The sequence below is a fragment of the Triticum aestivum genome, chromosome 2A (assembly GCF_018294505.1).
Source record: "Triticum aestivum cultivar Chinese Spring chromosome 2A, IWGSC CS RefSeq v2.1, whole genome shotgun sequence".
Classification (NCBI taxonomy): domain Eukaryota; kingdom Viridiplantae; phylum Streptophyta; class Magnoliopsida; order Poales; family Poaceae; genus Triticum; species Triticum aestivum.
The window spans coordinates 784694251-784765695 of record NC_057797.1 but is presented as its reverse complement, the minus strand read 5'-3'; the positions used below and the strand labels follow the sequence as shown (position 1 = coordinate 784765695).

The following is a 71445-nucleotide window of genomic DNA, read 5'->3' as shown; positions in this document are numbered from 1 at the left end:
GTCCGTCCAGACGCGAAGACTCTGAAAGAGCTGTCGTGCGTAGCACATGCCAACCAGGCATGGCTCAGCGAAGCACCTGTCGGCCAGGCATGACTTGACAACTCCACCGAAGCTCCGTGCAAGATGGAGCCGCTCCACCTCCTGCCTGTGTCTTCTAGCGCTGCTCCACAAACGATGCTCCCCGGAGAGAAACGGCACCGCAATACCGCCATCGTCCGATCTGGAGAACCAGATCCTAGGGTTTCCCCCGAAGCAGTGCCCATCACCAGCAACCGTCAAGGACCCACACAGTGCCCACCACCACTCAGCCCTCAAGGCGACGCCTTCAGGAAGGTCACGGCATCAAGGACGCCGCCGCCGCCCACCGGAGTTAGGGTTTTCACCCGAGAGGCAGAGAGGGGGAAATGCAGGAGCAGACATAGACCAACGTCTCCAAGAAGAAAAGCGGCGCCCTTGAGCGTCGTCGTCGGCGCGGCCGACCGGGGTCGACCAAGGGGTTTCCCCCAATCTGGATCTCCTCTGCCAGCTTCACCCGCGGCCAGGGTCCCGGCAACCACGCCGGCACCGTCAGGAACCCGCAGGAGAGAAGCCCACTGATCAGGGCCGGATGACTGCGGCCAGATCAGGCGCTAGAACCCACCGCCCACGCACACCGGCAGCCGAACAAGCCGACCCCGACAACGCCAGCCACAGATCTGGCCACACCCAGATCCGACGCACCTGCCGCGCCGACGACCACCTCCACACGCCGGAGTGGAGAACCACCCCGGAAGCGCAGCCAAGAGCCGGCGACACCACGGGCCGCCACCACCCACAACAGGACAAAACTGGGCAGGGGGCGCCCAGATCCGCCGCCACCGCGCACCATGGATGACCACCACGCTGCCCCGGCAGCCATGGAGGTGCAGCCCCGCCGACAAGCCCTGGAGCCACCGCTCCAGCGTCCTATCTCCGCCGCCACGCCAGACGCCTAGGGTCGCCGCCGCGCGCAGCCCGAGTCCGCCTCCAGGAAGAAGGGCGAGCCCGCCACCGCCATCCACTGAACGAGCTTTGTGCTGAGCCGTCGTCCAGATTGTTTCTCTTGTGCTGAGCCGCAAGGTTCAAAACCTCTACTTCGTGTACATCACGTGCGCGGGCGAGAGGCTGCTGCTACTAGAGGTGGAGTACCATGAAAGGTCGGGCCGCAACAACAGTTCGGATCTCCCCATCAAGGTTCGGTCTATATCACCAGACCCCCACTGGGCACGCCCTGGTGCCTTGTGGGCTACTCCTCCATCTTCTGGTCTCCTCCAAACCTTCTAGGGTCTCTTTTGTCCAAAAAAATCTCCAAAAAGTTTTGTGCCAATTGGACTTCGTTTGGTACTGATATTCAGGTAAACCGAAAACAAGCAAAAAACAGCAGCTGAAACTTGACAAGTTAATAGGTAGTCCCAAAAAATGATATATAATTGCATATAAAACATCCAAGATTGATACTATAATAGCATGAAAAAATAAAAAAAATATAGATACGTTTGAGACATATCAGTGCGAGATCTGGGCAGTGTGCGGTGGTAGCTGTCCGATCTGTGGCTCAACGGTGGTGGCATGAGGCTTCCCTCAGTCCCTCTCCACGGTGATGGTCCAAGGTGATAACTTTGCTCCCCCTTCCCAGTTTGCTATGCTCCAGAGACTTGATGAACATGGCCAGGAGAAATCCGTGTGCGGCTGTGGCTGTGGGCAACGACGACACCTGTGGGTGCCGTCTCCTCTCCGGAGGCGTTGTCATGGCCATGTCCATCCCCTGATCAAGCGCCGGGGGCAAACCCTAGGCCCGGTTCGCCGAGTCAAGCAGCGGTGGTGCCACGACGCCGCTCTCTCCTTGGAGATGTTGCGTGGGTGCTTGGGGTGTCTTCTGGAGGAGTAGCTGGTGTGGGTTGCCTCGTTTGCCTTGACGGTGAGGCTTGGGGCGCCGGGTTGCCACGTGTTGGTTGTTGCCATGGGCATGGGCATCCGGGGCGCAATATACCCCATCTTTGATGCCTCACTTGAGAGGTCTTCCAAGTCAGGCTAGCTCCTGCTGTCCACTTGTTGATCTCCTAGTCGTTAAGAGCGGAGGGTGCATTGATCTAGTTTGGTTTTGAGGTCGTGCTCTGAGGCATTGGATACGGATGTGACACGACGTGTGTGCTCTATGCTATACCTCTTCGCCAAAGTGCCAGTGTCGTCGTGGTGAACGTGGTGCTAACCTCTCGGCGTAGCATTGTGCCGAAAGGCGTTGTATGGGCCATCTTGGGCTCTTCTTCTATCAATATATAATATGCATGCTTCTGTGTATTCACTGCGGTCCTTTTTAGCTCGCATACAAGATTTGTCTGAAGTCAAGCCTCGTAATATTTGTCTAACTTTATAGGAAAATATACCAGCATTCACAATGTGAAATCGATATCATTAGATGCGTCATGACTTTAATTTTCATATCTTATAACTTTTTGTATTGTAGATGTTGATATTTTTTTGTATAAATATGATCGAGCTTCACGAAGTTTGACTTCAAACAATTCTTATATGCGGAGTAAAAAGGACAGTGGAGTAGGAGTACTAAGAAAAAAGCGTGTGTTGATGCCTCGAAAAGGCCAACCCCACCCCGGAAACGCGCGCGCGCAAGTGGCCAAAAGTCAGGTCAAACCACCAACCAATGAATTTCGTTTCTCGCGCACGCGAAATTCGAACTCCTTCGCCCGGCCCGCATTTATAAAAACTTTTAAAAACCGTTCCAACCCTCCCTCTCAATCAATCAAACAACAAGAAAAAAAAGAGGTCTCCCAGCGGTGAGAGAGACACTGCCATTCCCCTTCATCCGCTCCCACACTCCGCTCGCTCCCTCCTCCCCAACCCAGGCGGCGCCGCCGCCGCAGCCCTGGCGAGCCCCCCACTCTCCCCCGCGCCCCCCGCCGCCCTCCCGCACGCTGGGGCGCCGAAGGAGCCCCAGCCGGTCGCGCCACAGCTCCGGGGCTCGGATCTCGCCCCGTCTCGCCGCGGCAGAAGACCAGCCCGCCGGATTCGCTCCTCCGCTCGATTCGCCGCTGCCCGGCGCGCCTCGACCCTCCCCCAGCCCTTGACTCGCCTGGATTCCGGCATTCGCCCAGGTACCGACGGATCTTCTCTCCCGCATCGGTTTTCCGCTCCTCTTCCTCTCGCCCGGATTTCCCACTCAGATTCGCTTCTCCCCAGCCAGATGGACGCGGAGGAGGCGCTGGGGTTCCGGGAGGACGACGCCATCCGCTTCATCTTCGGCGAGGATGTGGCCGCCAGGGCGGACGACGACTCCAACTCCGTCGGCGCCAGTGCCTTCGACAGGTCGCTCATGGAGCTCCGCCTCTTCCAGGAGGTCTTCTCCAGGGCGCCGGGGCAGAAGGAGGCCGCCGGGCTCGCGGGGAGGCATTTTGGGGTGGCCGAGACGTCGCTGCTCCCTGGCGCCCACTTCGCCGCGCAGCGGTCCCCGGACGCGCCTCGGGCCCGAGCAGAGGCGGGCCACAACCTCAAGGTCGAGCCGCCTCCGCGGTTCCACGGCGAGCACATTGTGTCTGGTCGCGGGCTGGTAGGTGGATAACGGTTGGATCTTTGTCCTAAGCTGTAAAAGGTGTGTCTTCTTCCTCGAGTAGACCACCTCTTCCAACCCTAAGCTCCATTGTTGCTCTAAGCTCCATTTTCGCCCGATCTCACTCCCTAGCCAATCAAATTTGTTGATTTGCTCGGGAGTGGTTGAGAAGGCCTCGATCTACACTTCCACCAAGAGAAATTTGATTCCCCCACTAATCCCTTATGGATCTTGTTACTCTTGGGTGTTTGAGCACCCTAGACGGTTGAGGTCACCGCGGAGCCATAGTCCATTGTGGTGAAGCTTCGTGGTGTCGTTGGGAGCCTCCAATTGAGTTGTGGAGATTGCCCCAACCTTGTTTGTAAAGGTTCGGTCACCGCCTCCAAGGGCACCAATAGTGGAATCACGGCATCTCGCATTGTGTGAGGGCGTGAGGAGATACGGTGGCCCTAGTGGCTTCTTGGGGAGCATTGTGCCTCCACACCGCTCCAACGGAGACGTACTTCCCCTCAAAGGGAAGGAACTTCGGTAACACATCCTCGTCTCCATCGGCTCCACTCTTGGTTATCTCGTGGCTTTACTTGAGCAAGCTTATTTGTGATATATCTCTTGCTTGCTTGTGTTCCCGAAGGAAATATGCCCTAGAGGCAATAATAAAGTTATTATTTATTTCCTTATATCATGATAAATGTTTATTATTCATGCTAGAATTGTATTAACCGGAAACATAATACATGTGTGAATACATAGACAAACAGAGTGTCACTAGTATGCCTCTACTTGACTAGCTCGTTAATCAAAGATGGTTATGTTTCCTAACCATGGACAAAGAGTTGTTATTTGATTAACGGGATCACATCATTAGTTGAATGATCTGATTGACATGACCCATTCCATTAGCTTAACACCCGATCGTTTAGTATGTTGCTATTGCTTTCTTCATGACTTATACATGTTCCTATGACTATGAGATTATGCAACTCCCGTTTGCCGGAGGAACACTTTGTGTGCTACCAAACGTCACAACGTAACTGGGTGATTATAAAGGAGCTCTACAGGTGTCTCCAAAGGTACATGTTGGGTTGGCGTATTTCGAGATTAGGATTTGTCACTCCGAATGTCGGAGAGGTATCTCTGGGCCCTCTCGGTAATGCACATCACTTAAGCCTTGCAAGCATTGCAACTAATGAGTTAGTTGCGGGATGATGTATTACGGAACGAGTAAAGAGACTTGCCGGTAACGAGATTGAACTAGGTATTGGATACCGACGATCGAATCTCAGGCAAGTAACATACCGATGACAAAGGGAACAACGTATGTTGTTATGCGGTCTGACCGATAAAGATCTTCGTAGAATATGTAGGAGCCAATATGGGCATCCAGGTCCCGCTATTGGTTATTGACCGGAGACGTGTCTCGGTCATGTCTACATTGTTCTCGAACCGTAGGGTCCGCACGCTTAAGGTTTCGATGACAGTTATATTATGAGTTTATGAGTTTTGATGTACCGAAGGAGTTCGGAGACCCGGATGAGATCGGGGACATGACGAGGAGTCTCGAAATGGTCGAGACGTAAAGATCGATATATTGGACGACTATATTCGGACATCGGAAAGGTTCCGAGTGATTCGGGTATTTTTCGGAGTACCGGGGAGTTACGGGAATACGGGGGGAGAAGTATTGGGCCTTATTGGGCCATACGGGAAAGAGAGAGGGGCTGCCTAGGGCAGGCCGCGCGCCGCCCCAAGGCCTAGTCCGAATTGGACTAAGGGGAGGGGCTGCGCCCCCTCCTTCCTTCCCTTCTCCTTTCCCCTTCCTTGTCTCCTATTCCTACTACATGGAAGGAATCCTAGTTGGACTAGGAAAGGGGGAATCCTACTCCCGGTGGGAGTAGGACTCCCTAGGGCGCGCCATAGAGAGGGCCGGCCCTCCCCTCCTCCACTCCTTTATATACGAGGGCAGGGGGCACCCCATAGACACACAAGTTGATCTTCGTGATCGTTCCTTAGCCGTGTGCGGTGCCCCCCTCCACCATATTCCACCTCGGTCATATTGTAGCGGTGCTTAGGGGAAGCCCTGCGACGGTTGAACATCAAGATCGTCACCACGCCGTCGTGCTGACGGAACTCCTCCCCGATGCTTTGCTGGATCGGAGCCCGGGGAGCGTCATCGAGCTGAACGTGTGCCAAGAACTCGGAGGTGCCGGAGTAACGGTGCTTGGATCGGTTGGACTGGGAAGACGTACGACTACTTCCTCTACGTTGCGTCAACGCTTCCGTTTCGGTCTACGAGGGTACGTAGACAATACTCTCCCCTCTCGTTGCTATGCATCACCATGATCTTGCGTGTGCGTAGGAATTTTTTTGAAATTACTACGTTCCCCAACAGTGGCATCCGAGCCTAGGTTTTTATGGTTTGATGTTATATGCACGAGTAGAACACAAGTGAGTTGTGGGCGATATAAGTCATACTGCTTACCAGCATGTCATACTTTGGTTCGGCGGTATTGTTGGATGAAGCGGCCCGGACCGACATTACGCGTACGCTTACGCGAGACTGGTTCTACCGTCGTGCTTTGCACACAGGTGGCTGGCGGGTGTCAGTTTCTCCAACTTTAGTTGAACCGAGTGTGGCTACGCCCGGTCCTTGCGAAGGTTAAAACAACACCAACTTGACAAACTATCGTTATGGTTTTGATGCGTAGGTAAGATTGGTTCTTGCTTAAGCCCGTAGCAGCCATGTAAAACTTGCAACAACAAAGTAGAGGACGTCTAACTTGTTTTTGCAGGGCATGTTATGATGTGATATGGTCAAAACGTGATGAGATATAAGTTGTTGTATGAGATGATCATGTTTTGTTGAAGTTATCGGCAACTGGCAAAAGCCTTATGGTTGTCTCTTTATTGCATAAGATGCAAGCGTCCAATAATTGCTTTACTTTATCACTATGCGATAGCAATAGTTGCAAGAGCAATTGTTGGCGAGACGACCACGTGACGACACATTGATATAGATCAAGATGATGGAGATCATGGTGTCATGCCGGTGACGATAGAGATCATGACAGTACTTTGGAGATGGAAATCAAAGGCGCAAGATGATGATGGCCATATCATGTCACATATTTTGATTGCATATGATGTTTATCTTTTATACATCTTATTTTGCTTAGTTTGACGGTAGCATTTTAAGATGATCTCTCACTAATTATCAAGAAGTGTTCTCCCTGAGTATGCACCGTTGCGAAAGTTCTTCGTGCTGAGACACCACGTGATGATCGGGTGTGATAGGCTCTACGTTCAAATACAACGGGTGCAAAACAGTTGCACACGCAAAATACTCAGGTTATACTTGACGAGCCAAGCATATACAGATATGGCCTCGGAACATGGAGACCGAAAGGTCGAGCGTGAATCACATAGTAAATATGATCAACATAGTGATGTTCACCAATGAAACCGCTCCATCTCACGTGATGATCGGACATGGTTTAGTTGATTTGGATCACGTGATCACTTAGAGGATTAGAGGGATGTCTATCTAAGTGGAAGTTCTTAAGTAATATGATTAATTGAACTTTAATTTATCATGAACTTAGTCCTGGTAGTATTAGCATATCTATGTTGTAGATCAATAGCTCGCGTTGTTGCTTCATATGTTTATTTTGATATGTTCCTAGAGAAAAATTGTGTTGAAAGATGTTAGTAGCAATGATGCGGATTGGATCCCTGATCTGAGGTTTATCCTCATTGCTGCACAGAAGAATTATGTCCTTGATGCACAGCTAGGTGACAGACCTATTGCAGGAGCAGATGCAGACGTTATGAACGTTTGGCTAGCTCAATATGATGACTACTTGATAGTTTAGTGCACCATGCTTAACGACTTAGAATCGGGACTTCAAAGACGTTTTGAACGTCATGGACCATATGAGATGTTCCAGGAGTTGAAGTTAATATTTCAAGCAAATACCCGAGTTAAGAGATATGAAGTCTCCAACAAGTTCTATAGCTAAAAGATGGAGGAGAATCGCTCAACTAGTGAGCATGTGCTCAGATTGTCTGGGTACTACAATCGCTTGAATCAAGTGGGAGTTAATCTTCCAGATAAGATAGTGACTGACAGAATTCTCTAGTCACCATCACCAAGTTAGTAGAACTTCGTGATGAACTATAGTATACAAGGGATGACGAAAACGAATCCCGAGCTTTTCATGATGATGAAATCGATGAAGGTAGAAATCAAGAAAGAGCATCAAGTGTTGATGGTTGACAAGATCACTAGTTTTAAGAAAAGGGCAAAGGGAAAAGGGGAACTTCAAGAAAAACAGCAAGCAAGTTGCTGCTCAAGTGAAGAAGTCCAAGTCTGGTCCTAAGCCTGAGACTAAGTGCTTCTACTGCAAAGGGACTGGTCACTGGAAGCGGAACTACCCCAAGTGATTGGCGGATAAGAGGGATGGCAAAGTGAATGTGTACTTTACTAGTGTTTATAGCAACCCCTCAGTATTTGATACTAGTTCAGTTGCTAAGAGTAGTAACTCGAAACGGGAGTTGCAGAATGAACATAGACTAGTTAAGGGTGAAGTGACAATGTGTGTTGGAAGTGGTTCCAAGATTGATATGATCATCATCGCACACTCCCTATACTTTCGGGATTAGTGTTGAACCTAAATAAGTGTTATTTGGTGTTTGCGTTGAGCATAAATATGATTTGATCATGTTTATTGCAATACGGTTATTCATTTAAGTAAGAGAATAAATTGTTGTTCTGTTTACATAAATAAAATCTTATATGGTTACACACCCAATGAAAATGGTTCGTTGGATCTCGGTCGTAGTGATACACATATTCATGATATTGAAGCCAAAAGATGCAAAGTTAATAATGATAGTGCAACTTATTTGTGGCACTGCCGTTTAGGTCATATTGGTGTAAAGCGCATGAAGAAACTCCATGCTGATGGGCTTTTGGAATCACTTGATTATGAATCACTTGATGCTTGCGAACCATGCCTTATGGGCAAGATGACTAAAACGCCGTTCTCCAGAACAATGAAGCAAGCAACAGATTTGTTGAAAATCATACATACTGATGTATGTGGTCCGATGAATATTAAGGCTTGCAGCAGGTATCATTATTTTCTGACCTTCACAGATGATTTGAGCAGATATGGGGATATCTACTTGATGAAACATAAGTCTGAAACATTTGAACAGTTCAAAGAATTTCAGAGTGAAGTGGAAAATCATCGTGACAAGAAAATAAAAGTTTCTACGATATGATCGCAGAGGTAAAATATTTGAGTTACGAATTTGGCCTTCAATTAAAACAATGTGAAATAGTTTCACTACTCACGCCACCTGGAACACCATAGTGTAATGGTGTGTCCGAACGTCATAACCGTACTTTATTAGATATAGTGCGATCTATGATGTCTCTTACTGATCTACCACTATCGTTTTGGGGTTATGCATTAGAGACAGTTGCATTCACGTTAAATAGGGCACCATCTAAATCCGTTGAGACGACACCGTGTGAATTATGGTTTGGCAAGAAACCTAAGTTGTCGTTTCTTAAAGTTTGGAGTTGCGATGCTTATGTGAAAAAGTTTCATCTCGATAAGCTCAAACTCAAATCAGAGAAATATGTCTTCATAGGATACCCAAAGGAGACAGTTGGGTACACCTTCTATCACAGATCCGAAGGCAAGACATTCGTTGCTAAGAATGGATCCTTTCTAGAGAAGGAGTTTCTCTCGAAAGAAGTGAGTGGGAGGAAAGTAGAAACCTTGATAAGGTAATTGTACCTTCTCCCTTATTGGAAATAGTTCATCACAGAAATCTGTTCCTGTGACTACTACACCAATTAGTGAGGAAGCTAATGATGATGATCATGTAACTTCAGATCAAGTTACTACCGAATCTCATAGGTAAACCAGAGTGAGATCCGCACCAGAGTGGTACGGTAATCCTATTCTGGAGGTCATGTTACTTGACCATGACGAACCTACGAACTATGAGGAAGCGATGATGAGCCCAGATTCCGATAAATGGCTTGAGGCCATGAAATCTGAGATAGGATCCATGTATGAGAACAAAGTGTGGACTTTGGTGGACTTGCCCGAGGATCGGCAAGCCATTGATAATAAATGATCTTCAAGAGGAAGACGGACACGGATAGTAGTGTTACTATGTACAAAGCTAGAATTGTCGCAAAAGGTTTTCGACAAGTTCAAGGTGTTGACTACGATGAGAGTTTCTCACTCGTATCTATGCTTAAGTCTGTCCGGATCATGTTAGCAATTGCCGCATTTTATGAAATCTGGCAAATGGATAAACAAAACTGCATTCCTTAATGGATTTATTAAAGAAGAGTTGTATGTGATGCAACAAGATTGTTTTGTCAATCCTAAAGGTGCTAACAAAATATGCAAGCTCCAACGATCCATTTATGAACTGGTGCAAGCATCTCGGAGTTGGAATATACGCTTTGATAAATTAATCGAAGCATATAGTTTTATACAGACTTGCGGTGAAGCCTGTATTTACAAGAAAGTGAGTGGGAGCACTACAACATTTCTGATAAGTATATGTGAATGACATATTGTTGATCGGAAATAATGTAGAATTATTCTGCAAAGCATAAAGGAGTGTTTGAAAGGAGTTTTTCAAAGAAAGACCTCGGTGAAGCTGCTTACATATTGAGTATCAAGATCTATAGAGATAGATCAAGACGCTTGATAAGTTTTTTCAATGAGTATATACCTTGACAAGATTTTGAAGTAGATCAAAATGGAACAGTCAAAGAAAAAGTTTCTTGCCTGTGTTACAATGTGTGAAGTTGAGTAAGACTCAAAGCCCGACCACGGCAGAAGATAGAAAGAGAATGAAAGTCATTCCCTATGCCTCAGTCATAGGTTCTATAAAGTATGCCATGATGTGTACCAGATCTATTGTATACCATACACTGTGTTAAGAGAGGGAGTACAATAGTGATCTAGGAGTAGATCAATGGACAGCGGTCAAAATCATCCTTACTGGAATAAGGATATGTTTCTCGATTACAGAGGTGACAAAAGGTTCGTCATAAAGGGTTACGTCGATGCAAGTTTTGACACTGATCCAGATGACTCTAAGTCTCAATCTGGATACATATTGAAAGTGGGAGCAATTAGCTAGAGTAGCTCCATGCAGAGCATTGTTGACATAGAAATTTGCAAAATACATGCGGATCTGAATGTGGCAGACCCGTTGACTAAACTTCTCTCACAAGCAAAACATGATCACTTTTTGGGTCTTAATCACATAGCGATGTGAACTAGATTATTGAATCTAGTAAACCCTTTGGGTGTTAGTCACATGGAGATGTGAACCAATCACATAAAGATGTGAACTATTGATGTTAAATCACATGGCGATGTGATCTAGATTATTGACTCTAGTGCAAGTGGGAAGACTGAAGGAAATATGCCCTAGAGGCAATAATAAAGTTATTATTTATTTCCTTATATCATGATAAATGTTTATTATTCATGCTAGAATTGTATTAACCGGAAACATAATACATGTGTGAATATATAGACAAACAGAGTGTCACTAGTATGCCTCTACTTGACTAGCTCGTTAATCAAAGATGGTTATGTTTCCTAACCATGGACAAAGAGTTGTTATTTGATTAACGGGATCACATCATTAGTTGAATGATCTGATTGACATGACCCATTCCATTAGCTTAGCACCCGATCGTTTAGTATGTTGCTATTGCTTTCTTCATGACTTATACATGTTCCTATGACTATGAGATTATGCAACTCCCGTTTGCCGGAGGAACACTTTGTGTGCTACCAAACGTCACAACGTAACTGGGTGATTATAAAGGAGCTCTACAGGTGTCTCCAAAGGTACATGTTGGGTTGGCGTATTTCGAGATTAGGATTTGTCACTCCGAATGTCGGAGAGGTATCTCTGGGCCCTCTCGGTAATGCACATCACTTAAGCCTTGCAAGCATTGCAACTAATGAGTTAGTTGCGGGATGATGTATTACGGAACGAGTAAAGAGACTTGCCGGTAACGAGATTGAACTAGGTATTGGATACCGACGATCGAATCTCAGGCAAGTAACATACCGATGACAAAGGGAACAACGTATGTTGTTATGCGGTCTGACCGATAAAGATCTTCGTAGAATATGTAGGAGCCAATATGGGCATCCAGGTCCCGCTATTGGTTATTGACCGGAGACGTGTCTCGGTCATGTCTACATTGTTCTCGAACCGTAGGGTCCGCACGCTTAAGGTTTCGATGACAGTTATATTATGAGTTTATGAGTTTTGATGTACCGAAGGAGTTCGGAGTCCGGATGAGATCGGGGACATGACGAGGAGTCTCGAAATGGTCGAGACGTAAAGATCGATATATTGGACGACTATATTCGGACATCGGAAAGGTTCCGAGTGATTCGGGTATTTTTCGGAGTACCGGGGAGTTACGGGAATACGGGGGAAGAAGTATTGGGCCTTATTGGGCCATACGGGAAAGAGAGAGGGGCTGCCTAGGGCAGGCCGCGCCCCCCCAAGGCCTAGTCCGAATTGGACTAGGGGGAGGGGCTGCGCCCCCTCCTTCCTTCCCTTCTCCTTCCCCTTCCTTGTCTCCTACTCCTACTACATGGAAGGAATCCTAGTTGGACTAGGAAAGGAGGAATCCTACTCCCGGTGGGAGTAGGACTCCCTAGGGCGCGCCATAGAGAGGGCCGGCCCTCCCCTCCTCCACTCCTTTATATACGGGGGCAGGGGGCACCCCATAGACACACAAGTTGATCTTCGTGATCGTTCCTTAGCCGTGTGCGGTGCCCCCCTCCATCATATTTCACCTCGGTCATATTGTAGCGGTGCTTAGGGGAAGCCCTGCGACGGTTGAACATCAAGATCGTCACCACGCCGTCGTGCTGACGGAACTCCTCCCCGATGCTTTGCTGGATCGGAGCCCGGGGAGCGTCATCGAGCTGAACGTGTGCCAAGAACTCGGAGGTGCCGGAGTAACGGTGCTTGGATCGGTTGGACCGGGAAGACGTACGACTACTTCGTCTACGTTGCGTCAACGCTTCCGTTTCGGTCTACGAGGGTACGTAGACAATACTCTCCCCTCTCGTTGCTATGCATCACCATGATCTTGCGTGTGCGTAGGAATTTTTTTGAAATTACTACGTTCCCTAACAGTTCCTATCTTTGTTGCATCATATAGGTTGCTCACCTAGTTGCATATCTAGACAACCTACTTTGATGCAAAGTTTAAATTGTTAAAAAAGCTAAAAATTGTTAGTTGCCTATTCACCCCCCTCTAGTCAACCATATCGATCCTTTCACTTGGGCACCCCGTATGCCCTTGCCATTGCGTTTGGTGCATCGGTTTGAGTTCTCCACGGTGATACGTGGAAGTTACAAGTTGAGAAGCTTATTACTCTTGGGTGCTTGGCACCCTTGAGCTTGTTCCTCTTGGGTGCTCTAGACGGTTGGTGGTGTTCGGAGCTCAATCATTGTGGTGTAAAGCTCCGGGCAAGCGGCGGGGTCTCCAATTAGGTTGTGGAGATCGCCCCGAGCAATTTGACGGGTACCGGTGACCGCCCCCAAGGGTTGCCAAAGTGTATGGGTTCGGTGACCGCCCCCAAGGGTTGCAATTTGTACGGGTTCGGTGACCGCCCTCAAGGGTTGCCATTTGTACGGTTTCGGTGACCGCCCTCAAGGGTCCCTTAGTGGAATTACGACATCTTGCATTGTGCGAGGGCGTGAGGAGATTACGGTGGCCCTAGTGGCTTCTTGGGGAACATTGTGCCTCCACACCGCTCCAAACGGAGATTAGCATCTGCAAGGATGTGAATTTCGGGATACATCGCCGTCTCCGCGTGCCTCAGTTATCTCTTACCCGAGCCCTTTACTTATGCACTTTACTTTGTGATAGTCATATTGTTTCTTGTCATATATCTTGCTATCACCTAGTAGTTTATCTTGCTTAGCATAAGTTGTTGGTGCACATAGGTGAGCCTAGTTGTTGTAGGTTTTGTGCTTGATAAATTAACCGCTAGGTTTATTCCGCATTTGTTTAAGCCTAAACCGTAATTATTTTAAAGCGCCTATTCACCCCCCTTTAGGCGACATCCACGATCTTTCACAAGGCCAGACCGACGTGGCAGTCAGCGCTGACGCGTATGGCGCCCTTGACCGGACCGTTATGTAATCTAGCATGGCGCCCTGGGCGCGGGCGTCATGCGGGCATGGCCATTTTTGTGAAATATTTTAAAAACAAGGTCATTTTGTGTTGAACTTTGGCCAAAGGGCCAATTTTTGTCAATTTTCACCCCCTGGAAACGCACGCGCTCAAGGGTCCAAAAGTTAGGTCAAACCACCAACCAATACTACCACGGAACGCGTGGATACCTCGAAGAGGGCGTCTACTTCGACTCTCGTCTTGGGGAACACTATCGCGGCTGGGAGGCATAACCCAGCTGCGGGAATCGGCAGGAATGTTCACGCCGCACCGACTCGTCACTGCTTCTGCTACCCCGCTTGCCGGTGAGTTTGATCGTTACCTCCATCTTCATAGTGTTTATGGGTGTGATTGTGTTTCCCTACAGGTTTGTCTTGGACGGATCTCGCGGGATTCTATCGGCGTTTGTCTTCAGCGGGTACACTCGAATCTGTGTATTCGTGTGTCTAGGTCAATTTTTTGTTGAGAGGAAAAACAAAGTCCAACGCACACGTACACATGCACATTTGCTGCTGCTGCTGCCTCGGACAAGGCGAAACCCCATCCCCACCCCGGAAATTGGCCAAAAGTGAGGTCAAACCGCCAATCAAATCAACCAATGAATTTCGTTGCTCGGTCGGCGCACGCGGAATTCGAATTCCAACCATCCCCATTTAACTCCTCCTCCTCCGCCCGGCCGGCATTTAAAACCCTCCCTCTCAATCAATCAAACAACAAGGGAAAAAAAAAAGAGCGAGAGAGACACTGCCACTCCCCTTCCTCCCTCCGCTCCCTCGCTCACTCGCTCCTCACCCCACCCCACCCCAGCCCCGGCGAGCCCCCCTCCCCTCTCCCCCGCCGCCCTCCCGCACGCCGGGGCGCCCCCAGCCGCGCGCGCCACAGCGGATCTCGCCCCGTCCCTCCGCGGCAGAAGACCAGCCCGCCGGATTCGCTCCTCCGCTCGATTCGCCGCCGCCCGGGCCGCCTCGACCCTCCCTCAGCCCTCTTCCTCGCCGGGATTCCCGCATTCGGCCAGGTACCGACGGATCTGCTCTCCCGCATCATCTTCTCGCTAGCCCCCGGATTTCCCGCTCAGATTCGCTTCTCCCTCCCCAGATGGACGCGGAGGACGCGCTGGGGTTCCGGGAGGACGACGCCATCCGCTTCATCTTCGGCGAGGACGTCGCCGCCAGGGCGGACAACGACTCCGGCGACGGTGCGAGTGCCTTCGACAGGTCGCTCATGGAGCTCCGCCTCTTCCGGGAGGTCTTTTCCAGGGCGCCGGGGCAGACGGAGGCCGCCGGGCTCGCGGGGAGGCACTTCGGGGTGGCCGAGACGTCGCTGCTCCCGGGCGCCCACTTCGCCGCGCAGCGGCCCGCGGATGCGCCCCGGGCCCAGCACGGCCTCAACCTCAAGGTCCAGCCGCCTCCGCCGTTCCGCGGTGAGCACATTGTGTCCGCCCCGGTGCATGCCGGAGCAAGCCTTGGTGAGGAGCCCCGTGCGCATGCTCACCGGCAGCAGAACACTGTTACAGTGGAGGGCAGATTGGATCTCGGTGTCAGCAAGGGGCATGCACATTGTTACAATGAACAACAACACGGGACTGCTGTCCAGGAGCATGCACATTGTTACAGTGGCCAACACGGGACCGCTGCCCAGGAGGAGCATGCACATCGTCATGCCGAGCAGAATGGGGGGATTGATGGATTGGCTCTCGAGCTGGATGCCGTGTTGCAGGGTTTCCTAGGGTACTGGCCAGGTGGAGGCACGTCCGGGAGCTGTAACCAGCAGCAAGTGTTTGGTCCAGCTGCTGTCGGCATCGGTAACACCGTTGACATGCGCATGCAAGCGATGGCTGAGGACACCGTTGCTGCCGGGGCAGGCGACGCGGTCGGATTTGCTGGCAGCAGCAGCACGAGCGGGGTCGATGATCCCATGCCGTCCTACATGGACGCGCTGGCAGAGTTCTCACAGTTCCAGGCTGACCCTTCTCTTGCTGACCCGTTTTTGTATCAGTGGCTACAAGATCAGCAGCCGTTCCCAAGCGATGCCTCCTGCTTAAGTTATGATCAAGGTCAAATCGTTGACAATAGCCAAGCGCTGTACACATGCAGCCCGGCAGATTTATCTGACAGAGGTGACAAAGAATACCCACTCTTCAGCAAGCCAGCCTATGATGCAGCAGTGCCACCTCGCCTCTCCCATGATTATGTTGGATCTGGGCAGTTTCTTGAACTTGAGCACCTTCCTGAGAAGGGTACACCCGACGCGAATACTAGTTCACTAGATGATGTTGATGTTCCTCAGTCCAGCAGTCTACAGTCTGTGCCACCTGTTGCTTGTACCAAGAGGACTTTAGGCAGGGATCTTCCTGATCAGTTGGAAGCGCATGCCCAATGCCTTTTCAAGGATGCTGGCTGGACCATCAAGCCGCGGAAAAGGAATGACAGGGCTAAGATGGCATCCTATTTCACAGCACCACACAGGGAAGTGGTCCTCAGCTCACTAACTCAGGCCTGGAAGTTTTGTGGGAACAAATTATATGAAGCTTCTCCCGGTTCACAGAGGGGTAAGCATCCGATGGAGTGGTCAGATGTTGATAAGTTTTGGAAGGACCTCACTGATACTATGGAGTATATCCAAAAGGTACTTGTGAACCAACAAAATGCACTCACCCTTCTCCAACGGTGGGAGCTTTTGGATCCTTTCATTGCTGTTGTGTTCATTGGTAGGAAAATTACTGCTCTGCAACAAGGTAGTACTGTCAGAGCTGTTGATAGTTCAATCATTGTTCTCGATGACAACAAGAACATGCCCTCAGAGAGTAAAAGGAAACAGAAAGCCAGTGACCCTTTAACCGCCCGCAAGGTTCAGTCTACTCCTGTGATCATGGGATCTAATTGTGGAGAACGAGCAACTGAGAGCTGCAGCAGGAGTCAGGCTGTACCAAGCTCTCATGTTTTGGAAGGTGGCCAGAACAGGGATGTTAACCTGAAAAATGGCTACACACAAGGCCAGAACAGGGCTATTGACCGAAATGAGAATCACATTAATCAAAGCAGCGACACCCAGCAATTTTACTCAGGAGCAGCGCTCATCAATAATTCGGTGAAAAAAGGAAGGAAGAAGCCCAAAACGATATCTGATGTTGATGCAAATGAATTAGATGGGCTGTATGCTCAAATATTTATGCAGCACACTATGGGGAATTTATTTAACCAAGAGAGCAATGTAGCGATGCTTGACTTTTCTAATCCAGAAAACACTAACCTCTCTGGAAAACATGGTATTTTTTCGTCTGTTGGCACAGTGAAAAAGCATTTGAAAGCTGAATCCAGACCGGCAAAGCTAAATCGGAACAGCCAAAGCGACAAACCTGGCATGCTGTTGCCTCCAGAGAGTAAGCAAATGAACATGCTAAAGCGTGAGGGTACTGTTAAAGAACCTTTGGAGCATACAACCTCAGGACCCGGTTCTGATGCAAGGGAGTCAGGTGCTAATGAAACTGCCCCTATAGAATTGGCCCAGAAGAAGTTACCTTCAGAGAGCAACCAAATGATTATGTTAAGAGGTGAGGGTACTGTTAAAGAACCTACGGAGCATACAATCTCTGAACCTTATTCTATTGCAAGGGAGTCAGGTGCCAATGAAACTGTTGCTACAGAAATAGTCCAGAAGCAGTTGCCTTCAGAGAGCAATCAGATGAGTATGTTAAGAGGTGAGGGTACTGTTAAAGAACCTACGGCGCATACAATCTCTGAACCTGATTCTAGTGCGAGGGAGTCAGCTGCCAATGAAACTGTTCCAAAAGAAATGGTCCAGAAGAAGTTGCCTTCAGAGGGCAAGCAGAGTATGTTAAGAGGTGAGGATACTGCTATGGAGCATAAAAGCTCTGAACCTGATTCGAATGCAAGGGAGTCAGGTGCCAATGAGATCGCCCCTGTAGAAATGGTCTACCAGAAGTTGCCTTCAGGGAGCAAGAAGAGCATGTTAAGAGGTGAGGGTATTGTTAAAGAACCTATAGAGCATACAATCTCAAAACCTGATTCTAATGCAAGGGAGTCGAGTGCCAATGGGATTGTCCCTTCAGAAATGGCCCGCAAGAAGTTGCCGTCATTGAAGGAATCATCTCCTAGAACTCCCCCCAAGGACTCCCCTAAGGTTTCAGTCGACAATGCTGTTCCTGTTGAGTTATCCCTTGAGTCTAATACTGCTCCCCTGAAAACTGATTTATCTCGTGACTCACAAATCTGCAAGACGATCGCTGCTAAAAGGAAACCTGAAGGTTGTGATAAGCATATCAAGAAAAGACCTCTTGAGTTGCGTATCCACGACGATGACCTTTTGATCACAGCTATTGTAAAAAACAGGGACGTCGACTCCTACAACAAATTTGCTGCAAGCTCAGATTTTTCGGTTGCAAAGTACAAAAAGCTTAAAGGCCAAAAGAGAGCTACCAAACTGCTTGGAAAAGGGGGGACAAACCTATTGGGTGGGAAGAGAATAAGTTTGGCACGGAAAACTGTGCTCTGCTGGTTGATTGCAACTGGCTTTCTGACCGTAAAAGATGTTATTCAGTATCGGAATCTGAAGAGCAACGAAGTCATGAAGGATGGGCAGGTCACCTGGGAAGGCATTCTTTGCAAATGTTGCGCAAAAACCTTATCTGTATCAGACTTCAAGGCTCATGCTGGTTGTTGTCTGCCCAAGTCCTCATTAGGCCTCTTTCTGCAGTCTGGCAAGTCGTATACTCTATGCCAGTTGGAGGCTTGGTCTGCTGAATTGATGAGCAGGAGAAGTGATGCATGTGGTAGGAAAGTCGAGGCGATGGATGAAAATGACGATACATGTGGTTTCTGTGGAGATGGCGGTGAATTACTTTGCTGTGACAATTGCCCATCAACATATCATGAAGCTTGCTTGTCTGCCCAGGTATCTAGCTTCTCTCTACAGTGCCATTGTTTCAAACTTAAATATGTTTCAAACTTTCAATGAAGATGTTATGGTCCATTATTGTTGTGCTCCAGAAAATGTGTTTGTAGGAATTAGAAATTTGAATTGACCACTTATATGATGAAGTTTGTTTGATAATTTATTTACTAGCTTTTACATCTGCAGGAGCTTCCAGAAGGCAGTTGGTACTGCCATAATTGCTCATGTCGGAAATGTGGGACTCCAGTTAGTGAAAATGAGGTTTCGTCATCCTCAGATATCTTGAAATGTCTCCAGTGTGGAGATTCATGTAACGATTATGATCCCTCCTCTTTTGCCCTGTCATTTGCATTATTTCTGCAATCACTAAAACTAAATACTAATTTAATGCGTATTCCCCATACTCTCTTATGTACCTTTGAGTTGGATGTCTACTTTTCAGTGTAATATATCTTGCTGGATATAATTCATTCCTTGGTTTTATAGAACCTTTTCCCCTTCTGTTGATCCAAGTCCCTGTTTGGTGGTAGTTTAGCCCCTAACAAAAATGGTCTGAGAGTTTTAGCTCTCACAGAAGCTACTTTATTTTGAATTCATCTTCTCTTTCTCATCATAAATGAGGCTTGGGCCTCGAAGAAGACCCTCTCTACCTGCACCATGTTTGTCAAGGCTTAATTGTTTGTAGCTTTAGCTTTAGCTGAGGTCACTGGGCCATCATTCATCTCATATAACTTAGCCAGTATTCATGCTGCATGTAATTTATCATCTAATTTTATCCTCAGCTTCAACTTGACATTCTCTTGTTTCTCACTGGCAGACCATGGCACGTGCATTAATCATGAGATGCTGCCCTGTGATGATAAAAGATCTAACACATGGTTTTGTGGGAGATACTGTAAGGAGGTAATATTTAGTTTTATCTTTGTCTACAAGATGCTGAGCAATGAAAGACCTATCACACGCTTGTAGAAGTTATGGTTTATTTTCTGGTCCTGCATTTTTTAGAGACATAATGCACATACATCTGTTCATTTCGTGTTAAGTTGTTATATTGTTCTTGAGACTGATTCACCGACAGAAACTAGTACATCTTGCATTGCTTAGTTTGTATGCTTGTAATATGTTAGATGTCAATAGTGTGGTTATCGAGGATCAGACTAATTGCCATTTCATGCAACTGTTGTTAGTTTCTCTTGTGCACCCGACAAACTGGGAGCTTCTGTTTCAGACATTCTGTTTAACCCCTTCATTTTTTTCTGAAAGCATTTCTCTGCAATTGTTTGTAACAGATATTCGTTGGACTACATAGTCATGTTGGGATAGAGAATATTATTGACAATGGGCTTTCATGGACCATATTGAAGTGCTGCAGTGATGGTCGAAGGCTACATTCTGCACGGAAGATAGCCCATATGACGGAATGTAATACAAAATTGGCAGTGGCTCTTACTTTACTGGAGGAATGTTTCATTCGTATGGTGGATCCTCGAACTGGTGTAGATATGATACCACATGTCTTGTACAATAAGGGGTAAGTTTCCTATTTACTTTCTAGTCAATATCCTCTGCATCATCGATTTGTCTTGGATAATATTGACACTGCTTTATGATTTTCTTTCACCTTATTGATGAGCAAGGCTTGTATATTATGAATGCATTCTATTGAAGTCTTCCAATTGATCATTTTGTGGGGCTAAGCAAAAAATGTTCTTTTGAAGACTAAGCATGTCAAACATCTCAATTTGAAGATTATATTTCTTATAGTATCAAGTATCAACTAGTTTAGAATGGAAGACTGTTGGAGATACCACACGGTGCTTTGAAATACTAATAAATACAGTTGTCTTCTTCATATTATTGTGGAAATTTGTGTACTCCCTTCGTTTTTATTTACTTCGCATATTAGCTTTGTCTAAAATCAAACTTTATAAACTTTGACCAAGTTTATAGAAAACAAATATTGACATATACACCACCAAATCAACACCATTAGATTCCTTATTGAATAATTTTTCACATCATATAGATTTGCCATTGTAAATGTTCATATTGATTTCTGTAAAATTGGTCAAACTTTATAAAGTTTGTCTCCAGTCAAACATAATATGCGGAGTAAATAAAAACAGAAGGAGTAATAAATCAGGCCCTTTTTGGAACCCACATTTTTTGGGTCTAGGGAGTTCTGGTTGAGTGCTAATAGAAATTATAATATCTTATTTGCATCAATGCACATGATTAAAAACGAAGTTGTTACTATACTGGAAATTTGGATCTGCACTGAGAACTGAGACCCATTGATTGGACTTCAGATGTGTTAGGATCTGCACTGGGTATTTGTTCAATGCTAATAGTAATAGCTAGTATGTACTTATTTTTTTGGACCAATTATATTTCGGACCAAGCATGTTCAAGTACTTGCCACTTCATTTTTCCATACAATTTTGACACTTGCTAACATGGAGCGTCTCTCATCAGATCAAACTTCGCGCGCTTAGATTATCAGGGATTCTACACTATAATCCTGGAGAAAGGTGATGAGATTTTATGTGTGGCTTCTATCAGGTATCATACTTTACTTGGTTGATCAAGCTTTCTCTAGGCAGTACTTTTTTTACTTATTTCTGAAGTATGTGTATCCTTATGCCATTGGTTGCTGTCATAATTGTTCTACAAATTGTTAAGAGTGACCATGCATGTGTAGCTAACATTCTCCAGTCAATGACAAACATTATGGACCCTTCAATGGGTTGAAAGCCTAGAGACCCATCAGTTATCGGCAGTTCTTATGCAGTCTGTACATCTTTGTTGTAAACTATCAAGTAATGTAATCTTGTTTGGAGTTGAAATTCGATACATTTTCCGATAAACACTTGTACATGCATGCTTCTTACCTCTGTTCTTACATGGTAGTGCAAACTTTTCTAAACGGTATCTCTAGCATGCAAACCTGACTTAGTAATTCAGGGATTTCATGACACCCTTCATGTTGTAATTGTTACAATTCTGACTGATCAAGGACAAGTGGGAGCATAGGTTAATTTTCTACAGAACTAATGTTTTCTAATTTTCAGCTCATAAACGTAGCAGAATTTCCAAATAGGCGAAAATAGTGTGTCAATTTTTTTATTGGTGACCAGCTAATCATACATTGTGAGAGGTTTCCCTCATTTATAACACCATGTTAATGGAATTCCCTTTACCATCTTTTGTGCAGGTTACATGGGACCAAAGCAGCTGAGCTGCCTTTCATTGCTACTTGTGTGGATTATCGCCGTAAAGGGATGTGCCGAAGGCTGCTGGATATCATTGAAAAAGTATGTACTCAAGAGTTTTGAAATCAGATACAAGTTTTGATGGAAATTATGGACTTCTCACGATTGTACACCACAGTAACTTCGTTCACTAGGATTTCAACTGTACTATTAATTTTAGGATGTAGTATTTTTCCTTCAAAAGAATTGCGTTGTCCAGTCGGTCTTAAGGTTATAGTCAATCTTATTTGCATACTTGCATATCTCGATTTGACCATGTGGATTTCACTTCCTTCTGTTACAGATGCTGAGATCATTCCATGTTGAGATGTTGGTCCTTTCTGCCATCCCAGAGTTGGTTAATACATGGGTCTCGGGATTTGGTTTCAAACCTATCAAGGATGATGAGAGGAAGCAACTTCGTAATGTTAATTTGATGTTATTTCCTGGGACGTCCCTGCTAACCAAAAGATTGGATGGAAATATAACTACAAAACCAGGTTAATTGTCTTATCCTACAACTGCCATCAGCCATGTTTGTGCTTACATCGTTTCATTTGGACTTTGTATCCTGCAGTTCTTCCTTCTGTCCTTGCACCTATAATAATCCTCAAATTAATGTGACTATGCAGAAAAGGAAGAAGGCACATATAATGTTTCTGGATTAACTAACGGGAAATGTTTGCCTAATGGGAAAGCAAATGAGCATCTTGAACTCCGTGATCTTGAACTGCCAGAGGAGTTGAATAATGAGGTTGCAATGAATGGTTCTTTGAGAACACTAAAACGTGAATTTAGTCCTGCAGCATGGTTCAATTCCACTAAGGTTTGCTTCATCAGCAATATGAGGCTTTAAGATTTTATTGATGTGGAAAAACAGACTACTTTTCGTTTGCCAAACATTGTGACTTTCAAGTGCTGTAGCTAAGTTTTATATAAAGAAATATCTCTAGCTGATCAAAACAAACATGCCGTAATTTGATTGCAGTGTCAAATTTCAAAATGTTCTATTGAACTTTAGTGCTGTCTCCCACTCTCCCACAAGGAAAACATACCAGGGAAATGCTGAGGCTGAGGTTCAGGTTCTTGCCTGTGTAGTCTGATCAATGATTTGTCTGTTCATTTGTATTCTACCTGTTCTGCAATATGCATAAGGTTGTGCATTCGTGGTGCTGACTGTTTTTCATTGTACAACTCATAGTGGCCCAAAATACAGTAGTTTGCATTCAGTACACACAAACAAGCAGACCATTCGGAGCGCATATACATAGCAATCCACTTTCATCGATAATAATGATCAAATCCTAATGTTTTGCAGCTACAAGCACATCAGTACTTTTATTTTGTCGTCATATTTTGGTGAAGGTATGCTATCATAACCAAACATCATGTTCTGCAGCTAGCTGTTGGTGAAGTGTGATTTTCTCACAATATAAGACATCCGGACTCTATCCTTGGTGGTCGATCAGCGCTAGCCAACTTTGTCTTGCTGATCTACGGCTAAATAATATGTTGAAGCTTGCCGCTGTGGTCATGCAACTATTTCCAGGTATGATCCAATGACTCGTCGGAAAGAAACCTGTCACAAAGAGCTTTTTGGCTAACCCTCGTTACATGTGGCAATTTGGGTAATACTTTGAAATTCTGGGTATGTGTCCTGGTTGCAATTTCCTGAACCCATACAGGTGCAGAGTACAATGCTTTCGGGTAGAAAACCATTAAGAAAAGAATAGACAAAATTGTTATTCTATTCTAATTCACCATTTTTTGCTTGTCATCAAAGATACAACCCCTTTGGCGATGACTTTTTTCTCATTATATGTCTGAAGAATCATGGAATATGTAGTTATGCAGAAGTACTTTTTGATGAGAAATCTACCAGTATAATTTTCTTTAATTATTTTTGTATACGTATAAATGTGATCAGTTTGAAGAGGTTGGCTGCGTGCAGTTTAATTTTTTATACGTTTCAGCTTCTTCCTTTTGTCTTGGCATTCATTTCTTGTTTGCTCTGCAGTCCCAATGCTGTGCCATGGATGTTCACGCACACAATAACCAGGCAGCAGCATGTTCCAGAGAAGGCGCCATCAGGGCTCTGTGTTAGTGAATCAGAGGACATATTCATTCATCCGAGAAAGTTTCTGGACCTGGCGTGAAAACAGTATAGCATCTAAAAGAACCCCAAGAAACAACGGCATGCAAAGCCGTGTTTTGCTCTCCTGAAACAACCGCTTCCCGACATAGAGCGCCAGACACGTCTGTGCGGGACTCCAGGACCCGAGCTAAGGTAAACTGGGTATTTGAAGCACAAGAAAAGATCTGCACAGGATGGGATTGGTAATGCATGAAGACCCTTAAGCCCCCGCTGACAGGAAGATCTTTCATTGGCACAAAAGGGGTACCATGGAAACAAAATAAACATCTGAGCATTTAACCCTGGAAGCAGTTTGTAGAGCCATCCATCCGAGGGGTTCCAGCTGGAGACATCAGCAAGAAGGGGACCAGAGTGGATTATCACTTGCTGAACGGTACTCTGGAAACCAACTGTCGCAGACGGCATCCATCCTCTCAAGTAAGCTCCCTCTCCGGCGCATACTTGAATGATCAACGTCTTGTCGGGTTATGGATCTATTTTCAAATTTGACAAGTATTACACTCAGCAACCTGCACTTGACAGTCGTCGTTTCACCGCTTGCTTACCAACAAGTTCTGTTGCTTGGTTTGTGGGCATTGCCAGAACTGACCTTCCTATTTGGTCTTGATCTGCATCAGGACTCATGGGACTATGTGTGGCAATGTTGGCCAACTGGGCAAGCAGAGCATCCCTCTCAGATGCAAACTGGCGCAACTGCACTAGAACCAACAATTCTGCTTGTCCGGTGCAGTTCATGTCAGAATTTGTGCTTCTTCTGCTGGTACCGTGCATGTATAGTCAGTGAACAAACCAAGTTAAGGCACACTTGGATCGGGCACCCTGAAGTTTGTACTTAACTGAATCTGAAGATATATACACTGTAATGAACAAGCACGTATTATCATCCTTTTTCCGTTTGAACTGTAATGTAATACGGTTTTCAAAAGAAAGCCCTTGTGATGTATAGAAGACACGATGGATTAGCAAATGCACGATCGTTCCTTGCTATACACATTGCTTCCAAGTAACCATTTCTCGAGTAGACAGCAAGTACTTGGTGCAAGGAAAAACAAATGCCAAAGCTATCGGTCGATACATCTACTTTAGATACTACTTTCAGTCGAAAATAGATAGGTAATACCAGTTCATTCGTTCTACTCCCTCCGGTCCTTTTTACTCCACATATAAGATTTATGTCAAGTCAAATTTTACAGAGCTTGATCAAATTTATATTAAAAGATATCAATTTCTACAATATCATATATATAGTATGGAACTAAATTTCATAATGAATTTATTGATTTGGTATTGTGAATGTTGATATTGTTTTCTATAAGTTTGGTCAAACTATAGATGCTTTGATTCACCGTGGTATTATTTTTATTGAATTATTGTTGCATTGCAATATTTATCTTTTAGCTATTGATGCACCGTGGTATTTATTTGTGATTATTTCTAATATTTCTAATATTAAGACTATATAAAAAGGATGGGGACAGAGATTTGGTGACTGGTTGAATGATTTCCATTATGCTGGATGTCCTCGGACATTGTCCATTTGATTATCCGTGTTGGAGATGCCCTAAGCTACCTCCAGCGCATGCATACTAGTAGCCAGTTTTTTTGGGCAATTCTCCGAGAATTGACCCTCTCCCCAGCTTCTCCCAGAATTGGCACTCTATATTTTCTTACAATTCCTAGCTAATTAGATCTTAACTAGCTAGGAATTGTAAAAAAAGATGAAGTGGCAATTCTGGGAGAAGCTGGAGAGGGGGTCAATTCTCGGAGAATTGCCCAAAAGAACTGGGCCTAGATCTATGTTCAGGCGCTTGCACTTATCTACACCAGATCTCAAAAAGAGAAAAAAGAAAAAGAGTGAATTCCATTTTTAACCTATTGCTTCACATTTGAGACAGATTTTACCCCATTTAGCAGAAATTCTCAATATTTATCCAATTTAGTGAAACTTGTGTATGTCGGCAGCATTTCTCCTTGCTTTCCTCGGGCCCACGCGTGAGTCATGGGTGTATCAAATTGCACACACTTATCCTCTCTTCCTCACGCTGGGTGCACCGGTCCCATGTAGCACTCATATTTCGACGGACCGCGCAACAGTTGCTTGGATCCGCACGGCTGGATCATCGCGGCCCGGTAGCCTTCCCATCTCCGGCCCACCGGAGTATGAGTGCTACAATGATTGATGCGCCGCCATGGTAAGGAGAGGATTAGGATGGCCGAGGCCCGCCTCGCTGCCGACATGGTAATGGCGTGCGCGGTCATAGAGGAGAAAGTCATTTGTTCCCGTATCCTAAGAAGCAGCAGCGGGGGAACAGGCAAACCCTCGCCGAGAGCAAAATCAGGCGGTCCATACCATGGTTAGACTGCCTCCAAAGGAAAGAAAGAGGGCAGCAATGGGTCGGACAATTATAACGACGAGTAGACCCCGCCGGATCCATTTTGCGTTTTCGAGCGCTGCTTCTGCGAGAAAGACGACAAAGACACCAGGAAGGGCAAGGACAACTGTGGGTGATCTTCTCCATAGCTAATACTCCCTCTGTTTATTTTATGTAAGGTGTATCTTCTTGGCACAGTGACCAATGCACACAAATTCTGAATTTAGGACAAAATTACCCTTTTGTTAGTTTGTTGGTTAACGGCAAGTAAATCAATTAGGCAACCAAAGGAAGAGATGCATGCAATAAGGAGAACGATACTTGGATCTTCTCCATAGCTAAGGGAAGGGAAAGGGCAGCTGTGGTTGATCTTTTCCATAGCTAATACTCCTGCTTCTGTTCATTTATTTAAGGTGTATTTTTTTGGCACTATGACCAAGACACGCAATTTTAGAGAATTTAGGACAAAATTACCCTTGGGTTGTTTGTTGGTTAACGGCAAGTAAATCAATTAAGTAAGAAAATGAATTATAAAGAGAGAATGATACTTTCCTTCTTTTCCTATAAAGAGAGATACTAGAAATTCTGAGAGAGATACATTCCTTTTTTCTGTAGTACTAAGAAAGGAATTATAAGAAATCAAAAGAAATGCATCTTACATTGTGTAATCCTATCATAAAATAAATATACCTTGTATAAAAAAATGGAGGGATTGTGTAGGTAGAACATGCCAAATTTAATAGTCTGATGGCATTGTCCTGATGTAGTAGTCACATGATCTGTGTTGCATCGTTTACGTATATTGCATGTATGTGTTTTGTATGGATTTAAGATTTGCTAATTGAAGTGTCCGGTCATGCGAAGAAAAAATTAAGATGTGAATGATCACTGCCCGCGAACGCGTTTGTAGATCGAAACGTTGATGTAACCTATACATATGTTTCTCCTGTGGAAAACCAGAGGATGTGAACTATCCACTTTGTAGATTTCTCATGTGGTTTTCCTCTGGTTTTCCTGCGTACCACCGAAGTCAAGGAGGGAGAAGCCGTCCCAATATCCGACCACCGCCGCGCAAGTTGGACCAAGAGGCGACTCCGTGTGTGTGTGGGTGGTGGCTTGGCAACGGCGACGGACGGCAGTCGCTCCGCGACGCCAGGTTTCTTCCGGCCCTCATCGTCTATTCTTCTCCTTTCTCTTGGTTTTCTTCCGGCCTTCGTCGTGCAGCCGTGCGAATCCTCATGTCACGCGAGCTACTACTAGACGATAGATCTGAGATCTGAAATTACTCTTCTAGTGGATGGCATGCGGGACAATTGCACACCACGCGGGCGCCGTCTCCGGGAGCGCGCGACCGGAGGCCCCCGAGACGGCGAGGCCGTAGTACTCGACCGCGTAGCTGCGGAGGTCGGGGTCGAAGCGCGACACGACGGCGGGGAGGACCTCCGTGGGATCCGAAGCCCATGAGGGCGCCGGCGGCAGCTGGCGGCGGAGTCGCGGAGGCCGCATCGGGGCTTCGGTGGCGGCAGACTTGCTGGGTGGTACTGTAGTGTTGACTGGGGTGGCGAGAGCAGAGTAGGCGGCGGGCAGAACAGAGCGAGGAAACGGTGATTCTCCCAATCCCCCAACACCGGAGGAGTGGCCGGCGAAGCACGCGTCGGCTCCCAGGATGCATCCCTCCCCCCATGCTCCCGGCGAGGTTTCCGCTCGTCGGAATCGCTCCCGCCGGTGCTGGTTCCCGGGATGTGGTGGCCCCATCTGCACCCATGCCTCCAAGGCAGTGTCTTTTTGGTGCGTTTCCGGTGGTGCCTCCCCAACGGCGGACCTGCATTTTCCGGTGTCCATGGGTTGCCGGCGCCTCTCCGATCCGGTGCCGGACCCGGTGCACTGCTATGGAGATTGGCGTCTCCTCCAGCCTCTATGGCTTGTCGGTATCCTGATGACCTCAGCCCCGGCTGCCTGGACCTGTGCCCCTTCCCGTTCCTTGCTTGTCGGCATCGGTGGCCGTCGCTTCCCCTACATTGCCTCCCTTGCTCTGCGGCCTCCCCAGCCCCAGCTACCTCGGTTCATGTCCAAGACTCATGTGTCCAACGTTGCTCTCCTTGCTGGTGGTTTTTCGACCTACGTTTGACTTTTTCTGACTCACGGTTTCTATTCCGGTTGCTATGGGATTGCTCAGACCCAGGCTGGGAAGAAATCCCTGCTCGGCTTGCCGGTGCTGGCAGTGGCGACACTCATGAGGACCGTCCTCTCCTTAGAGGCGTTGCCATGGCATCTCTCTGAGCCTCTCCTTGAGCACCAGGGGAAACCCTAGGTTTGATTCTTTTGGATCGGACGGCGACGACGCTCAGCTCGTCTTGTTGTGCTTGTGGTGTCCCCGGTGTTGGACTTGTGGATGTAGGACGTCATGTAGGTTCGAACTGCGCCTCAAGCTAGGGGGTGTAGCTGTGTTGTTTGCTTGTTCGGGTCGAGCACCCCTTGTTTCTTTGCTTTGTACACGTCACCTTGCATTCGTGCATGTTTTGTACCCTTACTTGTACCCATTCTCTTTTTTCTATCAATGGAAAGATACACAAGCTTTGCGTATTCATGGAAAATAGAGTGAATGATATGCACCTAACTTGTTTTTGTTTTGGGTTATCTTCTACAGTTATATTATTCCAAATTGAGGGGCACCATATATGCAATCCCTCTACGGAAGGAGAATAAATTCTTGCAAGTGTTTGTGTATTTGGGAAATAAAAAATGTATGGCGAGTCTAGCAAACATGAAAACCTTGAGTGCATACTACAAGATCAAAGTGCAAACCCAAGTGTTGTATCACTGAATTTTTTGAAAGAGATCACAAACAACTTTTCCGATGAGCGAGTACTCGGTAAAGGTGGTTCTAGTGTGGTATATAAGGTAAGATTAAATCATGTCCATTGAGTCTACTTTCAGATGCATATGTAACCTATACATATTAACAACACATGTGAAAACAGGGTGTGCTACAAAGTGGGGAAATAATCGCTGTGAAGAGACTTGAGCCATCAATGGCTGGTTCTCAGAGTTTATTTCAGAACGAGGTTGATCATCTTATGAGGCTTCAACACCCAAATATTGTGCGATTTCGGGGCTACTGCCATGAAACAGTGTGGTTATATACAGAATTCGAAGGGCAAAAAGTTTTTGCTGAGATCTCAGAAATGTTGCTTTGCTTTGAGTATCTCCCTAAAGGAAGCCTTGATGTGCATCTTTCAGGTATGGCAATTCAATATGGGGCATTTATTGTTTTGAAGTTCTTCGTCTTCCTCTGATATTGTAGTTTGTGTGGTGCTGATCCGCTACGAATGTTATGACGGATTAACATGTGGTGCTGATATCTATTTATGCATAATAAAGCAGAACATACAATAGAAATTTAGTCCTTTCGTATGTTATCTAGAGCTCAGCAGCTGCCGTGAATAAGTTTTAAGGTATAATTACCATGCTGAAGATAGTCAGACGTCGTGGCTGTAGAGGATTAGATAGACATAAGCTAGATTAGAGAATAACTGGGGAGACTAGTTTCTTGCTTGACTCGAAAGTAGAAACATGCCATCCTTATTTAATGGATGCTCTGGTACTCTTTGACCTCTCCTAATATGATTTGAATTTTTGGATCTTCCCTAATATGTGCAATTGGGCTCTTCCACAATCCTGTACTTTCCTAATAGACTCTTACTGCCGCTGCTGTCCCTGCCTTGATACGGTCAACCTATATGTCCACGGCAACAACTAAAAAGGTTTTCAGATAACGTATGTCAAATGCTCTCCTTTTGGTAACAAATGCAGGTGGATCCTCTGAATTTGATTGGCACACGCGCTACAAAATAATCGAGGGGATTTGCAATGGCTTACACTATCTTCACGACCAAATTGATAAGTCTATTCTTCACTTGGACCTAAAGCCCGCGAACATATTGCTTGATGACAATTTGGCACCCAAAATTACAGATTTTGGGCTGTCAAGACAGTTTGATCAGCGTCAAACTATGTCCTCTCCAAATCGTGTTGGTACATTGTAAGTTTAGTGCCTCTTTATATCTTTTAAATCATCAGCAAAAAATGTTTTTCTAGACTTCTAGTCTCTTTAGCACTACAAAGTTAACTCATGTTGTGATGCAGAGGCTACATGGCTCCGGAACGCATCGATGAAGGCATAATCACACCTAAGTCAGACATATTCAGTTTGGGTGTGATAATAATGGAGATAATAACGGGACACAGGCACTACCCAGGTGTTTCTGGAACATCTTCCGAGGACTTTATTGAGCTTGTATGAGAATTCTGTTTCAACTTTCATGATGGAATCCGTTTTAGGAGGCCATGTTATGTTTTATCTTTGTACAGTGACTGAAGATTCTTGTTCTGACTTTGTAGGAACTTAAAAAATGGAGAAACACATTGGAGAAAGCACAGGGGTACACAAATCTAGAAATGGATTGCGAACAGATAAAAAGATGCATTCAGATAGGTCTAATCTGTGTGAATCCTGAGTGGACCGAAAGGCCTACAACAACAAAAATTATCAAGATGCTTCAAGGATTGGAAAGTTTGGATCGTAACATTAGCGATGAGGTAGAGTCATCGGCAGATCAGGTACGGTCACTTTAAGGCAATGCATTTGTGGAACATGTACTATTTGCTAGTCTTTCTTGTTTTCTAGAAACAGTCATCATAATTCATAACCTCTTAAAGTGCACAAAACATTGTATTTTGATATCTGTATCTACAATATTAAAAGCGCTACAAACTACAAACACTACTACCAAATCCAATATGTTACTGAGAATAGCAAGCAGATTATAGCTGTAACCCATCAAGTATCTTGGCTGCTGAAACTTGTAGAGTCTTTTATTAGGTCTCATCAAGAGTCAAGTACCTATGTGGTTTTAGGTGTTCACCTGATTCAGTCGATTTATCATGGCTGTAGTTGTATGTAGTTCACATTTGGTATGGTAGGATTGATTTATTTTTTCTAACAAAAGCTCAAATTAATTAGTTAATTTTGATTTCCAGTACCTATCTTACTCCAACATGTTTTTATTTTACTTATTTTTGGATAACATTCATAAACGTAATATGTATAAATTTGCTCAACTCATAAGTAATTACTCCCAAAGTGTACAACCAGAACAAGTGAGGTATTATTAAAGAGCGTTGTAATACACATTGAATTTACTTGAAATTGTTATTACAAGCTAAATAGATACTGATTTAGTAATAAGGTAGTAGTAGAAATATGAAAAGGTATTGCTCAATAAAAATGGAACCTTGCAAAGGTAATTAAGCATGTACTCCCTCCGTTCTGAATTACTTGTCTTGGATTTGTCTAGATACAGAAGTATCTAGCACTAAAATGAGTCTAGATACATCCGTATCTAGACAAATCCAAGACAAGTAATTCAGAACGGAGGGAGTACAACACAAGCAAGTTGGCACAAAAACTTTTTGGTGGCGACATGCACATACACAATTCATCCTCAATATTGCAACTGATGTTGCTTCCTCCAGTTCCCTAAAAGTTGTCGTGCAAACTATTAAACATTTGACTTTTACTATATTTAACAACATACATACTTGAATGTCATATGCACAAATTTGTCTTGGAGCGTAATTTCACGTTATATTTCAATAAAAATTTGTAGTCAAAGTTGTCCTTTTTAGACCGACGATGTAAAATTTTTATTTATCTTCTCCTCACCTACTGTCAGATCTCAAATGGACTCAAAAAGCACAGCGATTGCTTTGGGGTTACTGAAGAAGGAAAGCTGTCTCCTAAAAATACATTATGTATTGGGATATTGGAGCAAGCTGAAAGAAGGGAACCAGAACTTGGGGAAGCATCGGTTTCTCTTGCAATGGCTGGTGACTGCCTACATGGAAAGTTGTTGTACCTTGAAAACCGAGGTAATCCTCATCTACAAATCATGCAGTGTTGCTTGATCTTTTCAAAATTGTCTGTTTTCATGGACTTAGTGGTGTTGCAGTTCTCCATGGGCAACTAGCTGACATGCTACTTTTTTCCTCTCTGGGAAGTTGTGTTTCACAAAAATATTTTCATGCCATGTAGTTGCTTTGGCGATGATATTGTTCCCAGCCGAGGCAAGAGTAGCAATGGAAGTTGCTCAAGTGAATGGTACTTTGGAATTTACCCTTGGTTCTAGTGCAAATCCACTTACGGAGATACAACGGACAACCTTTGATCTAAATGAAACTCCTTTCAAAATGAAGGATGTGTACTTAGCTCGGATGAGAGTGCTCTCCAAAACAGGTGAGGCACAGCTTGCCTTTATATAACAATGGACTTTCTATATTATTTATATTATCAATCTGATAATGTTCTCTTCTTTAGCTTATCTATTGAAACATTCTCAATAAGAAAGCTGGTGTAACTGAAGTTGAAATCCCAGATTTTATCCCCCATCTCCTGTTAATAGGCCTATTGTTGAGTGCCTTAAAAGATTTACACTATCTTGCAAATCAATTGGAAGAGTGTAATTCTTGGCTTAACATCAATGTGTGAATGGTGAACAAATTAACCCCGCAAAAAATGGTGAACAAATTAGCAATTTTGTGCTCTTTAAGGATGGTAATCCATATGGATCTAAAGAACTATTGAGTGAAGACCAAATATGTACACTTGACTATAATCATGCAAAATGCTAATCAGGGGTTAATTGCTAATGATTGGTCTTGCTTGTGTGTAGGGGGTGGCGATTGACCTAGTTGTGCATAATTCTTTTGGGATTCGATTAAAAAATGATATTTTACCAGGTTTTTTGATCTGGACTAATTGCAAGTGAATGTTTATACCAGTTGAACTTGGCAAACGCTTCTTCCCGCGTTGTTCGGATGTGCTGGAGAAGATGATGGATGATGAACCAGGGCTGGCTGCCCTCGGAAGCGATTACAACCTCTGAGATGAATAGGTTTCATGACCTGCCAGATGTGCTTCAGAAGGCGTTCACTGCAGGTAAGCGGAAGCAGCAGAGCAGCATGGCGGAGCAAGATGTGGTAGAGCAGGTCCAGGGGCAGGGCGCCGTGGCTGGTACTGACAACGGGAGTAGGAGGATTGCTTGATCGCCCGTTGCTATAGATTGGTATGGCATTAGTGCGTAAACTTACTTTCCTCCTAACGGATCAACTGTGATACAGAATTTGTAAGATTTCTGTCTCGCCTCCTACCTAATCATATTCTAATCCAATTGGAGTTGTTAATTTGTATTTAAATCCATAACAGGAAGCCGTGACGATGTACTTATATTGCCCGTAAGTTGCCCGTATGTGTTCGTGCTGCTGCCGCCTCTCGTCCATGTAAAATTTGGACCAAACCATAGTTTTATCAGTTCAGTTTGTTGCCTTTCTTGGGCGTGCTTCGGTTATGCTTCCTGTCATCTTTTGGATGTAACAATAGTTTCTGGTGGTAGCTGCAGTTTGTTAGATAGCTGGGACCTTGGTCTTGGCAAACAAGACTGAACCTTGTTTTTTTTTTCAGCAATGAAATATTTTGGGGGCTCTTATAGAAAAGGTTTTTATTTTCCATTTTCAAGTGGTTCTATAATACCCTAAAGATCAATATATTTTAAGAGTAGGGAATTTCATAATGTCTGATTCAAAATCCAAAATAAGTGTGCATTTCAAATTCCAATTGTTGAAACTTAATCTCTATCTCTACTAGTAACAGTAGGGCTCTCGTGTCCAGCTAGTGGGCCCCTGTCTCAAGCAAACGCTCCTTTCTTGAACCCTTTTTGATACTGCTGATCATGAATCGTACTGTGTGAGTATTTCGTTTGACCTTTTATATTTGGTTTCTGAACGCATGCTCTTTTGTGATTACCATTTCAATTCATGTCCTCTAGAAGACACCTCTGTGCTCGGATAAGAAGCTCTGAGACGCTGAGAGCAGGTGACTGCTTATTCTCTGTTCTGAAAATTGAGTGGAAATGAGATCAGGTTTCACCTACGATGGTTCCACCTGGCAATGACCGTACGTGTTTACGGAGCCGGATCCTCTAACATTACAGAGCGGAGTCAGGGCTAGACATCCCTTCAGGAAACGGACACACAACACCTCTCCCTTCTCATGCACGTGACCTGCTCTTTCTCTTTCTTCTCTTTTGGAGGGAAAAGTCACCCAGCTTGGCGCCAAAACCACACCCGTGAGTTGCTTCCCTCCACTTCTTCTCCACTTTCCCCTCCACTGTTTGTACTGCACCTCACTTTTTCTCTTTTCCTCTTCTCTTTTGGAGCATCTGCCACTCCCAGCACAGCAATACTGCTTTTCTCCTCTTCTCTTTTGGAGCATCAGCACATCCAAAATGCTCTTTTCCTCTTCTCTTTTGGAGTATCAGGACAACAAGCACCTGGCCTAATCAAATACAACATCAAAGTCAGAATTTAGAGGCTGATCAATGGAGAATCAAGATCCAAACAAGTAAGTTTTGCTTTTTATGGATCTTTTCAGTAGGAGTTGCACATGTTAAACCAGTTCTTGTTGGTGTCACTATGTAGCAAGTATATCATGAAACAAATCTGCACCTCTCCTCTTTCTTTTGTATGGATTAGTTAGAATAATCTTTACTTGTTTATTTTATAGGGCAAATGTCACACCTAGCTGGAAACCTCAACTTGGCATGAAATTCGATAATTTGGATGAGGCATGGGACTTTTGGAGGTACTATGGAGGAAGAATGGGATTCAGTGTTAGAAAGAGGTTTACAACTCGGAGTAAATTTGATGGTGTAGTGACTTCATGCAGATATGTATGTTTCAAAGAGGGGAAGAAGTCTGCAGATAAAAGAGATAACCTAACTAAGACAGGCCGAGCTGAAATTAGAACTGATTGTGAGGTCCGTATGTCTCTTACAATAGACCGTGAAGTCGGAAATTATGAAATATATGATCTTTGTCTTGAACATAATCACATGCTTCAGCTGCCAGAAGCATGCCACTTGTTGCCATCACAAAGAAGGATCTCTAAAGTGCAAGCTTTTGAAATTGAAATAGCTGATGACTCTGGTATTGCACCAAAAAATGCTCATGAATTTGCTAGTCGACGTGTTGGTGGTTCAGCTGGTTTAACTTATACACGCGTAGATCACAAGAACCACTTGCGAACAAAGCGCCAAAGAGAATTGAAGTATGGTGAGGCTGGACGTATGTTGAAGTATTTTCAAGACAAAGCCATTGAGAATCCTTCCTTTCAATTTGTGTACAGTTGGACAGTGAGGAACAAATAACAAATATATTCTGGGCTGATGCCAAAATGATCATAGATTATGCTCATTTTGGTGATGTTATGACCTTTGACACTACTTTTGGGACAAATAAAGAGTACAGGCCATTTGGTGTGTTTGTTGGATTCAATCAATTCAGAGAAACAGTAGTATTTGGTGCTTCACTTCTCTATGACGAGACATTCGAATCTTTCAAATGGCTATTTCATGCCTTCTTGTCGATACATAACCAGAAGCAGCCACGCACCATATTTACTGACCAAGATAGTGCTATGGGGAAGGCAATTGGGCATGTTTTTTCAGAATCAATACATGGGCTGTGCACTTTGCACATTATGCAAAATGCTATCAAGCACCTACCCAGCAAAGAGAATAGTGAAGACAACGAAGACGATGCGGATGAGGGAGATAATGAGGAAAATGAATCATCTCTTCTCAAAGATTTCAGTGCTTGTATGTTTGAATACGAAGACCGAGAAACATTTGAAGATGCTTTTAATGTTATGAGAAGCAAGGTGAAAAAGCAAACTTGGATGGATAGTATTTATAAGGTAAAGGAGAAGTGGGCAGAATGTTTTATGAGAGATGCTTTCACTTTGGGAATGCGAAGCACACAACTGAGTGAAAGTTTGAACAATGACCTCAAGAATCATCTCAAGTCAGATTTAGATATCAACCGCTTTTTCATCATTTTGAAAGAGCCATGAAAGTGAAAAGAGACACTGAGATAAATTCAGAGTACGAGTCTAGGAAGAGTCTACCTAGAATCAAAATCCCCACACCAATGTTGCAACAAGTCAGTAGTCTTTATACTCCTGCTATATTTGAAGCTTTTCAAATAGAATATGGGAGGTCAATGGCAGCAAGTGCTCATATACTACCTGGAGACAATGAATACATGGTTAAGATTGGAAGGCTTATTGATGGGCAATATGCAACATTTGAAGAAGAATACAAAGTTGTTGGAGACAATCACCAACAAACGGCTTCATGTAGTTGTGGGCAGTTTGAGAGAGTAGGAATTTTGTGTGCTCATGCTTTGAAAGTTCTTGATTTAATGAATATCAAGTTGTTGCCGGCACACTACATTTTGAAGCGATGGACAAGAGAAGCACGGTCAAGATCCATCAAAGATTGTTGTGGACGGACTGTAGTTGAAAATCCAAAGTTGGATGCCATCACCCGATACAATTTTCTTATACACATGTGTTGTGAGTTGGCAACTCTAGCAGCCAACTCTAAAGAATATTGTATTGTCATCGAGAATGCACTTATTAGTGCTACTAAGCAAGTGAAGGAACTATTGAGTGCACGCACAACTAATGTTGAAGACAGATGCCATGTCCAGGTGGCTCAATCATCAAATGAATCATTGAGTGGTACACAAGTGACTCAAACATCAAATGAATTGTTGAGTGCTGCACGTCTGAAGAAAAAAGAGGTTGAGAAGAAAGGCTCTAAAAGAAAATTAGGTTTCCTTGAGAGGCAACACAAGAGGAGGAGGAAAACACCATCTGCGACCACAGCGAAAAAAGAAAGAGAAGATTGTCCCATCAGCCAGCAGGGAGAAAAGGAGAACATACCATCACAGACTAGTTCAGTAAAGAAGGTTGTCTCAAAAAAATCTGCAAAAAAGACCAAACCAATACCAAAACCGAAGGAAGCAAGCACTGCAAAATATGAGTTCATGGAAAGTTTCACCAATCTGTTGACAGCTCCTATTGTTAATGACATAGATGTTGACACATTCTGAATGGTGGAGTCCTGGTAGCTAGTAAGGTAGGAATTATTTTGGCTGCTACACTTTGCACTCTATGTTCTGAATGTCCCAAATGTTCTGAATGGCAGAGTACTGGTAGCTAGTAAGGTAGGAATTATTTTTGGCAATGTAAGGATTTACTAAGTTCTCTTATGTATCTACCTGGTGGGTTTTATGATTCACAATTTGTATCCTTTCATATCACCAATCACAAGACAAATCAGTGCCAATTGGTTCAAAGATGCAGTGGCTACTAAGCACTTCCCACGCACCAAGTATTCAGAAGATATAAGCAGTTCAGTTGATCCACGCAGTACCGACCTGCGATGGAGGAAGTTAGAGGCGCAAGCGGCGCGGATGGAGGTGTCGCCGACGATTGGAGGACGCTGACGGGCGGCGTAGACGGAGGGGCGGCACGGGCAGACAGCGTGGACGGAGGTACGGCGCTGGCGGCGCGGACGGAGATGCCGCCGGCGACTGGAGGACGCGGACGGGCGGCGCAGACGGAGGGCACGCGGGCGGACGGCCGGCGTGGACGGAGGAGTGGCGCTGGCAGGCTGCGCGGACGGGCGAGTTCGGCGAATCGCGGCGGCGCGAGCGAGGACTGGGCGGTGCCAGCGCCCAGCGGTGGCAGAGGAGTCGGGAGAGTTTCTTTTCTTTTTTCTTTTTTTTAGCGACGCCCGCGTCCGTTTCCTGAAGGGATGTCTAGCCTTGACTTCGGATCCGGCTTCCGTGTTTACGTGCCGTGCTTTTGTTGAAGGCATTACGTGAAGTCTGCTTGGATGTGCTTTGCAAGGTGAAAACCCAAAATCCAACCTTTAGTGATTCGGAGAGGGAACATCAAGAGTAGTCATTGGGCTTGCTTGCCCAACTCCAGGTGCGGCTACCAGCACATTGTTCGACCCAAACAATGGATTCAGTCGTAAGTACACGAGACAATAAGATGAATGGTAAGGATCGTGATTGAAAAGCTCCAAGAGAACTCACCAAGTTGAGGCCAACAACATGAGGAGGAGGGTTCGGTGCCCGTGGCATAGATCTGTCTGTTCATGGCAAAAAGTCCGTCTAGCAGCTCTTTCAACGACTGCACATGCACATTATGTATCACGATGATGGACCGGTCTTCATCCCGCGATCTCTGTGCCTCCTCCCATGGTCCCTTCGCTTCATCCAGCCGGATCTACAACATGTCAACGCAATGTCATCAGCGCTGCAATGCAGACATGCACGACCATTATATTGACGAATGAAGAAGAACTGACTTGAATTTCCTCAAAAATGACCACGGAATGTACACGGTGAGGCTCTATGCTAGGACTTGAGATCGTACTCATAACACGAGTCGTGGAGAGCCTGCGAAGGTTGAGGCCTGGACGGAACCGCATTAACCCCCGTCCACCCACCCGGCCTGCTGCCTCTAGAGATACTTGGCCCAGTTCTTTTGGCTCAATTCTGAAGAATTACTGCCCGGAGAATCACAATCGCAAAAGAATTCGTTTCTTCCCCAGAAATCATCCCAGAATTATCAGAATCCCTAGTGTATTTGAGAATCGTGGAAACTCGGCAATTTTGGCAATTCTAGTTGGGCCCTTAAAAGAAAACTGTTCGGTTTGAACTACTACCCCTATTGGGGACTCAAATTACAGCCAATATGTCACTGGGCCAGTTTGACCGAGCGAACTCAAACAACAATTACATATTAGAATTAAAGAAAAGAATTGGATAGACAAATGGGCAGGCGATTCTGTGGACAGTTTCTAGAATCGTAATTCTCCAGAATTATAGGGCGAAAAGAACTGGCCCAAGAGCCACTTCGATAGGATCACACTTCTCCCCGTCCATCTCCTTGTATTTGTCAGTGTATTTCTTTCTCTTTAGACGGGTTTTAGGACTGATCCACTCATTATCTGTGTTATTACTTACTGGACACATCTAGCGAGTGGCTGTTAGCTCCTTAAACATTCGGGGTGGCCGGCCCTATATAGAAATATTTGGTCTCTCATAATTCATATTAGGAAAAGTACTTTGTGAACAGGAAAAAAAAGATATCCATATGTACAAGTGTGAATGCATTTAATTTAGGTTTTAGACTTCTAAAAATCCATGACTTTTGAACCAAATATCAAAATTAAGATCCATTTTCACCGTTGGAATTCTCGCGACGTGCTCTTCGAAACTAGATCTCGCATGATTATGTTTCAACTATTTTTTTGTTTGCAATTAACTCCCCATTTTATGCAACTGACTAGTAGTCGATGTGCAATTAACTCACAGTCGACGTGCAACTTTCCCCAACTCGTGGACCTGCAGATTTCATTGATACAAACACGTGTGAACGCATTAAATTCGAGTTATGTTTTTCTAAAAAATCTCATAACTTTTGAACCCAACATTGAAATTGAGATCCGCTTTCACCGTTGAAATTCCCAAGACGTGCTCTTTCAAACTAGATGTCATATGGGTATGTTTCGACGAATTTTTATATGTGCAATTTATCCCCTGAGATGTGCAACTGCTTAGCAGTCGATGTGCAACTATCTGATTATTGATGTGCAACTATTCCCCATACCTGTGGACATGCAATATTCAATGATGATGCCTCCACCCCAAACTGTCCCCTACCATTAAGATGTGCAACTTCGTCTGCTACTCCAGCCAACTGCCTAGTAATCAATATGCAACTTCCTCTCTGCCCATGGATGAGCATTTGCACTACTCACTGCCTCATCCAACTTCCTAGCAGTGTATGTGCAACTTCGTATGTTGCAGCAGCTGGCTATGCCAATGAGACCCTACAACTCCGTAGTCGTGCATGTGCAACTATGACGCCGCACGTCCCGCAACCATGATTGTGCGACTATGCCGCCGCGTGTGTGCAACTCCTGCAACCGTGTGTGAGCTACTATCTGACGAGAGTGTACAACCCCGTAGTCCATGCAAAAGCAACTATGAAGACCAGGGTGTGCAACTCTGCACTCGCGCATGTGCGACTATTCCCCGTGCATGTGCAATTACCGCAGTCCGTGCTTGAGCAACTATGCCGCCGAGAGTGTGCAACTCCATGGACGTGCGTGTGCGGCTATATCACAACGCCTGTGCAACTCCCGCATCTGTACATGAGCTATTATGCCAACGTGAGTGCAACTTTGCAGCCATGTGTGATAAACTATCGGACGAGTGTGCAACTCCGTAGTCGCGCATGAGGAACTACTCCACAGTGCTTGTGCAACTTCCACAACCAACGAGAGTGGGCACCTATGGCGACGAGAGTGTGCAACTTCACGGTTGTGCGTGTGTGATATCCGGACGAAATTGTGGAACTCTACGGCCACACACATGCAACTATGTTGACGAGAGTGTGCAACTCTGCAGCCGTGCGTGAGCTACTACACCGACCAGTGTGCAGCTCTGTAGTTGTCAACAACTACAGTTGCCAACAAAAAAAGTGACTAAAAAGATTAACTTAAAAAAAGCATCATCTAGCAAACTTGGCATCACTGTGTAATGATCATATCCAATTAAAAACTACTATCTGTGCAACTACAACTACTGCGAACGTCAACAAAAAAATGACTCGAAAAAATTGATTAACTTAAAAAAAATCATCTAGCAAACTTAGTATCGCCGTGTTGTGCAACTTTTCAGTGGTTAAATCCAACTTAAATTACTACCATAGCCAACTGTGTTCTAACCAAAGTAAAAGATCCCTTTCTTCTATTCGGCATACGATCTGATGAATTTCCCTTGATGTTTTCTAGCGAACTTATGAATGGGCTTAAGCTGCAGGTTTGTGAAGGTTGCTTCTCCCAGATCAGGTTTACCAAAGAAGCTCCTAGTTGCTTTGGTTAGGGACACCATCCCTTCATGCATGTCTTTTGACTCGATTGGGTGTCGGTGTGGAACAGTAGGAAATCCTTGACGTCCATTTTGAGTTCAGGCAGCAACCAAGGCAGCTTTGTCCAGCGTGTAGAGAGCACACTTGTCCTTACGGCTGTAATTATGTCAGATTTCATCAAGATGGGCAGCAAAATGTCATCAGTCAGCGCGCTGACTCTGTCTTCCTGTGATTGTTGCATAAAAAATGAAGTTTTTTACTTAGTATTGTCAGCAGAATCTAACATGGCTTTCGCAGACCACATTCCTCACTGCCATTTCTTCAAACAACATGTATGCAGGACCACCAACACAGCAGTTCAGGTACATGACGACTCGTCATTGACGAGCAGCTTGACTGCTCGCTCAGCTCAGCACGGCAGGGCAGCTTGAGTCCGAAGGCACGGTACGTCTGCACGGGCAGCGGCCAGAATGTCGTCCCCAACGAGCATGTGGAGGAAGAAAGGCGCGGGCCAAAGGGTCGACGGCGTCCGTGTCTTCTTCCCTGGCCGTGCGCTGGAGATTGTTACTTAGAGCATTTTCAGCCGCGTCCTCAGAGAGACCTCTCCAGGCGATTTTTTCGCGCTGGCGTTGAAAAAACGGCCCAGTCGCGCCCTTAGAAGTTCGATTTTTGCCGGCCTGAGTCGAAATCAGCGTCAGGGGACCCAAGTCGAACCCGGCGCGCTGGGGGGCGCCGGGGCGAGCAGTTTTGGCGCGAAAAAGCCGCGGGCCAGCCGCGTCAGCGACACCGCGCCTCGTCCTTCCCCAACGCCTCGGTTTTCCGTGAGGGAAATCAATGGCAAGGCTGCCGCCGGTCAGCTTTGCCATTGATTCCTCACGGGCGGCGCGTCACGGGACGGCACGCCGATGCCTCCCCTCCCTCGCACACGTACACACGGGCGCGGCGCGGCTATATAAGCCGGTGGCCTCGCTCGCCTGTGACCACACCAGCCCCGCCCTCGCCGCCGAGCTTTACCTCTCCCGAGTGCCGCCGCCGAGCCCTCCCTCTCCCTCCCCCTCTCCCGATGGCCGAGCGTTTCCCCGGAGACGAGGCGGCGGCCAACGGCTTCGACCACCGTACTCTCCGCGAACAGGAGTCGTGGCTCCTGTTCTAGGCGAACATCACGGCGCACGGGACCGACGAGCTGGAAGCTCAGCTACGGGGGAGTGCTCATTCCCCCGTTGCCCGACGCCGTGGCTAAACCCTCCTACTTCGCCGACGAGGTCGAGGTCGTGCGTGCCTCCCTCACCGACGCCCAGCTCTCCCTCCTTCAGTACGCCACCGACAACCACGCGGCTTGGGCGGCGTACTTCCAACACCGTCAGTAGCAGCGGCTGGCGTCCACCAACGGCGTGGCGGTGGTCTGCGGCCTGAAGAACAACGAGGGGCGCCACCTGTGGTGGGGCGTCCCCGGCCGCACACTCGAGGGCGTGCTGACGCACCTCGAGGGCGGCAACAACCTGTCGTTGGCGTACCCCCGGCGAGGGCAGCCGCCGCGGCGAACCGCCGACGCGACGGGCCATGGGCGCCAAGGAGGTTCGGCTCCTCCTCCTCTTCCTCCTCGCGCTCTTCCTCGCACTCCTCCGGCACTCCGACGCTGCTCAGCGTCAAGGCCGAGCCCGCGGCGGAGACGCCACTCGGCCGGCGCACTCGCAGCGCCGGCATCGTTATCAACGAGGGCGGCCGGCGCACCTCCTCGTCGGCTCCTCCTCCGCGCTTCGTCAAGCCAAAGACGGAGCCGGGGCTCGCGCCGGTGAAGGCGGAGCCGGGTCTCCCCGCCATGAAGACGGAGCACGGCGAGGTCGAGCTCGACGACGACGCGGCCCTTGAATGGGCATGCCAGGACTCCCTGAAGATGGCGAGGGAGCGCCAGTGCGCCGCCCTGCGGCGCTTCGCGGAGCGCCGCCGGGGCCGCGATGAAGGATGAGTCGTCATCATCGGTGACAGCGACGACGATGACGCGCCGCCGCCGCCACCAGTCCGCCATGGCGACGCCGGGTCCAGCAGGGGCGCCCGCGTCAAGGAGGAGAAGGCCGACGATGACGATGGCGGCGACGACGGCGATTACTCGGCGTTCAATCAGTTTCTTTTTTAAATTAGTTTATATATTTGCTATGTAATGAAAATCCGCAAACTTTGTTGAAATATATGTTCAAGTTGGATGAAATTTGTCGTGTTTAACCGAACTTTGTCGAACTTTGTCTAAATTTGCTATATACTTTCATTTTTTGAACGCGACTGGGACGGCCCTGGGGCCGGCGGCTGAGGATCAACTCATTCCCAGGCCGATTTTTTACGCCGGCTCACTCCCAGACGGTGATTTTAGGCGCCTCCTGAGGGGCCAACGGCCGGAGATGTTCTTACATGTTGTCATGCATGCATCTGAACTGAGTGCAAGCCGTTGCGCCGGCGCATGAAGAATAAATTCATGGAAGAAATGGAGGTTGTTACTTACATGTTTGTCCATGACACTAGTGATGATGAGGTCGCCTTGACAGTGAGCTGGAGCACACATCAACCTACTACCACTCTGGACTTGTCCACTTTTCAATGTTCTTCTCCCGACACGACATTTTGTCGGCACACCAACGAGGATCCGCCTAAGTAAACAAAATAAATCTTAGGAAGGAATCTAAGTTGAGGGCTCGTCTGAAAGTGTATCGGCATTTATGAAGTGACTTTGATACTCTCTGGTCTAAGAAATTGTGCATATAATTTCTCGTGCTATGGACTATATAGACTTGTGATGAAATCATTTGTAAATATAACATACAATTAAGGTCAATTTAACACAAGTGTTCTACCAACATCGTGCCCTTAAATATTGTCGACATTACCGCTATGTCCATGATCAGAAAAATAGAGCCATCAATCAACACTTAGCTAGTCCTAGGCTTACAATTATAATTATCGATTATTTAGGAATATAATAATCAGCACAAAATACGAAGCAGCGCATTCTTTTCGGCAAAGAAAATATATTTTCAAACAGATGGTATATATACTTGCTAATTAAACTGCCGGCCGGTCGGTCGCCGTGTCTCTGCACCAACCATCCATGCGTAAAGGCACGGCCTTCTTCTCCGGCGCGTGCTTGGCCTGGACTCTAACGTACCGGCGCACCAGTCGGACCACCCTCCTGCCCACCACATGTCCAGGCAGCTGTTTCCTTGCACCAGCAACTGGTTCTTCAACTCCATGACCACGGAGAGCGGCCGTGGCGACGCTGATCTCTCCTTGGCTTCCGGTGGCAGTGCCGGGGTCCCTGTCGTCGTCGCCGTTGATCGGCTCATCTATCAGTTCCTGTAGCGAGAAATTACGCGAGTTATCCTGACCTTCCTCCTGCGGCTCCTGGAGGTGACACGCCATCCTTCCATCATCTCCGTCTAGCTCCGGCGATGTCTTGTGCTCAGACGGTGGCTTCAGCTGATGAGCATCTCGGTCGCAACCAGCAGTGACCAACCTTGCAGCGGCTGGTCTTCTTATTGTCCTCCTTGACATGGTAGCATCGAATCTCCGAGGCCGGTTTTCGTCGTGCGATGCGGTCGCCATTGTTGTCCCAGTGAACTTATTTGGAAGAAGAAGAAGAAGAAGAAGATCACATCCCTGCCTGGTACTTGGACTTGGGAGGAAAAGTTGTTCATATATATAATGCCAGGCCAGGGATACGAGGACCTAGGTGCTTGATGCGTCTACGTGCACGTCTGCAAGGGAGCTATCTGAGCAATGTTAAGTAGGATAGAAGGCAGCTTATGCATGGTACACAAAAAGAGTATTGAACCAAGAATAAGCTTGTGGGTAGATACAGGAATGTACTAGGGATAACTTAGGGATAAAGCCCAAGGAATGCATGGAGGGAACTGATTGATATGCTGTAGACGAACTCTTCTAATCCAATCCAAGAACCAGGACGATGTGACTGAACTCACCTACCGACACAGCCCACACCCACACGGTGTGGCGAGATGAACGAACCTGTTTGGAAGGATATAGCTCCATTTATCGCCGAATTAGACCAGCCTGGTGTTGTTGAAAGCTAGGAGTATGAAAGAAGCATGTATTAGCCTTTGGCTTATCCAAGGATCTTGACTATTGCGGAGCCCGGTGAATTTCTGTAAACTTTATGGTTGATTTCGCTATGTTTGTGCAGGTATCCGAACCTAGAAGATGTGAACCTACTACTCCCTTCGTTCTGAATTACTTGTCGCAGGTATGGACGTATCTAGATGTATTTTAGTTCTAGATACATCCATTTCTGCGACAAATAATTTGGAGAGTATTTAACCAAAAACTACCACATTTGCCGGAAACGTGACGGAAAACTACCACTCTACGTTTTTGTGCGAAAAACTATCAAATTTTTTCCTAAACCGTGACAAAAAACTACCAACTCGCGAAAATGCTCGCTTCGCCCGCGCTAACCCCGTTTCTGACCGGTTGGGCCCGCGAACAGTTGCCACGCGGGCTAACGGGCGGCCGGCGCGCGTTGACGGCCGTTAACGGCGCTTCCGCTGTCGGAACGGCGGCTGTCGGTTGGCCAATGGGTCAAGATCTGATCCTCTCCCCTCTCGCTGCACTCTCTCCGTCCTCTCTCTCTCTCTCTGAACTAGGTGGCGGCGGCGGCGACGACGATGGCGGCGGTGGTTTTGGAGGGGGGCGTCGGCGATATGGGTGGTGGCGGCGGTGGCGGCGACGCTGGTGGCGGTGGCACAAGTTTGGACGCTGCGGGCTCAGTCGACAATTGGTTGGGGAGCACCAGCTTCTCGACGCAGGCCGGCTCGCAGTAGCAAGAGGCACAGCTCGCCCAGTCATCGCCAATGGGTTGCAGGTATGGAAATATCATCTGCTAGGTTAGCTGCTTCAATCTGTCAATTTGGTTAGCTGCTCATGAATTGGTTAGCTGCTTCAATCTGGCAAATTAGTAAGATGTGTTTGTTAGAGATTGTTGTGTAGTAAACTGTATTGCACTTGTAGCTCCGTCATTTTCAATTCAATTCATGAGCACCTATTTCTGCAGTTTTGCTGACAAGAAGTGGGAGATATGGTTTCATTTAGAAGGAAGAAACCCTGTGAAAAGGGGTATATATGAGTCAGATATATCTTTTGTTACTCTACAATCACTCATTGCTAGTGAAGGGTATGGGCAGAGTGATTACATGTACTATGTGAAGGAGGAGGAAATTGGATCTGAAAGAGTAAAGTATTTAGGTAATGAAGCTAGTGTTCATGAAATGTTGGAGTTTTTTAATCATGTTAATATTGTGAACATAAAGGTTGTGAGAGATGTTGAACCTGGAATAAGTACACAGGCTATTCAGAATTACATGAACACTCAAGAGAGTTGCTATGTGCAAAAGGTTGTGGAGCAATCTGAGCTTCAGAATGAGATAGATGATAGAAAGGCTCAGCTTGAGAGGAGCAGGATTCAAAGAGAGGCAGATTTGAACCACTTTGAAGGAGACACTGAAGTGTCTGAATTTTGTTCTGATGATTCAGTTCATTCAGATGGGAGTGCTGAAGCTGTTCAACAAATGGAAATAGAGTGTGCCTCTCAAGAGGAAACATCATTGCAAAGTGTAACACCCCAGGAAGGAGGAGAGGGAAAGGGGATCCAGATCAGAGATGAGGGAGAGTGACTTGGAGAGGAAGAAGGAGGATGGATTGCAGAGGAAGGATTTGGGTACAGAAGTGTCAACACACGCATACCCCCACGGCCACAGGCGGCCACCCTTTAACGCATGCACACGCAGCCACTTGGCTGGCCAGCTGGCTGGGCCCACCAGCCAGCTCTGGGACACACTAACCGCTGGTTAGGTGTGACATTCCTCCCTCCTTAAGACTGTGCATCGCCCTCGTCGTCTTCAACATCATCGGCAGCGTCTTCTTCCTCCCAGAGCTCCGCCGAAGGAAATCGCTGACGAAGAGCGTCGTAGTTCTCCCACGTCGTTGGTGCAGAGTCCCCAGCTCCCCATTGAACCTTGATTTGAACTACTGGCGCGTTCCCCAGTTTCATCATGCGCCTGTCCAGGACGCGCGTGGGAGAGAGACCGGTGGTGGAGAGGTCGGGCACCTTGGGCAGCTCACTGTACACCGGCGTGAAGTCCGGTGTGAAGGGCTTCAATTGCGAGACGTGGAAGATGGGGTGGATCTGGCTCTCTGGTGGCAGGTCGAGCTTGTACGCGAGCGAGCCGATCTTCTCGATGATCTTGTAGGGCCCGAAGAACTTGAACGCGAGCTTGGCGCACGGGCGATTGACCACCGAGCGCTGCGCGTAGGGCTGGAGCTTGAGCAACACTTGCTCCCCTGCTTGGAAGTGGCGCTCGGTGCGGTTGCGGTCCGCGTTCTTCTTGAACCGACGCTGCGCGCGCTCCAGCTGGGCGCGTATGTGCGCATTGTGCGCCGCCCAGTCCATGTCTTTGCCGGCGGCTGACGACGCCTCCCAGGACGCCATTGCCCCCAGATTAGCTTCTTTGCCGTAGAGAGCCTTGAAAGGCGTACCTTGGAGCGAAGCGTGGAACGTGGAGTTGTACCAAAACTCTGCCATGGGCAGCCAGCGGCGCCATTTGTGCGGCGAGTCGTGAACTGCGCAGCGGAGATACATATCCATGCACTGGTTCACGCGCTCACTCTGGCCATCCGTCTGGGGGTGGTACGCCGTGGAGTAGAGCAGTTTGGTACCGGCTCCGGCGAGGAGCTCGCGCCAAAGGAGACTGGTGAAGATCTTGTCGCGGTCGGAGACGATGGAGGAGGGAATGCCGTGCAGTTTCACCACGTTGTCCTAGAATGCCCGAGCCACTTGCGTGGCGTTGAATGGGTGGCGGAGAGGGACGAAGTGCGCGAACTTGGTGAAGCGGTCGACGACCACCATGATCGTGTCGCAGCCCTCCGAGCGCGGCAAGCCCTCGATGAAGTCCATTGTCAGATCCTCCCAGGGTGCGGCCGGGATTGGCAGCGGGGCCAACAGCCCCGGCGACTTGACGTGCCCGTGCTTGGCCTGCTGGCACACCGCACACTGCTGCACGAACGCGTCGACGTCGCGCTTGAGGCCTCGCCAGTCGAAGTGTTTGCGCACGCACTGGTAGGTAGCGGTGCTGCCAGAATGGCCTCCCACGGCGCTGCAGTGTAGCGCGGCGATGAGCTTGGTGCGTAGAGCCGCATTGGCACCAATCCAGAGGCGTCCTTGGCGTCGGATGGTGCCACGGTAGAGCTGCTGCAGCCGCTCTTGTGCGTCCGCGTCGGTGGCATATGAGTTGATCACCTCCTGCACCCACGCGGGCTGGCACACCGAGAGCGCGGCCAGCTCGAATTGCTTGCCCACGCGGGAGAGCGCGTCGGCGGCGCCATTGTCCCGCCCGCGTCTGTACTGGAAGCGAAACTGGAGTCCCACCAGCTTCGCCATGGCCTTGCGCTGAAGCTCTGTTTCCAGGTGCTGCTCCCCAAGGTTGCAGAGGGATTTGTGGTCCGTGATGATGTCGAAGGGGCCGCGCTGCAAGTACTGGCGCCACTTGTCGACGGCCATCATCACGGCGAGGAACTCTTTCTCGTAGGTGGAGAGCTTCTGGTTGCGCACGCCCAGCGCCTTGCTGAAGTAGGCCACCGGGTGGCCATCTTGCGCCAGCACTGCGCCAACGCCCGTGTCGCAGGCGTCCGTCTCGATCGTGAACGGGCGCTCGAAGTTGGGCAGCGCCAGGACCGGCGTGGTGACCATGGCGCTCTTGCGCATGTCGAAAGCGGTTTGCGCCTGCTCGGACCAGGAGAAACCCTTCTTGGAGAGCAGCTGCGTGAGCGGCTTGGCGATGATGCCGTAGTGCGGCACGAATTTCCTGTAATAGCCGGTGAGGCCCAGAAACCCGCGCAGCTCCGTGGCATTGGTCGGTGTTGGCCACTGCTCCATCGCCTGCGTCTTCTCCTTGTCTGTGGCCACGCCCGCTTTGGAGATCACATGGCCAAGGTAGTCGATGTGGTCGCAGGCGAACGTACATTTGGATGCCTTGACGTACAGCTGGTGCGCTCGGAGCAGCTTGAAGACTATGCGCAGGTGCTCCAAGTGTTCCTCCATCGTCTCGCTGAAGACCAACATGTCATCCAAGAAAATAATGACGAACTTGCGGACATGCTTACCGAAGATGGCGTTCATCAAACACTGAAAAGTGGCAGGCGCGTTCGTGAGGCCGAATGGCATGACCCTGAACTGGAAATGTCCATGATGTGTCTTGAACGCCGTCTTGGACTCGTCTTCCTCCCGCATCCTGATCTGATGATATCCCGCCCGCAAGTCCAGTTTGGAAAACACTGCAGCGCCGGCCAGCTCGTCCAGCAGTCCGTCGATGATGGGGAGGGGAAATTTGTTCTTGACCGTGGCATCGTTGAGGCGACGGTAGTCGACGCAGAATCGCCAGGTGCCGTCCTTCTTCTTCACGAGCAACACAGGTGCGGCGTAGGGACTGACGCTGTGCGTAATCACGCCGGAATCCAGCATCTCCCTGACTTGCCGCTCGATCTCGTCCTTCTGGAGCGGCGAGTAGCGGTACGGGCGCGTGTTCGCGGGGATCGCGCCCTCCACCAGGGTGACGGCGTGGTCGTACTGGCGATGGGGAGGGAGCCCCTGTGGTGCCGCGAACACGTCGGCGAATTCCTCGAGCAAGTCTGCCAGAGGTGTTTGACTTGAGCCTTTGCGAACGTGGCGCGCTGGAGGGCCACCGGAGTCCACCATGGCCATGGCCCAGACATCGTTGCCGGCGATCATCTTGCGCAGCTCCTCGGGGCTGACTGCCTTGAGTGTAGTAGTCGGTTTGGTTGGAACGCCGCGGAGCGTGACCTCTTCGCCGCCGTGCAGGAACTTCACCCACTTGTCTTGCCAGTGGCATGTCATGGGGCTGTGTTGGGCGAGCCAGTCCATGCCCAGAATGCCGTCGTATGCGCCGATCTCCAGTTCGCGCATGTGCGTCTCGAAGGTGTGGCCCTACATCCACCATTTGAGACCAGGGACGATGCGGTTGCAGGTGAGCTTGTCACCGTTGGCCACGCGCACCTCGGTCGGTGTCATTTCCTCCGTGGCGAGACCGAGGCGATCCACAAACGCCTTGTTGACGAAGCTGTGGGTGCTGCCCGAGTCCAGCAGCAGGAGCATGACCTGATTCCCCACCAGTGCGCGCAACCGGATTGTCGTCGCCGAATCCGTGCCATCGAGCGCCTGCGACGAGAGCAGACAACACTCTGGTGCGTCCGCGGCCAAGGCAGGGGGTTGCGCCATCGGGCCCGGTTTGTCGAGTAGTTGCAGAGCATGGATGGTATTGTCCGAAAGCACTTCCCCATGGGCGCCCACGTTGATTGTGAGCAGTTGCGCGGGCTGGGCGCAACGATGCTCCCTGGTGTAGCGGTCGCCACACTTGAAACAGAGATTGTTCGCGCGACGGAAATCGCGTAGTTGCCGCTCCCGCGCGTACTCGTCTCCTTGGGCGCGAACGGGTGCGGCCGCGGTGCGCTGTGGCGGTGCCGCTGCGGCTGTTGTTGGTGGTGGTCGCCCCGCGGGTGTGATCCGGGGTCGCTCGCGGGTCGTGCCCATCTCTTCCTCTTGGATGCGCACGAGCACCGAGGCGCGCGTGATGCTTGAGGGTGCCTGAAGCCGCACCGGGGCACGCAGCTCATCCTTCAGGCCAAGGAGGAACTGCGTCACGAAGAACTTGGTGTTGATCGATGGATCAAGCGCGAGCAAGTGGTACATCTGCTCATCGAACGCGGCGCGGTACTCGGCGACTGTGCCTGTTTGGCGGAGCTGGAGCAGCTTGTGCATCACCACCTCAAATTCGTTGGCGCCGAACTCCTCCAGAATCGCTGACGTGAAAACGTCCCATGTGATGTTACGATGCGTCTGGCGGAACGCTTGAAGCCAGTGTGCTGCCTGGCCGTCAACGTAGAGCGCCGCGGTGGCGACCCACTAGTGGGCAGCCACCTTGTAGAGCTCGAAGTAGGCGAGGCAGCGATCCAACCACAAGTATGGCGCTGTGCCGTGGAACTTGGGGAAATCGTGCTTCGGGGGCTTGTGGTAGTCGTTGTTGTTGTAACCCGTCGGAGACGCGGTTGGCGCGGCGACAAATCCGCCCTATGGTGGCACGGGAAGGAGGGGTGGGCGGTGGTCTCCCAAACGCGCGTGCGAAGACGACGGGCGTGCCGGATCTGGCATAGGACGCGGCGACGGGGGCGGAGGAGGAGGAGGCGGTGGAGGTTGCTGTTGTTGCTGCGCGTGCAGGTGAGGATGCGTGATGACCGAGCCTGACGGAGAGGCCGATCCCTCCACCATCTTGCGCGTGAGGTCGAGGTCCGCCTGGGTCAGATCAAGCTGCCGCGAGAAGCCGCGCATCTCCTGCGAGATCTGCGCGTTGAAGGCGGCCTGTAGCTCGACCTGTTTCTCGTGTGCTACCTTCTGGTCGTCGATTTTGGCGAGCAGCGTCTCCAGCAGCTTGGTGATGTTGGTGTTCCCCTCGTCCATGGCGGCGAGAACTTGCCGCGTCGCCGCCGAGGCCTTGGACGGAGCCGTTGCTCTTCTCGGAAAAGGGTGTCGAACCCCGCGACGGATTTCGTGTGGCTCGCCGAAGCAAACCACACCGGCGCGGTGGATGTTACCGACTCCCAATCAAGCAGGGAAGAAAAATTTTGGTGGAGGATGGCTCTGATTACCAATTGTAACACCCCAGGAAGGAGGAGAGGGAAAGGGGATCCAGATCGGAGATGAGGGAGAGTGACTTGGAGAGGAAGAAGGAGGATGGATTGCAGAGGAAGGATTTGGGTACAGAAGTGTCAACACAAGCATACCCCCACGGCCACAGGCGGCCACCCTTTAACGCACGCACATGCAGCCACTTGGCTGGCCAGCTGGCTGGGCCCACCAGCCAGCTCTGGGACACACTAACCGCTGGTTAGGTGTGACACAAAGTACTGCTATTGTGAAACATGTGAAGAACCCTGGGCCAACTAGCAGATGTCACAGTGAGGTAGAGAAAAAACGTCTTGAAGATTGGTTTCCTGAAGCAGATGAGTTTTCTTTTGCTGGTGATGCAGGCATAAGTGATGAGGAAGAAGAAGATGAAGTTGAACTACCATACATCATGAAGAAGCCAAAGACAAAGAGTAGTAAGAAAAAGATGAAGGAAAGGGTATATTTTGACCCTTCAATTCCCAATTCACATTTACTGTTGTGCAAGAGCTTGTGTTTTGATTCTGTTTACCAGTTCAGAGAAGCATTAAGAGATTTTCATATAAAGACATTGAGGTCTTTTCACTACCACAGGAACACTCCAACAAGAATTATTGTTTTGTGTTCACAGAGAGAGCATGGATGTGAATTTTACATGTGTGCCTCCAGGATAGCTCATGAAAGAACATTTTGCATTAAGAAGTGTAACATGGAGCACACTTGTCCAGCATCAGCAGAGAACACAAAGGTTACTACTAAGTGGCTTTCCAAAGCAGTTGAGCCTTCTCTTAGAGCAGATCCTAGAGCACCTGTGGATTCACTAATTAAAAACAGCAAAGTCAAGTTTTCAGTTGATGTATCAAAGAGTGTGGCCTATAGGGCAAGGAGGAAGGCTATTAAGGTTGTACAAGGTGACCAGAAGGAGCAGTACTATAGACTGAGGGACTACCTACAAGCAGTTCTTGACACAAACCCTGGTAGCAGGTGTGTAGTTACAACATTTGAGGACCCAGAAAACCCTGCCACAACTCCTAGATTTAAGTACATGTTCTACTGCTTGCGTGCATCAAAGCAAGGATTTCTTAATGATTGCAGGCCCTTTATAGGTAAATATATAACTGCATTTTGTTCAAAATATCTTGTTGTAATTTTTTGGTAGCTAATTTGGGTATGGATGCAGGGCTTGATGGTTGCTTCATCAAGCTAACCACTGGACAGCAAATTCTTGCAGCCACAAGAAGAGATGGCAACAACAACATCTACCCCATAGCCTTTGGTGTGGTTGATAAGGAAGATTCAGAAAGTTGGACATGGTTCCTAACCCAGCTAAGATGTTGCATTGGAAGTGGAAGCAAATTTGGAACCTACACCATTATTTCTGACAGGCAAAAGGTATGCAACCTATCTTAGCCAGTAGTTCAGATAAATATAGTTATTACTGGCTTTATTTGTTTTTTTCATGACCATGGTTATTAATTTATAATCAAGGTCTTCTTAAGGCTATAAATGAGGTGTTCCCTGATTCCCCTCAGAGATACTGCCTCAGGAACATCTATGCACATTTCCAGTGAATATGATGAGGAGGAGTCATCTGACGAATCTGACGACGAGGTGGATGAGGTCGTCGTCCTCTCCGACGACGAGCCTGAAGTGCAGCTGCTGGCTCCCGTCCTCGACGCCGTGGAGGGGGACAGGAACCTCCCAATCCACGTGGATGCGCTGCCGGAGGTCGATCTCCCAGACGGCGTCATGGTGAAGCAAGAACAAGATGGCGGCGAGGAAGATGTGGTGGAGCTGGCGCCGGGCAAGAAGAAGAGGGCGGCCGTGACTGCAGTGCGCCGCTCCCAGCGCCTGAAGATGCTGAAGAAGGAGTAGTGAAGTGCTGCCTTCAGTTAGTTCAGTGCAAAAAAATCCAGTTTCGTCAGTCCTGAACTTTTGTAAGTTCAGTAAGTTCCTAGGTTCAGTTTCGTCAGCACTATCTACTTGCTATCTATGTCAGGCACTATCTACTACTAGTTGCTATCTATGTCAGACTATGAATGGTAGTACTATCTATCTATGGCAGATTATCTATATATGTTAGTTGCTACTTCCTACATATGTTAAGTTATTTGTCAGACTATCTAAGCTACTTGCTATATGTGTTACTTGCTGCTTTCTACTTCCAACTATGTCACTACTGTCAGTTATCCACACATGATATATGCAGAGTAAAACAGACTCATCATAGATAAAACATTCTTACTTAATTAACTTAGCATGAGTACTCACTTAGCATAGTAGATCTTAACATAACAGTCATTACATCATAGATAAAACCAACTAGTTCTTAAACCATAAGAGTACCTCCCTCCCTCATACCATTCCGAAAGCACATAAAACTTTCCCAAAATATACACCTAACATGCATGACATTCCAAGGCCAGCTATATATATAGGCCTACTAATTACTTAACCCACACACCAAGCACTTCACTCATTCATAATTGTCTTAGATCCTCTCCAGCTTATCTTTGCTGGCATGCCAGCATTGACCATATCAGCAATTAGATACTCCAGCTTCTTCTTCTCTTTCTTAAGTAGGTCCCCGTCCCCCTCCACTTCCTTCATGGCCTTCCTCATGTTCTGAATGATATCTGCTTGGCTTTGAAGAATGCACCTTTGCTCCTTGGCAAGCTTCATCTTTTCCATACTTATCTCAATCTTTGCTTGATCCTCAAGTTGTTTCTTCTTTGCATTTAGATCATTGATTGCCTGACTGGTATAGTCCATGTCATGAGACATCTTGCCATCTTGATAGTCAAAAACCTTGGATACATCTTCAACCAACTGGCTGTAGTTGTTTGACAGGAAATCAATTTCCTTCTGTAGCTTGGCCACCTCTTTCTCATGGGCTTGTTTGTCCTTCACCCTCCCCAAGTTCTGCTCATGGTACATGTCCCAAATCCTTGTTAGGCACCTTTGTAGAATCTCTGGCCAAGGACCGTCCACCCACTCCACAACCCCACAGTTCACACCTACATCCTACAGAAGCAATTATTTATAATTAAGCACAAATCACTTAGCAACAAACTAAATACAGATAACCAAAGTTCACACCTACATCAATATGCTCTCTGAATTATGCAAACATAATTCTTTCATAGTAAGCACACAACACCTGACTTGGCATCATAGATAAATTCAGTTAATAGCTATATTAAGCAGTAAATATAAATTCATTTAACTCTGTTTTTTAGTTAACAGCTATATTCAGTAAACACCTAACTAATACATTCAGTTCACAGTACACTAAAGATCTCTGCATGTAGGTGTTCTCAGGTTCAGTCATGTATTGAATTCAGTTAACTAAAGATCTACTTTCACATATAGCTTCCATATGTATGGCACTTTCAAGTTTCAGTTCTAAACTACAGCACACATCTCTGCACATCACACATCTCTGCACCACATGCTGCACCACACATCTCCAGCAGCAAACACATCACACATCTCCACCAGCAAAACAAGTTAGCGTTCAAGATTTAATACCTGTTGCATAGGACAACCCAGGAATCGCCTCCCAGTCAAAGCACCTTCAAAAGCCACCATCTTCTTCGGCCTCTGATGATGCATCATGCACGTCGGCTCAGATTCAGTGTAAGAACCACAGAAAAATGGTTCCACCACAGTGTCAGGGGTTTCCTGCAAAAGAAACTTCGAATCAAACCAAAAGCAACTTGGAATCTCCAACTTGGATGAACTAACCCTAACCCTAACTCTGTTCCACCATTATGCACTTACAAAGAGCTGAGGATCCATTGAAACCATGTTGATGTCCTCGTCCGAGCTCTCCTCATCATTCCAGGATGGCATCCTCAACTTCTACCGGCAGCAATGGCCGCGGCGGCGACAACGATAGGCTAACCTAGCTCACAGCACCAGGGAGAGGGGAGAGGATGAGGATGAGTGAGAGCGAGCGAGGAGGAAGAGAATGAGCGAGTGGCTGAGCTCGCTCGCTCTCACTTATCACCCGACCGACAGCCGCCGTTCCGACAGCGGAAGCGCCGTTAACGGCCATCAACGCGCGCCGGCCGCCCGTTAGCCCGCGTGGCAACTGTTCGCGGGCCCAACCGGTCAGAAATGGGGTTAGCGCGGGCGAAGCGAGCGTTTTCGCGAGTTGGTAGTTTTTTTTGTCACGGTTTAGGAAAAATTTGGTAGTTTTTCGCACAAAAACGTAGAGTGGTTGTTTTCCGTCACGTTTCCGGCAAATGTGGTAGTTTTTGGTTAAATACTCTAATTTGGAACGGAGGGAGTAGATGACAAGCAACGCATGCAGAAAATAACATTGAAGTGTGGGCATTCTTTAAGGGCCTCTTTAGTTCAAAAGATATTGTAGAATTCCAACCCATATGATATTTTCTTCTTCTTTTAGAGTCCTTTTGGTTCGAAGGAATGAACCCTCCAGAATAACGATGGATCAGCCTACATTACAATCTGATGCGATTCCTAGCAAGAAGTTAGACCTCTTGTAGAAGCCGGACCTCCATGATCTTCCTCAGATCCAATTGATGAACCAAAGGCTTTGGCAGAGTCAAGCTTCAAGACCGAGGTGGGAGCAGTTCTGTTGTCAGCATTGCACCAGCTCCATAAACAAAAAGATCGGATATGCTGCGGCCGGTGATGAAACCGAATTGATCGACGTCGACGAGCATGCTGATTTGTTGCTGCGGCCTGGAGGCGAGCCCACGAGCAGAGGATCTTTACATCACAGTTAATAGGGAGATTGGATGGAATACAACAGGGGATGGGGATTCCATCTCGCTTGGGGAGAAGGACCACAAATGTTTCTTCTCTATTGATCAATGAAAAGCACCGCCCCCTCTGCCTTTTCATCAAACAAAGTTTACCTTAGCTTATCAAACAGAGGTTTATTTTTATATAAAAACATTGCATAAAAAAAATGATCAAATAGACAGTTTTTGGACAGTTTTTGCTCCCACCTTGCAAGTTTTTGCATGACGACATTCCATTTCACGAGTTGATGGACTAACACCATCTGGGCCATGAAAGTTTGTGCACCGACAGTGCTATTAGCTCTATTTTTTTCACTGAAGAAAATGATCAAAGGTAAACGACCTGATGGCGAAGTGTGGTTTTTGTCCCTAAGCTTATTTTTGGTGTTTCCGGTGTGATGGAGACAGCATACCGTATGAGTGTGGTTTGGGTTGGTTTGTGATTGTAATTAGGGGTGATGTGCCTGTGGGTGATCTGGGTCTAGCACGGTCACACAGCCTCATTGGTGTTATGAGAGTGTTGTTTGTCCAAGACTATGTATGAAACAATGTTAATTTGCGTGCAATTGATTCAACAGCTAGCACGCATATGTGTGCTGCCTGGAAATGTATTATGACTTACTCATAATTTTCTTTCAATTGCTTTATCCTATGGTATCCCTGGAGAAGAAATTGTTAGGTATCGCGTCATAATGAACCTAACTTTATATAGAAGGTAGAATGAGAAAAGAAAATGATATGCTTTGTACTACTCAAGGGGTCATAGGGGTAAGGTGTGAGTCCGTGTGTTCATATGGGTTTATGGAACTGATCATATGTGTACGAATACACATATGTAATATGTGGACAACACTCGCTGCTCATAGTGAGCGTTGCATCGATATTAGTATATGCAGTATATGGCAATAGAAAACTACCTATGTAAACCTAGACACGATCACTCCATGACATGTCTATGGGAGTTGTTGAGTATCACTGTACACTACCATGCTGCTTATGTTATGATTATAACCCTAGCTTGATTATGCCGGCAAAAACCAAGCTCATGTCACCATACATACATACATACATATATTCCGAGGCCCGACTAGAGCACAAAAAAAAATGTGTGACTCCTTTAGCTTCCTCTGCCACCTCTATCTGCAGCTCCTTTCTTCTGAGCATTGTTTGTGATCCAAATCCTCTGCATGAAGCAATGAAGAATGGATATATACTACGCGCGGTCGTACTTTCTTTCACCCAAATCCTCAGCATGAAGCTCTGCCTTTGCATGCATTATAGAAGGTGGCCAATACAAACAAGGAAAAAGAAGAACCTGATAGATACAGAGAGCAAAAGAGAAAAATAGGGAAAACAAACAATGACCAGTCCATAGTCCTCCATTCCCCCCTCCAAGAGGCCAGCTGGAAATGCAATCATTCTTCAAAGAACATTTCCAGCACCATATTACAAGGCTCCTGATTCCCCTTACCTCCAGCGTAGCAGGGAAGTGCGTCTGCTCCAACCGATCGAGTACGTACGTACGCACCACATGCCACGCTATTGTGCATGCGCATGGCGCGACAAGGACTTTGGTTACCATATGGTCTCCGCGCGAGCCCCACAAGCGGTGCGAAGGGTACGGAAGAGAAGATGCTCCTGCGAGTAGCACTACTGGGATTGCGTTATACGCCAAGTGCCAAGGACACTCGGCAAAGGGCCAAAACCACCCGGCATATACCTCCCAGGCATACATATATCCCTCTGTTCCACAACGCAGTGCATATTTTATTTTTGAAAGTCAAACATGTCTACTTTTGACAAATATTATAGAGAAAATCCAAAACTAGTACCGTTAGATTCATGAAGAAGTGTACTTTTATATTTTATTTACTTAGTATCCATAGATATTAATAGTTTATTATGTAAACTTGATCAAACGTATACATATTTGACTTTTGAACAAACAAATATGCACTACGTTTTCTAATGAATGGAGTTGTAATTAGTACTCATGCATGATTTGTATCGTGGGAATCAAATGGAATCCGATCCAAAGTCTAGGGCCTGCCCCACCCTTGCTTTATTCCAAAGAGAAAGGAAAAGAAAGAAGAAAAGAGGCATGGCTACAATTCCATCTTTGCTCCAGCCTCAAGCAAGGAATGGACATTTCTCAAAAACAAAAAGCAAGGAATGGACCATCTCATAAAGCAAAGCCAAAAAATATAGGCACTGCACTCACTACATACCATGCCATAGCTAGCTGGTTCACTGCTCCCAATATCCCTGGTGGTTCGTTCATTGCCCCTCTCCTCCTTCGTATCGACATTTTGCTCCTGGCGCAAGCAAGATTTGTGTGCCTGCAAATTAAGGTACTCTGCTATGGTGTATGATTAATTCTTCTGCTTTATACATCTGATGTTAGTTGCTTAGCGTTTGCTCATGCACAGACACAACTACTTACTAGAAACCACATATTAATTATCCTGCTATTTATTTATTGTATTTTTTCATCAAGATGGTGTAGCAGCTAGCAAATTGATTCATCTGGATCGGAGGTGCAGATCCATGGGTTAGATTTTTGGAGCTTCTTGTCTTGATGCCACGACAGGTAGCTCTTGCTACAATCTAGACTAGAACTATTCTTGTTCAAAATACTAATTAACATCCATGTCAAAGATGTAAAAAGTGTTGGAACAGTCCGAGGAAGAAAAAGAATCACACACACACATAGGGGCTTGGCACCGCACACAACTTGTGCCACTTTTCTGTATTTCTTCTCACTTTACGCACACAGCTGATTACAACCTTTAATAGAGATAGACACACACACTGTACTACCTGCCTGCTCTGCTATTTTCTCTCCAGTAGCCGGCAATAAGGCCACGAGTAACAACCTTCGACACGGCCACACGATTCAGCCGTTGTCACACTTATCCGCCGCATCTGAGACCCTGACGCGTACGTGCATGTTACTACAATGACGGGTTCGATCCAGCTCAAGAGGTGCTACGCACGGCGAGTGGTACGGATGTGTCGCTGGCAGGTGCTACGCACAACGACCCATGCGTAGACGACGCCGGATCATGCCTGCTGCTGGCAGGTGCTATGCGTCATGGCCCCTATATATAGTTAATCTGATCCACATTTGAAGTTTTGAAGATATGCAATAGCGAATAAGACCACTCCAAATTGAGGACGCGATTATCTACCACTTCTCATAGCAACACGCTACACGCTAGCTAGTCGCTGCAACCTGTCTTGTCTTAATGGCTGCACCAACCACCATGGTGGCATGGTGCCAAGTGCTAATCAAAACTTCAAATGTTGCCACCATCTCCTTCCCCAGTGAGATGATTTCCCATGCATGCAGTTTAGTGTTGGTAATGCTAATAACAAAACAAAGTAGGTGCACACCTTTTGCATATAGTATGTTCCCATGCTTGCTTTGGCAAAATTAAAGCCACTCCTCAGCAACAATGTAACAACACACCAACTCAAATTCGCTCAATACCATGCCCACCTGTGAGGCGGGATCACGCATATAGAGCACCTCTCTTACACTTTCGTCCTCATTTCTTGTAAAAGGGTTAACCCGGAGGTGCTAAGTTTGGACCACAAGGGTATATATGCTGGTCAAACTCCTTCTAAGCTATCCATGTACTCAAAGTAGCACTAAACCACCACACAATACATCTCGGCCTCCACTAACGGGCGGGGTGCTACAACAACAACAATTACTACTACTACTACTACTACTACTACTACTACTACTACTACTACTACTACTACTATATGTGATCTCAGCTCTTCTACTATGTATATGTCTAGTGTTTATTGCTCACATTGGCCTGATTTTAATTTAGTTTCTACAGCAACAAACAAGCATATTATGCATCGACTGGCAATATTCGTTTTGTTTATGGACAAACATACCAACACCTATGCTCCCCTTTTAACTATCAATCAGGAGCTAGCTGGAGCTTTCCTGTCTTTACCACGCCTTCACTGAAATTTTAGTCATCATGCCGCGACAGCGACTGCGACTGCGACGGCTACCTGGACCGGGACCGGAAGTGGTATTTTTCTACCGATACATGCATGCAATTCTCAATCTAAAGTGGCAATACTAATTTAATTCTTGTGGTAGTATACATCTAGACATGGCACTTGTTCATAGTATAACAATTAAGCATGTCTGGGATGGTTGTATTAATTTGTTCTTGAATATACTAAATGATATGTTCAAGGTTTACATGTTCATTAGCTCGCTCCAAGGATGAAGATAGCAACGGTGGCATAGATCAAACACACACATACAATGAGTGAACACACACACACACACATCCACGCACACACCAAATACAGTACCTATATAAGGCCTTTTATAGATTCCAATAAGGACTACATACGGAGCAAAATGAGTGAATATATACTCTAAAATATATCTATATACTTAGTACATAGTCCATATTGAAATCTCTAGAAGGGCTTATATTTAGAAACGGATGGAGTATCTCATTGAACAAACCTTAGCTAGCTAGATTCTACCCCAGCAGCTAACAACCAAACAGCAACAGGTATGCTCTAGCTATGATCTATCTCGTCCTAGCTCCCTCGTCTCCTCCACCATCACCTTCCTAGTGACGAAATCATAGCGGTCATGGCGTATGCATCAGTTTTGTTGGATTAACGCACAAGTCTTCATCTTCGAGGCCGGCCCTGGATACACAGCAGCTACCGCATAAGTAGATAACCTGAAGGAGGAGAAAACATGGTGAAAACAAGCAATGTTTGTAGCCTTATCGGCTAATTCAAGACCTTAAGTATGACGTGACGGTTAGTGTCCGGTCTCTTAAATGGTTTTTGTCCTTGGTACACATATAAGCATTAGCCCCCACTATCGATTTACGGGTACATTCGTTGTATGATAGAAACCAGTAGTTCTGGTTGGTTTGAACTTAATTTGCAGGCTGTCCACCTAATTTTTTTCCCCTGAAAAGCACATCTATAAATACACATCAAATTTTACAGAAATCATGTAAGAAAAAGAAATATCATGGCCACATGAGTACTCATAGTGGACAGTTCCGCCGCGGTCCTCATTTCCATTTGGTTGGATTCAAATTGGCAGCCTTTCTGGGCGATCAGCTGAACAGGATGCAGAGTATCATGAAACCTGCCCATTACGTTGCCGGTCAGGCCACATCATAGATGGTAGGCAAAAAGACTTTATACGGAAGTCTACCTCTTGCGCGGATCAAGCAAAAACATCTGCATTACCTATGTTGAGCATGAACCATAGCTAGAGGACAGACTTAGTAACATTGTAATAAAAGCACCAAAGAAAGAGTTAGCATTGAGTTACTACCAACAGGGGCAAAACATTAGTACAAAGTAACAACAGAGAATACATAATAAGACATTCGGGCTTTCTGAATGTGCAACCATAATCAAAGAAACCACCCTTTCTTTGACACCATTTTTATCATTTTGTTCACATTAAGATCTTCCGTATGTGCGGCATTCTCATTCCAAAGAGATACTAGAGCTATTCCCCTATGAAACATAGCAACATGGTTTAATATTCATCAATCAACATTATTGCATGATTAAAGAAAAAACCGCCCACGACACATATGGAAGTTGTAATGAACTAATGATAGCATGGGAAAACAAACTGGACCTTGTATCTATGATATGCAAGGTCGCCTTTTAGGAGTCGGTCGAGCTTTAACATCAACCTCCATGACAAGTTTTAGGAGTCGGTCGGGCTTTAACATCAACTGCCATGATATGTTTTATGAGTCGGTCAGGCTTTAACATCAACTGCCATGATAGGTGATTTACCATTACTATCCCAATGACATATGCAGTAGTCATTGAAAATCGTACAGAAGCCACCAAAAAAGCACTATCTAGATGAATTACAAAATATCATACTCTTTTTTAGAACGAAGACGCAAGAAACATCCGGCTTTAAATTAATAAAGCCCAACATACATCATCCAACAAACACAAATAGTTTGAAACAGACCATACGAAATAGTACAACCAAGGCATTACAGGCACCATGGCTCCTAGGACGACATAAGATAGAAAGCAAATTAGCTAGCTGGTGTTAGCCTCCGGGCTCCGGCCAACGAACAAGGACTCCAAAAGATGATCAAAGGGGCGTCGTGTCGTGTCGAGCGACCATCTGAATGCTTTTGATCCGCCCCATAACATCCTGCATGATCTCAAAGTTACGCTCCTTTCCTAAAGGTGGCCACACCTCAAGAAATAGGTGGCATTTGAATATCACATCAACGGGGTGGGAGGGGAATTTCTTCTCAATAGTAATTTTGATGCGGATAGTCCAAAGAGCCCATAGGAGCGCCCCTATACTACGCCACACGATCCTAGCAAAAGCACCACGCTGTGTTTGCAGCACAGCGAGCAAGTCAGCACCCGAAGCCGGGTTCCAGTTCTGTCCGAACGCCTCCCGCATAGCACTCCAGGCAAAACGTGCTAGGTGCCACCGAAAGAACACATGGTTAGCACCCTTCGTCAATCCGAAAACAGTGCAGGACCCATTATATGGTCCGTTATGCTTTGCTATGTTTTCCGAGGATGGTAGATGGTTACGGAACATTTATCAAAGGAAGATTGTGATCTTGAGTGGGATCCCTGATTTCCATAGCCCCTAGCTATGTCAAACGTATCACCTTCGGTACGTTTGTTGAGGTTTTACGGAGAATTTCTCGGAGGCGGTCAAGATCCAGGAGACCACATCAGTCGCATCATTTAGTGCACGCGCCCCGATCAAATGCACCAAGTCATCCCAACCTCGCCCTCAACAGGATTCAGATTTCTCTTGAAGCTGACGGCTGGCGGCGATGTACGCAACGTAGCGTCAACCATCAGCTCCATGTCCGTTGCGAGCTGGAAGAGCGGCCCGTGGTTCATCAAAAGGGGGGGTAGGCCCCAACCAAGTGTCCAGCCAGAATCTCGTGGATTTTCCATTATTCACCTGGAAACGGGCCCCAACCGTAAACGCAGGTTTCACCGCTTGGATCCCATTCCAAAATGGAGATCCTTTAGTTTTAGCATTAAAGATATTTCCGTCACTATACACAATTAAACTATAGCAAGAGCCATGGAACTATCTGCTACTCAACATAATTATCACTGTCGGTGTTGCATATAAAGAACTTTTGAAGACACTGCATTGCTAAGTTTCACAAAACATATTCCTAGAGCCAATTACAAACTATCTTAAAATCGACACCAAAGAGACCACCTAAAGCTAATTCAATAGCTACAGTTCATCAGCATTAACACAAAGACACTACTTGATGAGGTAGAATAGTTATTCTTCACTTTGGGTGAGGAGTAGTTATTCTTCACCCCTCTCTGTTTTAACATCAATGCACTATAATTTTACATTCCGTAAATTTTGTCTTATTTCATGTGTGAAAAGAGAACATAAGAAAATATAAAATCGTCGTAAAAATATATTTTATGCTACATAAAACTTCAAATGTAAAAAATATATGTAAAATATACATAAAATACAATTTTTTTTGGTCTCTTACGACCTATATATTTGTTTTCTTATGTCAAATTTTACGTTTTTTAATCAATATGAATGTACCTATTTGTATTTCAAATGTAATTTATTTATGAAACGATCGTAGGATTACCTCGGGTGAAGAATAACTTATTCTGCACCCTGGTTGATGAATAGTGTTACTATATATAAGCTTAATAGTATATGAGATGTATAATGTGAAAATTATAACATTGAAAGCTCCTTTCATGTACGAATTTGACGGTATGGTTTATGTAATTTTCATGTCATATATTATTGCTTTGACATACGCATATGGTCAAAGTTAGCCTTAAAGAATGAACTAGACCCTATGTTATATAGATGGATGGAGGGAGTAGCAAAATCTGGCAACCATGATCACATAGGATCCAGCTCACCAAAAGTAAGACAAACTCTCATAACTAAGTACTATAAAACTACCAGATAATGAAAGAGAGATTTTCTTATTTGACACTATCTTAAAATCTGATTCCTTATTTGACACTGAAAAAGTTTTTCTTCCCTATTTGACACCAGGCGTAAATTTTATTCCCTATATGACACTCTAGTTCATTTTGAACTCTAACGGTGTTAAGTGGAGACATAAAAGGACGTTACTACCCTTGATGCATTCTGCGACCCAATTTCTTACTATTAAAGACAAAGAAATATATGTTTCACCCAAAAAAAAGACAAAGAAGTATATGAGATATGTGGTCAAGGTTAAATGGCCATCTGAGATCCGTATATTTGATGACTGGATTTTCTACACAGCTAAATAAATCATGTTACATAAATGCTATATCAAGATCATGTTACATGCAACGAGTTGAGCCACGGACTAGGCAGCAACACACGCGGGGAGAGAAATGACCCGAGTCACGGAACTATTGAAACTGTATGGCGCCTCTAGCAACTTGCGGTTCCGCGTACGTGTGTTGTGTGTTACCTATAATCCATCAATGATCAAGCTGCCTGCTTTGGTTACATAGTTTTTTTTCGAGAGTATGTCTAGGCATACCATAGCCAACCAGCACCCCCGGCCAGGTCCGGGACGCCCGCGACGGTTGTCACCCACCAAGGGACAGCCTTGCGTCTGACCAGACCTGCCTCTCCACGGAAGAACCCAGACGACACTAGTAGAAGAGCAACGCCGCTCGCCACGCCGCGCAAGATTGACCAGCCGCTCGCTGCTCGCCAAGACTCCATCTTGGTCGAGCCATCGAAGCGCCGCCACCAACCTGCTCGTGGGACTCGCCACCGCCTTCAGCTAGCGCCACCACCACCAGAAATGGACCACCCCACCGCTGCCAGGCCCCGCCAGGCCCGCTGCGCCACCAGCCCACCGGTCGAGCGCCGACCATCCATCCTCACCTCCGCCCCGCTCGGATCTGGCCAGGCACGAACTCCCTCGCGGCGAGGAGCACCCAGCTGCCACCGGCCTGCGCATTCTGCCACGATGCACCGCCACCATAGTGGTAAAATAACCGTCAAAATACGGGTTCGTGCGAAAAAAGTCGTCCGATTAGACACTGTAAACGCGTCGGACCCGTTATTTTTTTTGTGGGGCATGGTAAAATCCCACCTCCAACCCATGAAAACACAGGTTCCCCCCTCGACCCCACGGTGCCCGGTATCTCCGAAAAGTGGTTGACGGGAGGGACATTTTAGTTCGCGTGTGTTCTCCACCCCCTTCCACAGCTGCCCGCCATCGGTTCCGCTTGTCCGCCGCCGGTGAATCCGGCCATATCTGCGGACGGAATCACACCGCTGGCCCGCAAAGTCATTTTTCCGCAAACTGTAAACAAGTTTTGTGGGTCGCCGATATACGGGGTCTGCTAGAGATGCTATAAGCTATATCAAAAACATTGGTTGCGTAAAAAATCAAAAACATTGAATAATCAATAATACGTGTGTGTGCTTATCCGTCTCGCGAGAACGTATCACCGGAGCTTTGCTAGTTGTACGCGCTTGTCTCATCAAAAAGGAAAAAATGCTAGTTGTACGCGCGTCTTGCCGGAAGCAGGGGCCATGGCCAATTCCAAATAAACGACACCCAATTTTGAGCATACCGCGCCGCCGCTGTAGCTCTGTACTGGATCGGGGAAACAAATGATGTGGTCTCTCTAGACATGGACGCGAGGATTGGGTCATCTTTTTTCCCAGCGTTGCACAACGATTCATGGAAGGGTACTATGGTCCTAGTTGACGGAAGAGGCTAAATTAAGGAATTGACGGCGATGTCATATTGGGTAAAACAAATTAGACCAAGTGTCAAATAGAGAAGAAAGAAAATTCTAGTGTCAAATAAGGAAACATATTTCGAAGTAGTGTCAAATAAGGAATTCTCTCCTAATGAAAACACGTATGCCGCCACCAGTGCACAGCTTGGTGTGAGTTCCGTCCGTGCCTGCATTTTAATTAATTAGTCTTGATCCAAATAAAAAAAGTAGTTGTACCTTTTACATTTAGTATGTTACTAGTCGAAAACTGCTAAAGTGAGCCACCTCAACTAATTACCACTAACTAATTATGCAGTGGATTGGTCCGGACACCGTCGAACAAGCGGTGCGACTAATAATCCCTTATCTGGAGGATACGAGCAATACTGCACACAAGGCCATATATTTTGATGGATGGCAAGGGCTGGCTGCTTCGGCTGTGCTTAGAGCCATAGCTGAACACCATCCACCATCTCTGGTGGAGAAATTCGACAAGATCATACACGTCGATTGCTCGAAGTGGAAAAGCCGAAGAGCACTCCAGAGATTGATCGCAGAAGAACTCAAGCTTCCTCAACGGGTAATGGATATTTTTGACAAGCAAGATCAAGAAGATGATTTCAGAGGGGTAGACGAAAGCTCTAGAGCTGAGATACAAGACGCTGGGGCAGAGATCAATCGAGCCTTACGAGAACACATATGTTTAGTGTTCTTCCACAATGGAAGCGGCAACACAATTGACTTGAATGATTTTGGTATTCCCCAACCTCTAATGGATCAATGGTTTGCATTTGGCAGTAAAGTATTGTGGACATTTCGAGAAAGGCTTCGGCTCAACCCAGGAATTAGTGAGAAGGTGGATAATTCACATCTTTTTCTTTATGAGGACTCGTTGATTAAACCTTGGAATTATTTGCTACAAAATGAGGCTAGAGAAATTTCCGGGTACATGGATAAGCTTGGAGAAGCAGTTGAAGAGTGTTGCTTGTATCTGCTATCATTAAATTCTCAAGGAGGCAACATCATGGACTATGACTGGGCCCCCCATGCTTCTAACTATTGGGTCTGCGATGGGATCATACAAGGAGGTCAGGGTGACGAAGCATGGGAGATTGCAGCTGCTCGGCATCAACACCTAAATGTAGATGATTATTCATCTAATGCACTGCCCTATTTTGGTGCACAATTGGAGACGCCTCCAAAACGATGGATATTTGTCAAGGACAGGTCTGTTGTGCATCCAGAGTCAACATCATTTTTTCTCGGAGCAGCCGCAAGTGGATCTGATCCTCCATTATTACCCAATGGCATGTTTCATCAGTCAGACAAACTTCGTGTGCTCAAGTTATGCCACTGCAGCTTCAATTTTTCTTCACCTCCTTTCCATTCTTGCCTCAACTTAAGATTCCTCGGATTAGATAGTTGCAAAGATCAACAAGCGGAAGAACCCAAGAAGCAAGATATGACAACAATGGATTTTTTTAAGAGCCTATGGGTGATAGACATATGCAATACAGATTGGGATCTGCCTTCATCACCAGAGAGAATAGAGCAGATGTCTGCAAACATCAGGGAAGTTCATATAAAGAACGGAAGGTTTTGGTACATCATTTTTGCATTGGGGCAACTGCAGAACCTTCGCAAGCTTCGAGTAATTGACCCTACTTGCTCTTGTGAGACGGGCGGAAAGGATGAATTCACAGTTTTGCCCAGCTTGTCAAGATCAACTAGCCTCAAGACTCTAGTTCTAGATGGTTGTGTTGGTTTGGAGCACGTTGAAGGACTCCCTCCATCACTTGAATCATTCAGCTTACATGCAAGACCAAGAAAGGATAATTACAAGGAAGCCAAAATAAGCCGCATCTCCATGGCTGGTTGTGCAAGATTGTCTGACTTCACACTGCGTGGATCACTTCCAAACCTTGAGGAGTTGGACCTCTCAAGCACAAGAGTCAAGACACTTGACCTCACAACTCAGGTGGTACAAGCCCCAAATCTCCAGCAAATAATTCTATTGGAATGTTTGCAACTCCGTGCAATTATATGGCCAGAAGAGGGTCTGCCAACACTCACAGTGCTGCACATTGATTCCTCGGCCAGTCCTGCTCAAACAAAACCACCTGAAGTTTATGTTACTATAATGGACATAAGGTTTTTCCAGTCCTTGGTATTACAAAGCAATGTTCGATTTTGTTGGAAGAGCAATAGGTACCATCTAAATCTCTGTGTCCCTTGTACCGTCAATGTTAAGGGACAAAGCTATATGAAGGACAAGATGGGCCCTTGTAATAGTGGGAAAATAATGGGTCCTCCTCAACCAAAATCATTAAACCCCAACACTTACAACACCTACATTGATGTCTCTATTGACAACATAATTATTGATCACGACTACAACAATGGAATGCAGTTTCAGCCGTTGGGATCCCATGTTGAGATTGGTGATGGAATTAGTTTCACCAGAACGGACAACAAAAGAGGAGTGAAGGCTATCATCTTTGTGATGAACAAGGCTGAGTCATTGCATGCACACGACAATTCCTGCATCACCACTACAATACCTGAACATATGATGTCCATAGGAAATGAGAAACTTACATGGCGACATCTGAAATCTTGTCATATGGTGAGATGCCCCAAGATGCATACAGCCTTTAGTATTATCAATAATTACTGCAACTTTGAAGAACTAGTGAACTTTTGGGCAGCTGATCTCCCGATGACCCATCGCATTTGGAGCAAAGAAAGGACGTGGTATCTTAGAGACCATATTTCCTTTGCAAAACTGCAGAGCATACACCTGTTCTCATGTCCGAGGCTCACATTTGTTCTCCCATTCTCCATGTTATACACCTTGGGAAGCTTGGAGACCCTCCACATCGTCTTCTGTGGTGATCTAAGGCAGGTGTTCCCTGTGGTGCCAGAGGTTCTGACAAGAATAGCTAACTACCATAAAGGTGTACTAGAATTCCCAAACCTGAAGCATATCTACTTGCATCAGCTCTTCAAGCTGCAACACATATGCAAAGCCAAGATGTTTGCTCCCAAGCTTGAGACCATCAGGGTCAGGGGATGCTGGGGTCTCAAGCGCCTCCCAGCCGTTGACCGAGACAGTCGTCCGATTGTGGGCTGCGAGAAGGACTGGTGGGATAAGCTGGAGTGGGATGGGCCAGAGGCCGGCCACGACCCTTCCCTCTTCCAGCCGCGCCACTCGGCGTACTACAAGAAGCCCCTGCCTAGAGTCTCAGTTCTCCGGTGAGCCGACCAGACACTATTCAGGTACACACACATCAGAGACTTTTTGTGATTAAATACTCTGTTACATACTATATGCATACACATACATGTAGAGCAACAACTAATTAATCCCCCCCCCCCCCCCCCATGTACCAAATTTCTTGTTTCATCCATTCTGCTTCCTTTAATCAACTGTATTATCATTACCTGTGTTGTGTAGGCTCGGTTATTGCAGAACGACGACGGCATCTTGCTGTTGTCGGCTGCTGTCGTTGCCGTAACGGTTCAGGTGTTTTCTTGCCAAGATTGTGTTGTTTTCCCAAGAATAAATTGGTGCTGGTTTGACGCTGCGTGTGTGCACCTGATTAATTATTTTCCCGTGAAGAATGATACTTTGTATCATCTGTGTGTGGCTTGATTTGGTCTGCTGTAATGAGTGTGCCTGTAATGATAATGAAGGTTTGATGTGCCCGTCCCGTGGGTGTGTTGTGTCTACCACGTAAGGCCACACAAGCCCGGCCATTTGGTGTGAGTGTGACCAGAGTGCTGCTTGCTTGCCAAAGACAGTGAAACAACGTAGTTAATTTATGTGTGGTTGATTCAGCATGCAGCATGCGTTTTGTTTGATGTAATCAATCAAGAATTGATTTATCGCGCTACGATTGTCTCTCTGAATCCACGAGATTTACCCCGCTCCGATCACCATTATATACGAGAAGGGTAGTAAAGGCCGCGATAGATGCAGAGTTCGACTCAAATTCAGTGGTTGTTTGGTTCTAATTTATTTCTTTGATATATTTATTTCTCCAGTCCTTTGTTTATGCACAAGAGTATTGGCTAGTAGAGTTGGTTTTCATGGGTGCGTGCTATCCTTGCCAACCTGGTTCAAGTCTTGTGTTTGGCAATTTATTTCTTGATGCGCCATGCGTCGCAATGACTTTCTTTTAGAGAAATCGTGATTGATGAAGCATTATCCCCAAGGAGGATTGGAAAATAATCAAGATGGGGAGGAAACGATTGGTCCATGAGTTAATTTGTGGTTTGTGACATTGTTTTTTCTTTAATAGTAGCAATGCATTGAGAATTTGTTTTGAGAGTATGCCAAAGGCGTACCTTACTTTTATAGAAGGGAAAAATAGCAGTTTTAAGAACCTGCAAGTGGATGCGAACATCACCACAGGTACAGAGGCCGATTAATTCTCATTAATTCGGTTCTCACGAGTATGCCTATGTTTCTCTTGTCTTTTTTCGAGGTTCCAGTTGGAGTTAGAAAAAGGCTGGACTTCTATTGATCCTGATTCTTCTTGCAGAGTGATGAACTAAAAAGGAAATATAGACTCGCCAAATGGGATATTATTTGTCGACCAAAAGACCAAGGGGGTCTTGGCATTGAAAATCTTGAAGTCAAGAACAAATGTCTTCTCAGCAAGTGGCTGTATAAGTTATCTGTAGAGACTGAGGCCACATGGGCGCAGATTCTCCGTAGTAAGTATCTTCACTCCAAAACTTTGTATCAGGTGAAAGCGACACCGACGGACTCGCT

The 71445-nt window shown here is 46.5% G+C and overlaps 4 protein-coding genes and 1 pseudogene across 4 annotated transcripts; 4 read left to right on the top strand and 1 right to left on the bottom strand.

The window, feature by feature from the left end:
- The first annotated feature begins 14627 nt into the window (after positions 1 to 14627).
- LOC123191232 (uncharacterized) lies at positions 14628 to 25145 on the top strand. Its single transcript, XM_044604047.1, has 12 exons — positions 14628 to 14856; positions 14937 to 18752; positions 18939 to 19062; positions 19570 to 19655; positions 20042 to 20283; positions 21228 to 21314; positions 21967 to 22066; positions 22308 to 22503; positions 22636 to 22829; positions 23403 to 23552; positions 24021 to 24575; positions 24776 to 25145. The coding sequence occupies exons 2-10, from the start codon at positions 14937 to 14939 to the stop codon at positions 23421 to 23423; spliced, it is 4866 nt and encodes a 1621-aa protein (XP_044459982.1). The 5' UTR covers positions 14628 to 14856; the 3' UTR covers positions 23424 to 23552; positions 24021 to 24575; positions 24776 to 25145.
- Positions 25146 to 27429: 2284 nt separating this feature from the next.
- On the top strand, positions 27430 to 33849 carry LOC123191229 (cysteine-rich receptor-like protein kinase 6; annotated as a pseudogene).
- A 627-nt stretch (positions 33850 to 34476) lies between these two features.
- Positions 34477 to 38430, bottom strand: LOC123191231 (uncharacterized). Its single transcript, XM_044604046.1, has 2 exons — positions 37871 to 38430; positions 34477 to 34922 (listed from the first exon to the last, which is right to left on the bottom strand). Exons 1-2 carry the CDS (start codon positions 38311 to 38313, stop codon positions 34859 to 34861), a joined length of 507 nt encoding a protein of 168 aa, XP_044459981.1. The 5' UTR covers positions 38314 to 38430; the 3' UTR covers positions 34477 to 34858.
- LOC123191230 (protein FAR1-RELATED SEQUENCE 5) lies at positions 34808 to 37791 on the top strand. Its single transcript, XM_044604045.1, has 2 exons — positions 34808 to 34988; positions 35151 to 37791. Exon 2 carries the CDS (start codon positions 36494 to 36496, stop codon positions 37541 to 37543), a length of 1050 nt encoding a protein of 349 aa, XP_044459980.1. The 5' UTR covers positions 34808 to 34988; positions 35151 to 36493; the 3' UTR covers positions 37544 to 37791.
- A 20686-nt stretch (positions 38431 to 59116) lies between the features above and the next one.
- Positions 59117 to 70473, top strand: LOC123186774 (uncharacterized). Its single transcript, XM_044598479.1, has 5 exons — positions 59117 to 59242; positions 59389 to 59481; positions 60737 to 60949; positions 66982 to 69944; positions 70123 to 70473. Exons 3-4 carry the CDS (start codon positions 60896 to 60898, stop codon positions 69922 to 69924), a joined length of 2997 nt encoding a protein of 998 aa, XP_044454414.1. The 5' UTR covers positions 59117 to 59242; positions 59389 to 59481; positions 60737 to 60895; the 3' UTR covers positions 69925 to 69944; positions 70123 to 70473.
- Positions 70474 to 71445: the final 972 nt, after the last annotated feature.

Bases quoted from the DNA above. Each gene is read 5' to 3' on its own strand.
- LOC123191232 (XM_044604047.1), top strand. From the start codon at position 14,937: ATGGACGCGGAGGACGCGCTGGGGTTCCGGGAGGACGACGCCATCCGC. The intron at 18,753-18,938 runs GTATCTAGCTTC...TTACATCTGCAG, and splicing joins AAGCTTGCTTGTCTGCCCAG to GAGCTTCCAGAAGGCAGTTG. The intron at 19,656-20,041 runs GTAATATTTAGT...TGTTTGTAACAG, and splicing joins GTGGGAGATACTGTAAGGAG to ATATTCGTTGGACTACATAG.
- LOC123191230 (XM_044604045.1), top strand. From the start codon at position 36,494: ATGAAAGTGAAAAGAGACACTGAGATAAATTCAGAGTACGAGTCTAGG.
- LOC123191231 (XM_044604046.1), bottom strand. From the start codon at position 38,313: ATGCCTTCAACAAAAGCACGGCACGTAAACACGGAAGCCGGATCCGAA. The intron at 34,923-37,870 runs GTCGGTACTGCG...GTATTTGATTAG, and splicing joins TCTAACTTCCTCCATCGCAG to GCCAGGTGCTTGTTGTCCTG.
- LOC123186774 (XM_044598479.1), top strand. From the start codon at position 60,896: ATGCCGCGACAGCGACTGCGACTGCGACGGCTACCTGGACCGGGACCG. The intron at 60,950-66,981 runs GTATTTTTCTAC...CTAATTATGCAG, and splicing joins CTGGACCGGGACCGGAAGTG to TGGATTGGTCCGGACACCGT.